General features: G+C 43.0%; 3 protein-coding genes across 3 annotated transcripts; 1 reads left to right on the top strand and 2 right to left on the bottom strand.

Moving 5' to 3' along the window:
- Positions 1-6,549: 6,549 nt before the first annotated feature.
- Positions 6,550-8,554, top strand: SWSAP1 (SWIM-type zinc finger 7 associated protein 1). The gene is made up of 2 exons (XM_063296644.1): positions 6,550-7,016; positions 7,970-8,554. The coding sequence occupies exons 1-2, from the start codon at positions 6,654-6,656 to the stop codon at positions 8,522-8,524; spliced, it is 918 nt and encodes a 305-aa protein (XP_063152714.1). The 5' UTR covers positions 6,550-6,653; the 3' UTR covers positions 8,525-8,554.
- A 5,256-nt stretch (positions 8,555-13,810) lies between these two features.
- EPOR (erythropoietin receptor) lies at positions 13,811-31,420 on the bottom strand. The gene is made up of 8 exons (XM_063294431.1): positions 31,259-31,420; positions 26,010-26,151; positions 24,101-24,285; positions 22,984-23,135; positions 22,745-22,895; positions 16,585-16,672; positions 16,285-16,372; positions 13,811-15,502 (listed from the first exon to the last, which is right to left on the bottom strand). Exons 1-8 carry the CDS (start codon positions 31,365-31,367, stop codon positions 14,939-14,941), a joined length of 1,479 nt encoding a protein of 492 aa, XP_063150501.1. The 5' UTR covers positions 31,368-31,420; the 3' UTR covers positions 13,811-14,938.
- A 3,779-nt stretch (positions 31,421-35,199) lies between these two features.
- RGL3 (ral guanine nucleotide dissociation stimulator like 3) lies at positions 35,200-63,857 on the bottom strand. Its single transcript, XM_063294430.1, has 17 exons — positions 63,711-63,857; positions 58,777-58,881; positions 57,863-58,080; positions 56,587-56,765; positions 53,472-53,605; positions 52,894-53,109; positions 51,429-51,532; positions 51,139-51,223; positions 48,035-48,103; positions 46,509-46,586; positions 45,156-45,188; positions 44,847-44,968; positions 43,427-43,516; positions 40,929-41,073; positions 37,486-37,635; positions 36,361-36,475; positions 35,200-36,259 (listed from the first exon to the last, which is right to left on the bottom strand). Exons 1-17 carry the CDS (start codon positions 63,732-63,734, stop codon positions 35,673-35,675), a joined length of 2,454 nt encoding a protein of 817 aa, XP_063150500.1. The 5' UTR covers positions 63,735-63,857; the 3' UTR covers positions 35,200-35,672.
- Positions 63,858-71,559: the final 7,702 nt, after the last annotated feature.

Here is a 71,559-nt window from a genome sequence, read left to right as displayed (position 1 = left end):
TAAACTTCTTTATCTGTCAAATGTATACCTGCAGCTGTTGCTAAATTCTCAGTACTTTACAGTAGTTAAGAAAAGAAACAAAAGCATGTGAAATAAAACATCCATGGTGGAACTAAAATAAAAAAACTGTAAACATCTGTAAAATCAATTAATGTTTTAAGGCTGACCACACCCACTTCAGTTACTTATAAACTGATAAACTCTTCAGTGGCAGCCATTTATTTAAAATACCCACAGTGTGTTAAGTCTTTTTATTAAGTCTGTCAGCCGCCAAATATGGGGGACGTTGATTATTATGTTACTAGGGAGAGGCTGGGAACAGAGGAGAGTAGTGGAGGTGTACATATTTTAATCAACTACAGCATGCTACTGTAGATATTTTGTTGTGCTGTTTTTGGTTTTGCTTGTTTGTTTTGGCATTCCAGAGTTAAAAATCCCTTCATCGTATGAACACTGATTGCTCAGGGCCAAAGGAACAGCAATGTCATCAGCCACTTTTGTCCAGACACTTTTCACATTTCTCAGCATCTGAGTCCCAGGTCACCCACAGCCAGGGGAGAACATACAGTCAGACCTCGGAGATATTGTGGGTTCGGTTCCAGACCACCACAATAAAGTGAATATTGCAATAAAGTAAGTCATACGAATTGTTTGGTTTCCCAGTGCATATAAAAGTTATGTTTACACTATACTGCAGTCTGTTAGGTGTGCATTATGTCTAAAAAAACAATGTACATACTTTAATTAAAAAATACTTTATTGCTAAAAAATGCTAATCTGTTGGAAAAATAGCACTGACAGACTTTCTTGATGCAGGGTTGCCACAAACCTTCAAAAACACAATATCCATGAAGCACAATAAAACAAGGTATGCCTGTATGTAAAAATGACTCCAAGTTGTACAAACCGCATTGAGTCTGTGCGCATCATGCAAACAATATAACCTCGAAGGCTGCTCCCAATTCACACTTTCTAAAAGTAAGATGCAAAGACAAGCTTAAACTTCTTTGAAAATCAACTGTGGCTGCTTATTGGATTAATAATTATTGGTTTATTATTCAGCTTGGGAATTCTCATTACTTCATATTTCAGCAGTGATTGCATCATTAAATGAAGTGAGAAACTGGGATTTAGCTCAGATTAAGACCAGTCTGCAACTGATCATGGATTTATGCTGCTATTTAAGTATCACGGAATGGAGCAAGAAAGTTTCCGAACAGGAGGGGGTGAGTTCTGGCCATTGTGGAATTAAAGAACCAATTCTTAAATAGTGTTATCAACATTGACAGTTAATAATGCTTGTATCCAAATGATCACCTGCTAATTTCTACATATAAAGATGTTGTTCAAATAAAGAATTGGATGTATTTTGCTTGCTGATTTATAACTGAACCTATGAGATCTGTCATGGCAGGAACTTTTATAGATGAGGTTAATTCTCCCATGCTGTTTCATATCTATATGAAATCATTGGGGAATGTCATCTGTCCATTTGGGATGAGATATAATCAGCACACTATGCCTGTCTGTCTGTCTATCTACCTATCCATCCATCCCTGGGCCAGACAGATGAAGTACATGTTCTTACTCAATGTCTGAAGGTAGTAAAGTATTGGTTGGGACAAAAAAGTGAAGAATTGGGTTTTGCTGCCTCTCTTTACTATTGTCTAGTGATCATCTGTATTTTTTGCAGCCTAAATAAATGAATGAATTTCACATGAAATGAATAAATAAAAAAATTAAATCTGCCCCAACTTCAGTTGGTGCAAAATGCAGTAGCCTGGGTGCTCAGAAGTGGGGGCATGTTATACTCATATTGCGGGCTCTGCATTGGCTTCCCATTAACTTCTGAATGTAATTTAAAGTCCTGGTTTTATTTCCATCCTGTAACAGCCTACAAAAGATGAAGTTGCTTTAAGTAGTTATTAAAAGATGCTGCAGCTTTAAAAAGCCACCCCCATACAAGAGCCTTACCTTTCTTCAGAGCATCGCGTCTGGAATTCTTTCTGATCCCTGAACAGCAGCTCCACTCTGTGCCAGGTGACCAGAAAGAAGCAGCTAAGAATGGAGCAGCCAGCAACATTCTGAGCCAGGGTTTCTCAACCTTAGCAACTTAAAGATATGTGGACTTCAACTCCCAGAATTCCCTAGCCTGCTATGCTGGCTGGGGACTTCTGGGAGTTGAAGTCCACCCATCTTAAAGTTGCCAAGATTGAGAAACACTGTTCTGACCCATTGCTCAACTGCATTGGGGGGATTCTTTCAAGATTTCTTTTCCCCTGAACTCCCAGCCTGACCCAGCCCATGATGAACCTGATCTTTCTTTGGCCTGCCATACCAAATTTGGTCCTGTCTGTTTTGTTTGAGAGAGTTTATCCTGCTGATGGAGAGAGGCAGACACAATCCTGAGTCTATTTACATATTTTTTCCCAACATTCTGTTGGGTTGGAAAAACTAAAAACAGAGTGATTATCCCATGGGGGCTGCTTCAAACACAATCAAATTCCTATTGCATGTTGATGTGTGAGCAGATTTGGGCCTGTGTTTCCATGGGGTCATGCTGGTAAGATTAGACTCAAGGGAGAACTTGACACACTAAGTTACCAGAAGAGTGGGCTTGTGGGGTGATGTTGGCTAACCAGAATGCCCCCAAAGACACTTAAACAGAAACCATCCCTTTTCTATCTGAGAGTTCCCTCCAAGGTATGGTATCTAAATGGCTAAGTATTGCTGAAAACATATTCAAGGACCAATATAGCACTCTAAGTGGGTTGGTGGCATGAATTTAGGGAGAGAAGAGATGGGGGAGGGAAAGTCTGGTTTCATAACTATAAAAGTCCACCCATTGGCACCCTGAAAGGAATTTCTTGCGTAACCTGGCAACCAGCTCGGCAATCACTAAGCAACGTGATTGCTGGGCAGCACAATGGGTGATTGGCAGCTCTGACTGAGAGGCTGGAAGCTGCCCTTGACCCAGGAAACGGCTACTGAAAGCGGCCCTGCCTCCGCCCAGGGAGCTGCGGCCCTTTTTTCCTAGGGCTCCTAGTTCCTATCTCTCCCACGTGCAGCTGCGATTGGAGCGGGTGGAACAAAGGCAGTTGCTGTGTGGGTGGTGGAAGGCGGTAGGTGAAGTCTGTGCGAATAGCACGTCAATCAAGGCATTTTAACGTGGAGCTCGACGTGGTGGCAGCAGGGAGGGGGATTCAGAGGAGGAACAAAAGTGAAGTTTCTTTTCCAATGTCCTACCTGAAGGTGGGAGGGGAGGATAGAAATTTCCAGATCAATAAGGAAACAACCAACGTCCTCTTGTAGAAGATTCCTTCTTTCAGAATGAAACCTGGAAGAGTTTCAAAGCATTAGCTAATGGCATTTTTAATATATATATATATATATTAAAGTAATTGTAATCAGTCTTTTGCACCATCTCCTGACAACAGTAAAGCTTAGTAAGATAAAATGTTGTTAGAGCCAATTCATCCTGCTGCAAATTTGGGATACTTAAGAACACTTAAATACAAACAATATTAAACACAAAGTACTTCAGTGAGGGTGATACTGCACTGGAACAACTTGAAAGAAGCAGTTCCAGACATATCTTGATGCTGGAAAAATATAATCAAAAATTAAGAACTTAGAACATCTTCAAGTACTTTGTTCCAGTCTTGAACTTTCTTATTCCTCCAATAAAATGACAAAGATTTGTACAAAACAGCTTCTGATGCCTCTTTACAGTACTTCTTGTTTCTCAGAATCATGCCAAGTCAATTACAGGTCACTGACCCAGACTTGATTTAAAAAAACCATCAAAAATATGTAATACAAATTATAATGTAACATGTATGATAAAAAAGGCTACAGTTGTGTCTTGTCTACTCTGCTGTCAACAATGCACAATTTCTACAGGCTACAGATATAAACTTGGCAACAGCAAGAGTTATCTTGAGATCTTGATTTGCCAAAAGCAGCTGTGCATAGAATACTCCTGGACTGAGAAGAGATGTTAGTAACTCATTGTGGGTGTCTCAGTAAAAATTACAGTACAGCAGGATATGATCCCATGATTCAGTGCTCCTATCTTTGCAGGGACAAAGACTTTCAGCGTAGGGGACTTGGCTCTTGTCCCTTTTTTGCCTGCCAAAAAGTTTTTGCCCGCAGCTTAAGTTTTGTGCACCAATGGATTATGTCTACTTATTTTGGCACTCACTTTTTTTTCTTGCCAAATGGGTTAGGGTTAGGGCTATTGATCAATGATTGACAGTTACCTCTGTGAATGTATGTTGTTGTTGTTGTTGTTTTGTGATTTTGAGTCGGTTTTGATTCCTAGTGACTGCCTGGATTAGCCCCTGCAGTTTTCTTGGCAAGGTTTTTCAGAAGTGGTTTGCCATTGCCTCCTTCCTAGGGCTGAAAGTGAGTGGCCCGAGGTTGCCTCAGCCTTTCTCAACATTTTGACCCTGGAGGAACCCTTGAAGTATTTTTTAGGCCTCAGGGAACCCCTGCATATTCAGGCTCAAATATAGGCCAGAAATTACAGAATTATTGTATTTGTTTCATGTGTTGGTCTGTATATATGCATTAACGATGTTCTTAAACTGAAAATAAAGAATGAATCTTACTTCTTTAAGGTGAAGTAGCCTGAATTTGAAATAATTTTTAAAATAAATCGTGATCTCCAAGGGAACCCCTAGTGACCTCTCATGGAACCGTAGGGTTCCACGGAACCTTGGTTGAGAAACCCTGAACTAGATACTGATGGTTAACTCAGTGACCTAGGAACTGAAGTAAAAATATATGGGTTTTTTTAGGAAAGGTAAATTTCCAGATCCAATAAGTCGTTCTTTAAAAACCCCTACCTGAATCTGACTGTAGCAGTATTTGAAGGTTCCTACACTCATTAGTATAATGGTGGGATACACTGAGACATGCTATTTATATAACCCTATATCAGGTCTGTACACCTCGTAGAGGGGAAGGGGGCAGATTAGTTCCTTAAAAATAATTGTGAGCCACAAAGGAATAGCTGGCCTGCTGATCAGCCGTTTGGCGGCTAGCAGCAGAGCGTCTGTGGCATCTGAAGGAGTTGGAGGCGCTCAGCAGCATGTCTTGAGGCAGAAGGGGCTGTGAGAACCTAAGCCATAGTGGATGCTTTCTGGTGGTGGTGGTGTTTGGTGGCAGGGAATTGGTTATGTTTTAAAAAACATTGGCGGGCACAAGGCTGTTTCGTGGGCCACATGTGACCCGCAAGCTGTTTGTTGTGCAAGCCTACCCTATACAGAAAAAGATGACCCTTTGTACACCAAATCACCACTATCACCAGAAATATTTTGAGACAGTACCAAACAACTAATGGAGCAAATTTCAGTTCCCTCTTTTTGTATTTCTTTTGAGAAATATGAACAGATTTCTCCATTCATCCCTGAAATCTTATAATAAGCAAGGTGCAATGTAGACTAGCCTCCTCGTGGTGCACCCTGGGCAACGTGACTTGTCACAGATAAATAGTCCACACATCTGGCTGCTGGACCTCACAAGGATTTTCCAGCAAGAAAAAAAGCAGCATGAACACAGAACTGCTATGCCCTACGATTAAAAAAAAAAAAGGTTAACATACTGTATACCCAAAGTATTCAATTAAAATCAGCTATTGATAGATAAAACATCAAAATCAAGGGACACTCCTCAACAGGCCTGAAGGTTTGCCTAACTTAAAGGGTTCATTAGGGATCTGAGTTGATGTGATATAAATCACAGAACGACCAAGAATGGCTCCTTGTCTAAATTCCAGCTTGATATGCAACAACGTTGCTGGCGGGACCCTTTTTTATTCCTCAAAGGTATCAAAAGGCTGTTTGGGATGCAAGTTATAGTCTTGCAAACTGATTGATTCTACTACCAACATGAACACTAAAAGAAACACCTGTTGGATTAAGTAATATTTCTACCACGACCAACCCAGATGCCCTGAAAACCGGTATTAATAGTCCCTCTACTACAGATACTGAGATGCGTAAAACCACCCCTGTGCTACCCTTCCCACAAAATGTGCATCTAGTGCGGACTCTGTTGCTAATTTACCAGGAACCCTGGTAATGCAGGATGCGTAGTTCATCCTGTCCATATTCCGCTTAAACATCCTAGTTCTCTATCTGGCCAGGTGCAGGCGTGGCAATAGTTTCTGAAGAGAAGCTGCCTTTTCTCCCCAGTGTGAATCTGCCATTCTCTCGTCAGCACGTGGGAAAGCACCTCAGGCAGCCATGTACGGTAAAAGAGGGTCGAGCTGCCAAAGGCTGTCCTGTCTCATCCTTATCCGAGCGCTTCCTCCGTACCTTTCGGCAACAGTTCTTAAAATAGCGCTAAAAATGTAACTAACCAAGCGCCCAGGAAATTAATCAGTAAAAGGCAAAAAGCAACGAGCCTGTCCTTTTATTAAGAAATGCATCCCGAAATCGGCATTCGAAAAGCCGCAGCGCAGTCACAGTCCCCACTCTCAAGTCGTTCCTACTCAACCCGTGGGGAAACTTGTGAACCAAGCAACGCTCATCTTCAATAATGTCCTTCTCGGCGTCACGTTTCAATCCACGTGTCAGAAAGTTCTGAAAACGGCTACATGGATTGGCCGCCTGGTGGTGACTGCCGTTTCTGATTGGCTTAAGAAGATGACGTTGTTTGTGTACCTCCTGAAAACGGCTACAGTAGCGGCATTAATAATCGGCCGCCTCGCCGAGATGGCGGGTTTGGATTGGCCGCCGTTCGTCCGGGCGTCTAATGAGCGTTTTGCTCTGGCTATGTCGGCGGGGGCGTCGGAGTTGGAGCTGGTGATGGTGCGAGCGGTACCGGCAGGGTCTCGCCCGCGGCCGCTGCTGCTTCTCGGGCCTACCGGCTCGGGTCGTTCGACACTGTTGTTCCGCGCTGCACTAGCAGGTGCTTCCGTTGCCTCCTCGGCTCGTGTGCTGTTTTTGGCGCCGCGGCCTCTGGAGCGGCTTCCGGGCGGGAAAGCAGCTGCAGCAGGAGCAATCCAGGTGTGAACGAGTCGGGGGTAGGCCTTGCAGTCCCCAACCCTCGTGGAAAGCGGAAGAGGGTTGTTCCTGCAATGTGAAAGATAGACGATGTCTATTTTGCATAACAGTGACAGTGCATTCATTGGTCGGGAATTGACCGGGTTGTTATTTTACATTTGGCAGTTAGCAACTTTTCTCCTTCAGCATTTCCTATGACTTTCGTCATGTGGGGGGGAGGAGCGTTACCAGAGTTTTTAGGGATTTAGCTTCATTCTCTGGGTCTCCAGAAGGCCTGGGAGAAAGCCAGCCTATTTTCTCTACTCTTGATTAATCTTTTTGCAGAAGATTTATTTGGAAGACTATTATTGGGAGGGGAAATAATTTCAGATATATTTCGGACAAATATTTGTAGGCAAACAATGGCCCGTGGGCCCCAAATGATTAAAGGTAAAGGTAAAGGTTTCCCTTGACGTAAAGTCCAGTCGTGTCCGACTCTAGGGGGCGGTGCTCATCTCCGTTTCAAAGCCTTGGAGCCGGCGTTGTCCATAGGACACTTCCGGGTCATGTGGCCAGCATGACTCACGGAACGCCGTTACCTTCCCGCCGAAGCGGTACCTATTGATCTACTCACATTTGCATGTTTTCGAACTGCTAGGTGAGCAGGAGCTGGGACGAGCAACGGGAGCTCACCCCGCCGCGCGGTTTCGAACCGCCGACCTTCCGATCGACAGCTCAGCGGTTAAGGACACATTGTCTGATAACACGTTACCCTGCTTTACACTTTTACACTGATTTTCAAAATCACTGACTCTAGCCCAGTGCTGGGTGTTTATTACAAGATGTGAATTCTGGTTTCAGCTTTTCACTATCTGCCATAATTTATGGAAAGAGTTTTACAAAGGCCAACATGATATCCATCATGGCTTTGTGTCTAACACCCTTGGTCACTAATGTGTTTTCTTTTTTCTCTCAAGAGAATCCACTTCCTGTACCCACCTTCCTTCCAGGAGCTACTTCAGCTGGTGGCCTCCCTGCACCAAACCTTATCTAGTAACCCCTCCATGATTGTGCTGGATGGTTTGGAAGAGTACCTGAACAGTTGGTCCAGTCCCTCTACAGCAGCCCAGCTTGTGGCCCTGCTGCTGGACACATCTAATCACTTCAGTCAGAAACATAGCCATTTGTCTGTGGGTTGCCAACTGATTGTTTCTATGAGGTTTCCTGGAGAAGCTGGGGAAGAAGCAGCACATTTCTCAGCCATTGAACGCTACTTCCCAGCTCAACTGTGGCTGCATCCAGACACTGAGGAGGACACTAGTTTAGATAACCAAGGTTTAACCAAGTTGATTAGAGCACAACTCTTCCAGCCAGGGACAAAGGATCAAGAATGGATGGTGAAATTTGATGCACAAGGTAACATGACAACCACTCCATTGCCATGCAAAAATGAAACTGAGGATGACACAGTTTCAGGAAATAGGCCGCCTGTTTCTGAAGCCAATACAACTGGGCCTAGCTCTCAGTCTTAAGGAGCTGCTGATTACTTCTGAAGAATCCTTTGATCCACACTGCAGCAACCATACCTTCCATTAATACTGAATGTGATTATTTTTTAAAAAAAATTCAGAGTTTGGGTTGATTTTCATTTAGACTGAACTGGCAAGTTGATCGATTAAAAGAAGTCTGGGTTCTGGAAATAGAAAGTGTTGTAGCTTAATCAGCCACATTGTATGTCCTGGTGTCCTTGTACTTCTGATTACAATATGTGCAGTGCATCATTCTAGCAGTCCTAGGTTGGTGAAAAAGGCCTAAAAAATACCATGCCTTCTGAATATTCCTGGAAGGTTCCAGAACTATGCAATGAAGTCACAATTTCACCTTTTTCTAAGCTCATCCTATTATTTGAAGGATAAAAAATGAGCTTCCTGTGCGTACATCCTGTGTGTTTCTCTAGCCCTTCTGGATACATAACTTTATTCCACAACTACGTTTTTCCCCCAAGATCTGCTATGTTAATAAATAGTGCTGAGATCCTTCTAGCCAAAAGAGGGAGTGAGAACCAGAAGGGAAGGGGGCATTTTTACATTCTTTTGCTTAGGGTTCTTTGCTTCCTTCTTGGTTTTACTTGGTGCCTTCAGGTGGAAAGCACTAATTCAAAACCCGACCCACTTAACACCCTGTTTGAACAAAGGGCCCAATCCACTGGGTTGAGCTCCATAGATATCTCACTGAAATAATGGGGAGCTCAATCAAATCGTGGGAGTAGGGATGGACTTTTGTGCTCTGTGTCTGCTAAAAATCAGCAGCACCCACTGAGCTGTGGCCTGAGGGATCGTGCACATTTAGGTGTGCAAAGTAATAAAGGGATTTATTTTTCAAAGATTTCCTGGCACTGCATTTATCTTTCACTTGGTTGGTCTGGAACAGGGCGAGGAGGGTAGGAAGTCCACTGATTCTTCATTGCAGATTGGGCCATAAGCAACATCACCAGATCCATTACCTTATCATTCTCACTCTGCCTTCCCCAGCCTGTTTTAGGAGTTTAATTCCCATTAGCACCTGACAGTCCTGTCCTTAGTCAGTCATTGTGGGGGTTTGAAGAGCAGAAACATGTTTGGGGCAGAATGGACAGGCTTTGAGCTGTCAGATGTCCTTCCCACTAGAATCTCCAGGCCCAATACAAACTTGGAGCTCACATCCTTTTTTATTTTTCTTCTGATGCTTAATTTTAAGGGGAACTTAAGGCTCATTGGTATTAAACCATTGAGAGTCATTTCTGATCAAGGCAATGCCAGTCTACAGTCTGCCTATCCTAGTTTTAAGGAATGCAGGATGAGGTATTACCATTTTAAAGTTCTTTATTTTGTGAAAGTCATCTGAGCCCCCAGAAAATGTGGCCTTGGCTTATCTTGAACCAGAGATGCTTTCACACTAAACTATGTGGTCGAGCTCAACTTGTGTTCAACTTGAGCCTGCAAAGTTCCAGTTCACTTTCCTTGCTGACTAAAGATATAAAACACAAATCATTAATATTAATAAAAATGATACATATATTTGCATGTATGTCCCTGGAGCTCCTGATTTTGCTGATGTTTTCCTTAGAATAACCCTGTGCCATATTTTAACCAGGATCTAATGATAATACTACTGGAACATAACCAGAGGAAATTGATGCCTCTTAATTTTCTCAACCTTGGAACTTAATTGTTCCCTTCTAGGAATTTAAATGATTGCAAGCATTTTACTATTAGAAAGTGGCTGAGTTCTGTAACTTAAGCACTGGAATGTTTCCCTCTCTGATTTTTTTTTTGTAAACAGTTCTTTGTGTGTCATGTGTATACAAGTCCCATTTGTGCCCACACTGGACAGCACAAAGTTGGAGATAGCTGGTATAGTATTTGGTCAGTTAGGAGGGTATTCTCTGCCCTGAGATTCCTGGAAGGGGTGGTGACTTAAACTGCTTCATTTCCTCTCATTGAAATGGATCTGTTAGCACTTGGAAGAAGGGAGGGGGCACCATAATAGGGTCCTACTCTGCCCAGTAGCTGTCCTGTGTTCTCTCAGGAAGGTATTTCAGAGAGGCCTTCTAAAATGTCTGCCTGGATAGTGTTGGGCTTTTCGGCACTGATGCCTTCAGCTGCTTGCCTCCTGTGTGGAAAGTGACTGGAAATGAAGACAGATTAAGGAATCCCTTTTCAGATTTCAGCCCCTGTCTTTGCTTTGGCTAAAGAGATGGCCTGATGTTCAGTGTGGATCACATTTACATGGCCCCTGATGGGTGGATGTTCCTGCTTATCTCCACTGGGCCAGTTTTAAAAAAAGTCCATCCTTTCATTGCTCTATTAGTGAACCTGTAAAAATATTTTTTTAATGCCATAGTTTCTCTCCCCCACCCCTCACACACACACACACACAATGCAGCTTTTGCTGTACTACTGGTGAACTTGTGGGGAAAAAAAAGAAATGGCCATGGAAGACAATGACCAGTGACTGGAGGGGTCTGCCTGCAATGAAATGGGGCACAGCAATCAAACCAGGCAACACCACTGGAAAATGACTAACCCCAGATGGAAAACCACTTTTCAAGAGTAAGTAGAAAAAGACAGGCAAAAGTTGCTTGGGTGCATATAGAGGATAACATCTGTCCTGCCTTTAAGAAATGGCCAATAGCCTGTACTTGCACTGGGTCAGGCTTTCATGCAGATCAGCCCCTAGAGCAGGGGTCCCCAAACTCCAGCTCATGAAGTTTCAGTTTGTTCATCAATCCCCAAACATTTATTATATGAAAATAATTTAATAAATACTACTACTATAACTAATAGTACTACTGTATGAGTACTATAATAATAACAACAACATCAACCCTTGGATAGTCCCACTGACCCTTGGGGGTCGATACCACTTTGGGGAACCCTGCCTTAAGAGGGGTAACATTACTATGGCCTTCCCCATCTACAAACTACTGTATGTACTTGCGTATAAGCCCATCTGCGGATAAGACAAGCCACGGATTTTTAACCAAAATACCATGAAAAATGCACCACCACAGATAAGCTGACCTGCATTTTTCATGGTATTTTGGTTAAAAATCTGTGGTTTGGCTTATCTGCAGATGGGCTTATACACGAATATATATATGTAATACAGGAACTTTTAAAAAGTATTACCGTAAGCCCATCCATGAATAAGCTGAACCTGATTTTTGGGGTGCATTTTGGCAGCTAAAATTCTTGGTGCCAAATTCACAGGTATATACAGTCAGATGGCCTGTACTAGGGAAAGAGGCTAGGCAGGTTCCATGGCCAGATGCCCACTTGTTCAGGTTCAGAGGATCCGTGGCCTAGCTGTGGAAGGCAGTGCCTTCACCCTAAGGCTAAACCTGAGATAGACTGGCAGAGTGGACTTGTGAAGAGTCTGGATATTATTTCCAGGGGCCCACACGTAGCCACCACAGTGTTTTCCTCTTCCATAACCCACCTGCTAAAAGATCTCCTGAAGGCCACACCTTGGCTGTCATCTAATATCAGTCAGTGGGGCTCAGAGCCTCGGCAAAGCTGCATCACTGATAGTGGCCGCAGAGAGGCTTCTGTTACACTGATAGAAACTATCATTACCATTAAGCCAGGCCAGGCCCAGGGCTCTAGGGTGCTGTTCAAAGGGTGTGAGGTTAGATGTAACGGTTGGTGAGTGCAAGATCAGAAGCTGAAGTCTTCCAAGGCAGTCTGCTGTCTCACCTCCCTGTGTGCTTTTTACAAGATTTAACGAAAATGTGTGAAACCAGAATGGGCCAGGAAGGCCTTGCTTTCACTGGGTTCCAGGAGGTTTGACAGTACTAGCAAGGCTATGGAGGTTATCTGGGGAGAGCAAATGGGAATGGAATTGATCTGCTTAACATCCTAATAGTGTAGAGCAGTATTTCTCAACCTCAGCAAGTTAAGATGTGTGGACTCAACTCCCAGAATTCCCCCAGCCAGCATGCTGGCTGGGGGAATTCTGGGAGTTGAAGTCCACACATCTTAATATTGCTGAGGTTGAGAAATCCTGGTGTGAGCAATCTGTTCCAACCTTATGTTCTCCCTATGTTTTGGGCTACAGCTCCTCATAATTGTGACCATTGGCCATATTGGCTGGGGATGATGGAAGTGGTAGTTTGGCATGTACAGAAGCAGGGCTTTGATCAAGAGGCTTGGTCAAGGGAAATGGATACTGTACCTCAAAAGTAAAATCCTCCACTTCCTGTACAGGAAGGAAAGATTTAGTTTTCCCTACCCCCACCCCTATTCACATGATTTTAATACTTTTTTTTGCCTGGAAGAAATCTGGAGGCTATGCCCATGACTTTGGGGGCTTTCTGTGACCAAGGGGCTGCAGGTTTTGCACCCTTGCCCTCTGGATGGGCAGTTTGCAGCCCATAGGCTGTGTGACCCCCAGGTGGGCACCTGTGTGTCCTGGCACAGAAATTGCCAGTCCCTCTGTGACTCCCCAGCAAAGTGTTCTTTTGAACTGAGGCCACTTGACCAAGGGATTGCCTGTGCAATCCTTTGTGTGTCCATTGATGCAGTTCTCAGCTGGCAATGGATGTGGCCCTCAGGGCTGAAAAGATGGCCTCCTTGCTGTATCCAGTTAGGGAAATCTATTAACTACAGTCATCTGTTTCAAATATCACCATAAACTGTGCTTTGTTTATTGGCTGGGTTTCCACAACACCTTAAAATATAAACCATAGTTTTATAAATTCCATTCCAATTTGCCACACAGAGTCGTTGTACACAAGATGGGCAGCAGAGAAATTTAACAAATAAATAAATAAAACAAAATGACTAAGTTCACACAACACTAAGCCATTACCAAGTAAAGTAGCCCATGCCTTAATGGAATGAACCGAGGCAGCTCCGTTCCTGTCTGGCTAGACCCCTAAATGGGAGTATCCCCTAAATGGGAGTATCCCAGCTGGATGATCAGATGAAACTGCCAAAATCCCAGGACTGTAATCTAGTTTGGGAGGTCAAAAAACACCTTGCAAAGAATCACTTTTGTCACCAAGAAACTGCATGGTTCTATCCACAAAGTCACCCGGAGCGGAACCAGACTCGAACAAAACCTTCCTCTTTTTTAATCCTGGGGCCTGGACTGCTGCTCTGAGGATGGATTCACAAGACCAAAGAAGCCTCCCATGTTCGCCAGCAATGTGACACAGGAATGCAGAGAAAGTTTGACAAGCAGAAGTGATGAAGGGCTGGGGGAAGGAACGAGAGAGCCCTAGAATGAATATAAGGTGATAAAGTTGTTTCTTCATTCACTTCTCTCCAAGTGAGTTAGAATACAAGAACCTTTATTTATCTTTAAGATCTAACTTAAACATACACACATTTCCTGTCTAAATTATCATAATAATTACAAAAAATACTATGTAGGCATATCCATGAGACTTAAATTAAAGTCTTGGTCTAAAACACTTGTGATTTCAATCCAGTATGCTGATTTTGAAGGAACTCAACACAAGCAGAGTCCAGGATCTTGCCCAGGGGAGCATGAACATCGCAAGTCATCCTTGCAAGGACAAATAACAGTAATTTTCTAAACAGCCCATGTACAGTGACAGTAAACAGCTGGTGGAACACCAAAGCAGTGCTCTAAAAATCTGATAATTAGGGCATCTTGTCTATCAGATATTTCCTTGGCATTTTAGCCCGTTTTTTAAAATCCATTTTTGCAGATGGGGAAGCAAAGGCCACTGAGTGAATTGCAGTTGAACTGAAAGTCTGGGCATCCTGAATTTGTAAGAATTCTTGCTCCATTCCCTGAATTTTGCTCCCTTTCTGGTGCTGGAAAAAATCCTGTAGTCTCCAGGCCCAGGCCCAGAAGGTGTATTTAAAACACCTGTTTTTATAATGCATCATGAACATAGATATTTTATTTTTTTAAAAAGGCAATTCGTCTCACCCAAGAATTTAGAAAGGTAAAGACAGAAGCAAAGAAAACTCCACTCCCGACTCTTTGAGGTGACATCAAGAGAAGGCCATCCAGTCTTGACACGGAGTGTTGGGGCTGATAGTCACTGCTGGCAGGAAAACTGCTACACCATACCCCCAGATGCCTCTTGATTACAGTTACAGATTAACAGCTTCACAGAATAGGCTTGTCTGTATGAGGACAGACAAGGTCATGGTCAAAAAGTAGTGTCAATAGGTTCAGTGCATAATCATGGAGGCAGACAGGCTGGCTGCCTTTTATCCATTCCGTCTCTTCCCCATCCATTTTGTAAACCACCTTTCCTCCTGCAGGAGCAGCTTGGCCAGCCAGAGCTGTTGTGTTGATCCATGGCTTCTCCCACTACTGGAGCTTCTTCTCCTGGGAAGAGAGAAGACAGTGCTGGACAGCTGGGCTGGTACCTTTCTGCCTCAGTTCTTCTGGTTGGTTGACTGGTTCCATGCTTGTTAAAGCTATGAGCATGCAATGTAGGCAGGCAGAAAGGGTGGTGGTGCTCTATCGCAGAGGTTGGTGTACAGGCTGGTAGGGCCAGCATTCGAGTCTACAAGGCTGTAGTCAGCAGAGATGCCGGAGTCAGACACCATCTGGTAGCTGCTTTTGAGCTGGGGCTCTGTCTGGTGGCCCTGTGGAGAGAGGCTTTCAGAACTGGGGTCAAACACAGTGTACTCAAAGCTAGAGGAAGCTTGGCTGGGCTCTGCAACTCTTGCTTCTTCAGAAGGCGCCAGGTCTGAATCCTCACTGCTGTTGCTGCCCAGCAAAGACAGGGAGCCATCTCCCGCTAAGCAGCAGGGCACCACATCTTCATCCAGTACTAGGTAATCATCTGGGGAGAGTTCTGGGGTATGGGGGAGCTCCGCTGTGGTGCAGCCCTTGGGGGGAAGTGGAGGAGGAAGGGGCGGGCTGTCCACTTTGTGGCCGTCACATTCGGATAATAGTTCCACCAAAAATGGCTGCTCCTCCAGATAGTGGGTATTCTGGCTCCACCACAGGTAAGTGCTCTGATGCCCCAGCCACAGCTGCAAAAAAGGGAAATGTCAGTAAGTAAGTAAGTAAGTAATGTTTATTCGGTCAATGACCAGCAACATAAAATTAATTTTAAAAAATCAAATAAAATCAAAATAAGTCAAATGAGTACAATTATATAGAGACAACTGTAAATGAAAACAGTTGTAATATAACCTGTAGTTCCCTATTACAATAATGACATATTTATTTACCTAAACATTAGTAGATCCAATATATTAATACTATATTGTAATACTATATTGTAAAATATATCCTCAAAAATTTATTAAAAGATAACTAAACAAAATATTGATAAAAAGAGAAAAGTAAGCAAAAACCCCTACTTCTTTCACCATTTTTGCCTCATTATCACTGCAGCAGCACAAAATTTAGCTACTGCATGTGTGATGGCTGGTTTTGAATCCTGAAGATTACACATTACACACAATGTAATGTAGAGTTTGTCATCAGATTCAACAAAATGTACAGAGATATTGCTAACTCTACATGTTGGAGGATTGTTCATTACATCCTAATGCCATATGGACCAATCCTAATGCCCCAAAATTCCAAATTACTTGTCCAATTTAAATTCTTTTAAAATGCTTATTCCTGTTTCAATTGTCCTTTTTAATACCCTTTGATATGAAGGTGTTTGGCCATCAATTGTCCCTTAAATTAGGTCCTAGCATTAAGAATGCAACCCCAGTGGTCTTAAGACCACCACTACAGTAAGCTTTGCTGTAGTGGGACTAGGGAGGAACTGGATTAGGAAGGGCAAGCAGGGCAGTACCTGGAAGTTCCCTTTGTAGATGGTGAAAAGGTCTTTGAATTCATGCTCTGGGGAGGGTATGACAGGCCAGATCTTCTTCTTCAAAAATCTGGTGAAAAATAATAGGAGAGAAGAACGGTGTTAAAAAAAAGAAAATATGGAAGTGCTTCTTCCCACCCCTTATCCCTAGTACTACAGCTAAGTCTAGAAATGCTCTTATATTGCCCTGGTTCATAACTCTAGAATAATGGAGGAGAATATCCATTTGATTGATTTCAGTCGGAGAAGAATACTTGTTTCTCAACAGGGACAGAGCTGTACCTGCGGTTAAACATCAGGGTGATGAAAGCCAAAAGCAGAACAATCACAATCAAAATGACAGAGAGTGTCAGGATGAGCGGGTCCAGATCTGCAAGGAAGAAAGTCAGGTTAGGCTTGGTGAAGTTACTCTATAAAAATGCTATGGCGAATTACTTGATCATCTTCATTGGAAGGACCTGACCACATTATAAAACTACAGTATTTATTACATAGTAGCTACATGGAGAAATCGCACAGATCGAAGGAGCAGTGAATTCTGAAGGATGATCCATCAATATGTACGTACTGACACTTTTTCTGAATTGCAGTCTAGTATACAGGTCTTTGAAAGTGAACCATGGTGATTTAATACTGAAGAGGATTAACTAGAACACTATTTAACTGGATCACCATTTTAAAATCTGTGGAGTCAAGTTGTGGCAATGATTGTCACTGCGTTTTAAGTAGTCAAATCCATGCTCAGAATATATTTCTCTGTGACATCAAAGCTCACTTAATACCACCATTCATAATTTCTTTCTGGAGGTTTTAACTGAACTGGTAATGTGAATGAGTATCTTTTGAACCAAGTAATAAAGTGATTAAGTTTTGTAAGTGCATTTCTCAAACTAGCAAGTAAAAAATTATTTTAAAAATGCTCGATAATAGCAATAATAGTAAAACATTTTTTGATAAGCAAATAGTGAAATGGGCTTTAATTCCTGGGTAATACCTGCTATCTGCTTTATACAGCATTATTTTACCCTAAATAATGCTATATAATAGCAACCGTTGGGTTAAATCATGCTCTGGTTGGACTGAAGTAGAGAAGCTGATATAATTGTGAAGGACAATTCCTGACACTAGGTGAACATTCAATGTTTAATGCCAAATTATAACAAAATACTAATAGTGGAAGTAAAAGTACAGTCCTTGCCTCTGGATTAAAGTATTATTTTTTTGGAGGCTTTTCACAGTCTTTAAATTTGGCAGAGAGTTAAAGACAATAATTCAGTCTACATGCAAATGAAAAACAGAGACTCTAAATAGCAAGAAAGAGGCAGTAAGGAAATAGCTGCCCAGAGCCATGTTTTTGTGAAATGTGTAGCTGTATAAATACGCTAAATAAATAAATAAATGGCCCAAGACGGGGAGCATTTATGAGCATCGGTACTCAGAGAAAGACTCTAGGGCAGAGTTTCTCCAATTTTTTTTAGGCCAAAGGATTTTTTTTGTTTGTTTAATTCCTGGAACCCCTGATCAAAAGGCAACATTCTAGTGGTAAGAAAATAGCAATAAAACAAAATGTGTGCTTGTTTATTTATTTATTTATCGAATTTTATCACTGCCCATCTCCCCCCAAAGGAGGGACTCTTTAGTTACTTTATGCAAATATATATGTTAAAGTGATTTAAATTCCAAAAATGAACGCCCCAACTACTGTACCAGAAAGTTCCTTCACACATAAATGTAAAAATAATCTGTTTATTGTACATGCACCATGAACTTTTCCAGTGTCCAAAAATTAAAACTTGAATTTCACAATTACTTGTGAAGATAATGTTTTAGCCAGACCAATCAATGTTCAGCGACTGGGATGTGATTGTCTTTCCCTCAAAAATTGCTATGGAGGTCCCTGGCTGTGTTCGAGTGGCCTATTTTTTTGGGTGGGGGGAGGCTGTAGTCTTACATGGAACCCCACCAATTTCTTGCACAATCTTAAGGATTCCATGGAACACACAGCTTGAAAAAGCTTGCTTTGAAGAGCTCCACTTTGTGGAAGAAATGGATCCTTCCAAATGTAGCAGCAGAGACCGGTTCATCTCATTTTGAAAGGTGAAAAAATAGACATTGCCATGTCAGCTACGGAGTGGTCCATAGTTAATTATCTAAAGGCACCACTCAAGGTAAAAATGGCAGTTCTCAAGAATGGAATCCTTGAAAGAAAAGAAAAAAGAAAAGAAAAATGAAAGCAATAGACAAGAGTGGAGTCATAGAAAAGGAGTTAAATAGCCAAGGGATAGTTAAAGGATAATGTATAGAAATCATCTACACAATTTTTCAGGTCAATGGAGTAAAATCAGATAATTTATTACAGTTTTTAAATGCTGGAAAAGTTCTCATAACATTGGTCTTTCCTTTTTGAAACATTAAATGCCTTTAACTTGGGATAAATCTTTACTTTGATTGAAGCTATTAATAACTGCTCAGCTACAAGAAGAGTGACTAAAAGTCACATTTCAAAATTATTCTATTTGAATACAAGCACAAGACAAGATATTTTATTCTCAGGAGTGATACCAATTTTCAGGAGTGATACCAAGAAATGCTGCTAAATCAATAGGTATAGGAATCAAAAGGTAGGATATATTCAAAAAAAGCTAGTAAGAGATGACACTACCTTAACAATAATGTCTTAACCATAACAGAACATACGTTTTAGCTGTAGCTGGATAAGTTTGTTTTTTTCAATACAGGCCTTAAAATTAACAAAGATAAAACAAAAACAATATCCTGAATATATCTTGTATTTCTTGTGACACAGAACAGTAGTTAAAACAATAGTCTTTGCTGCAATTACCGGTTTAGACTTTGTTTATATTAATAGAAAAATAATATTTATAAATCGAATTAGTTCTGCAGTCTATCAAGTGCTTTCACTCTGAATGCCTGTTATTTTAAAAGCCTGCCAGTGTGGGATTGCAAAGTCTTATTGAAATTTCTTTTAGCTATTGCCCCTTTAATTAATAATTTCCTGGTGAGAATCAGGAACTGCTACTTCCTCTTTGTAGTCTTTTACTTTTACATACAAACACACACACACACACACAGAAATGATCCTGCCCCACTCCTAAGATAAGATCTGAAAGCTGTGCTTAGACTGCCTCCATCTTCTGAGAAGCAGTTGTTGATATTGTAGCATCAGTCCTTTGATGCTTCTATACTGAGTCAGGAAAATAAAAGCCTTTCCAGCTGTACTCCAGAAGAAGACATCCTCCTTTTTAAATATCATGCCAGTGTCCTATGCGCATGTATGTATGTACAAGGAAAGTCTCTCCCATTTCATCAGCTTCACCAACTTAGGCACCAGTTTTACAAAAGAGTTTGACAGAAGACATTGTTGGCAATGAAAAGGTTAGGAATCCAGCCAAGAATCTTGCATGCAATTGTGTTGCATCCAAAAATCCTCTTAAATGTATGTTTTACTTAGTATTACCTTATTAGTTTCTTGGACACACTTAAGAGTTTTTTAAGAGTGCCATCAAATTTCCCTGACAAGATGTTTCTCTCCGGGGTCTTAAATACACAGTATTTATTTTTAAGCCATACCCTGAGGCATTATCTCTTGTTAATAAAGCTCATTTGTAGGCAAAAAATCATGGAAAAATCATGAAGCTAGTTTCCCATGGCACAGCATTCACACAGATATCTAATGTATAATCTAATATCTATTATAGAATATATAATATCTTTATGACTTGTAAAGCTATTGCTTAACAAATCTATCTGAACCAGACCCAAACAGAGCTGTACGTTGTGGTTAGCTGAAGGTCCTTTTGGATGAGTTTCATGGTGAGCAGATATTTATGAGCTTCAAACCTGGCTACCATCTACCAGGGATTCTCAAACTTTGCAATGCCAAAATATAAGTGAATTTATGTGACCCATCCTCAGTGAATAAAATCATGATTTCATTGGGATTAGGCTGGGCAAAAAATAATATACCACTTACTGAAAGGTACACAACCTTTTCTTGAATTAACCTTGTTATTATCAGCACTATTGGTCAATTGGTCACCTTAGCTTTTCTCTTACAACCCATTTCAAGATACTAGGAAATTAAATAGTGGATAGAAATACAGAAGTTCACTATCATGTACATTTTTACAAACTCTCCAAAGACTATGGATATTACATGCCAAGCCACAACTGGCAGGAAACCATCTACCACTTAAACCAGTTTGGTTTGAGGCTTGGTTTGACAGATGACTGGATCCACAAGTCATCTCTCACATATAGATGACTTTCTGTCACAGCTCATGTTGATAGCTCATTTTTCCACGTAGCTTTTTGTCTTTATTGGAGATTTCCTGAACTTTAATCCACTAATATTCTCATCCATATTAACCTATGCAAGTGGGACTTCCTCTGTTATATGATGTCCTAATCTTGGAGTAATTACATTATGAAGTCTCCTTGCTCTTTATTTCTATTTTGTCTTATGTTTTATTGTATTTTATTCCATTTCTCCTTTACTCTGGTTTTTAAGTCTAAGTGTTAGTTTTTATGTGACTGTTACACTGTCTTTCCTGGATTTGGTCATTGTTTCTGTGTTTTTCTTTTCTTTTTACTTTGCTGGTCATTGACCGTAGTTAAAGTAAATTTGGTTTGACACTGTGTGCTTATCCTAATTCCATGTGGTAGGGCACCTCCCAATCACTTTAAAGGGACTTATGCTTAAAAATGATAGTGATTTCTGCCCCAGTGAATGGGGTTCCTAAAGATACCATTTTTATTGCTGCTATCGTTTTTGTTTTGCTAGAAAACAGGCCTTATACTTCGGTGGGTTGAGATTTTCTGTTTTAACCAACATTCATTTTCTCATGGTTTTACAAGAATCTCCCTAAGACTATGAAGATTCCTAGTCAAACAGGTCGGTGTTTTCATCTGGCTCTCCCTCACAGCTATGGCCCATATTCTCAATGGGTTTATATAACATGTTAAGTTAAAATGTGACCAGCTTTTTTATGGTTTATGGTTCACTTTGTTGACAAGCCCAGCCAATATGGCTAGTTTATGGTTCAGCCCAAACAGTGTTAATTCAGTAAACCATGTTGCAGATAATGCTACACTAGCATGATGTGTAAATGTCACAATGCAGACCAGGAGCTCTGCCACCCCACTATCTATTCCATTGGAAAGCATGCCAGAAGCATCGTGACATTGACTTTATTTCCCTTGTCTGAGGATCAAAAATGCATAATTTATCTGATTCCTGTCTCCCCAGAGCTTTCAGCCCTCTGCGAAAAGACAAGTAGCTCTCTCTACTTGGTTAATACCAGAAGAAGAAAAAGGGTTTTGGTTCCTTCTTCCTGAACTAGGAGGTTGGTATTTTGCCAAGAAGACCATGTAGTTTGTATTTCTGTACATTTCTTCATTCTAGGGAGTGAATAAAATGCAGAGGACCTGGTAGGTAGTCTCACCAATGAAAAGCACAAGAAAAGTGCATATTCAGGCCAATGACAAAGCAATGGAGGGAAAAACTGGTTGTATGAGTGTACAGGGAAAGTGGAGCTTCTCAATGTTTACAACAGACCACTTTACAGCAGGTGTCTAGGTGTTATGTCTTACAGGAGAAGTAATTTAGGGCTCAACTACAGTGCCTTCATAAGTGGCGTTTAGTCAGGAAGTTTGCACTCAATCTGAAGGATCAGTTTCACTGTCTGGAAATGTGCATGATTCTAATGTTTTCTCCAGAGGCTGAAAAAGTAGCCCCAATGGCTTGAACAATTTTTAATCAGTTTTGACTGATACACTGGCTATAACCATATTTTGATGGAGAGGAGTATTTTGGCGATATTTATCTATGCTCCGGTTATTTTTATTTAACCTGTGGCAATACATAAGAGCTTTCTTTGCCCCAGTCCTCATGCAGCCAAGATCCCTGTTTTCCCCTTGTTAATAAAATGTAGAAATAGCAATCCTGAGGAGGATCACTATGGGAGAGGCTTTCATGTGCCCTTTCCCTGAAATAAAAATGCAGCTGAGACCATTATTTTGTGGCTGAAATAGCAGAACAACAGCAGAAAGAAATACTGACTGCAACAGAATTACTGAGAGGGGGAATGGAGTGGCTTTGATGTCCCCCCTCCCCAGATCTCTTGCTTTGTGGGGTGAGGGTAGGGGTGGAAAAGGAAAGATCTGTGTTTCTTCCACCTTTTTACATTTGTAGGAACCTTAAAAGGAAAAAGATGATGTATTCCTGCCATAATAGTGTGGAACCAGGTTATTGGAAAGAATACCTTTTCCACTGTGTAGCTCTTAGAACCTTAAGGCGCTTCATGGTGGGCTGATACTGTCTAGAATGTGTTTTATCGCTCTGTGAGTCTCTGTGAGCTCTCCAGAGAATGGTGGCGTTGGGTGGCCACCATTAAACACCACAAATAAATGGGGCACTTGCCATTTGGTATCGCCACTAATACTTCCTGTGACCACTCACTCCAATAGCCATCATAGCTGACTCCGTTAGGCTTGGCCCGAACAGCCAAAGTGTAGTGGGTGCCCCTTTTGAGATTCAAGAGGTAATATGTCTGCCCACTGGTACTTTCCACCTGAGGAGAGGAGGATAAAAACTGAGTAAGAAGGAGGAAAGAAAGCAGGGACTTACCAGGGGCCAGAAACAAAGGGTCAGTGACTTACCCGCTGGGGTCGGTAGCCCTCAGGGGAGATGGACACTTCATAGCGGATACTGTTTTCCATGTATGCAATGGGGGGTGGTTGCCAGCTCACATTCAGCTGCCCAGGGGACTCCATAAACTGCACTGTCAGGTTAGAGGGGGGGTCCAGGAAAACTGGGGACAAATGAAGGAGAGGGTGAGAACAGGCAAGCAATTTTCATTTCCTCAATTGAGCAGATACAACAGGCAGTGGCTCTGCAGCTCCTATTTCCCATCTAGGACAGATCACAATTTCTGTATGCATTTCCTCAAGCAATGACACTCTAGGAGCCCCCATTCCTCCCTAACCCCAGATATGCTGTTTAGGATTATGGGAAGCTCAGGACACCTTCACGGGTTGACCCATCATGCCGAACCTGGGTTTCTGGTGGCCAACACATAACAAACTAAACCTAAACCTAAGCCTATGGCTTGGGGTGATGCATGAAATCAATCTACTGTATTGAGCCTGGAGCTTTGTCCCACTAGCATGTGTTGGTTCATTTAATAGCTACCCAATGAATGAACATTCAGTCAGTGAAGCTTTTCTTGATAAGGAGACAAAGGGATGGGAAAGTTTCATTTGCCTGGTTATGCAATGGGATAATAAGGGCTCTCTTATGAGCAAAAGTTGAGAACTAGTCCCTTGAGAGACAAAATGCCTAAAATTGCTTCCAAATAGTCATAATATCATCTTCAGTCGCAACCCTATCATGTTTTCCTACTATTTATCCTTTTTTTTTCTTATCACAAAAATAATCCATGCACCATATTTTGCTCCTGGAGAAAAGGTGAGAGATCCATCTAACAGTTAAATAATGCTGGAAGTCCTTGGTTTGCAAGTACTGGGAATCTCATCCTGGGGCTTACTTGTGGGGAAAAAATGCTCTTTTTCTCCTTTCACTCATATTTTGCACCATGTATCTACTGCATGATAAGAAACCTGCACAGGAGGAAGCAGTTCCGGTCTAGCTTCCAACCTGTGAGTGCACTGAATATGGATTCTTTCCATTCCTGGGGTGGAAAGGGATCAGACTATTCACTCCAATGTGCACAGAAAGAGAGAGAGAGAAAGAGAGAGCCATCTGCAGAGGACTTACCAAGTCTTTCCACATATATTGTTCTGGTGTAGAGGGTGCTGTTAGGGGACAGCCCATCAAAGACTTTGATCTCCAGGGGGCTGAAAGCTGCGATATCCTGCCTTTGAAAAAAACAAGTGTAGCGTGTTGTATTCCTGGATGTGTTCTCCACAGTCAAATTACAGGACTGCAGGGAGTTGTCTTCCCTGGGTGAAAGCAAGGGGTAAAATAGGATTAATCTTGGGAGGAAGCTATTATGAAGGTTTATTTCCCCACTGTTCCCAGCAGAAGCCACAGAGTCAAAGCAAGAGGGTAGATCTCCAGTCTTGAGGTTGGAAGGTTGACTGCCACTATAACTTTTGTTATCTGGCTTTTTACAAGCTCCCTGTCAATACTAGTCAAAGCACAGGACTGACATCTGCAAGTACTGTAACGAAGATCTGGCTGGTTGTTTCAGATCCATGTGTGAACTCTTTTTTTTAAATTTTATTTTAACAGCTCCTGATTGGGGCCTCTCTCCTGCCCCCTGGGTCTTTTCTGTCCCCCACCATCCTGCCTCCTCTGTTCCAAGGCTCTTCTGCCTCTTCTCCCAAGTGGCTCCACCGGTGGCCATCAGAGATTCTTCTTCCTGCTTTGCCCTGGAAGAGTAGGGCTGTGGTGACTGCCACTCAGTTTACCATTAAACCCGATTCATACGTGTTAAGTAGAAATCTCTTTAATGGATTGTAGTGTGCAGTACAGAGAAAAAGTTGCGAATAGAAGTTCCCACGCTTTCCCCAAGTTAAAAAGTCCAATGAATTCAACCCTCTCCCCCTTCTTCGGTATGCTGCCCCCCTTTTCGTGCCAGTCTGTTCAGTTTTGTGCAGATGTCTGCAATGGCTCTGCCAGTTGACCTTGGATACCAGAGATAGTCCAAACAAGATGCTTTCACGCTCCTGGCTTGTCCCCCCTCCCACTTCTACTGACTTGCAAGTCTCAACCCGTGTTGATTCCATTCCTGCATGGGAGTCAGATCAGATGTTCTGGGAATGTTTGATCTGGGAGCATGTCAAGGACAACTCCTTGACTCTCTGTCAAAGGATTCACCACCGGTACCAATACCTCCAAATATCTTTAAAGTCTTTCGATCTATATGGCTTATACTGTACAACCTAGAGAAACCAATCCTCTTCCTTGTTTAATCTCAGGGAGTCTGGGAAGTAGAAGACACATATGTTGGCCATTCAGGAGCCCCTCTTGAAACTGCTGGTGGAGGGCTCTCAGATTTGGGGGAGCCACAGAACTCATGGCCTCATCCCTTGTGGAGTATAACCTGGGAGTTCTCAGGTGCACTTCACAGTACCCTTGCCAACCAGGCAGCTTTCCCATACGTTGGGCTACAAAATGCATACTCCTTCCTAGCCATTGTTGGGTGGGAGTAATGGTATATATCATTTGATGTATCTAGGCTTACACAATTCTCAGGATTTAACCTAATGTGTTTTAAGTTTACAGCTACACATATAATTTGTGAACATGACCGGGTGGTACAGTACTTGCAAAAATAAATATGGACAAGAGAAACAGGGCAATGTAACAGCCAGAGTACAGGACCTGGGCTGAGATGTGGGTTGAGGACAGCTATAATATCTAAAATAGGATTAAGGCTGAACAATGGGAAGTGCTCTATTACTGTCTTCCTCAAATTGAGACCTTACTGGCTAAAGGATAATACTAACCTGCTCCATATATCAAGATGAAAATAGCTCTGATGTGGAGGGGTGGTACAGGTCACAGGAAGGGGTCAGAGACAGATGGGGCAAGGGGAGGCTTAGTCAGGGCTAAGTGTATTAAGACCCCAAAGTAGCCCTTGGCATTTTGAAGAACAACATTTGGAACGAGACCATGGCTGGAGATAAGCTGACTCTACTACAACATATAAACCACTCACTCAAACTTGTAGCAAAAGCTGTATGTGCTCTGCTTTTTTTGCTCCTTCAGAAGTTCTGATGTCTCCCAGAAACAGGCCAGATCTTCCAGCTGCTGGGTGAAACACTTGGGGCTCAAGGGCTCTTCTGTCAACAGACGTGTAACTGGGTGCAAAGCAGAGAGACACGAGGTTAATGTTACCCACACACATGGAAAAACAGGGGCAACAACCCACCCATCCCTGTTTGATCACCAGGCAGTAAAATTATGCCTCTGAAAGTCACACAAAAGAATGCTGTGGGGGTTTTGCCAATAGAAATGACATTATGGAGTTCTACAACCTGTATACATTCCCCCAATTAAGCAAACTCCCAGGCAAAAAGACCCAGATAGTACCATAGTGACCCAAAAACTGCAGACATTAACTGATTAATGCATTAATAACCAAGCTGGAGTGGGAATGGAATGGAGTGGCTGGAAATGGAAGAAAGCAGGTAAGTCACATAGATTTGAAAAAAAATGTAGCAAGTACCACATTATTGTCTGGTTAGTTCATGTCCATGTTCACCATGAGAAGTTATTTTAAAATGTCTACAGGGACTGAAGTGTGGACTACTCATAAAAAGAATTAGAGAAATTCAATGTGCAAGACTGTCCCACAAACACATTCAGAGAGACATAAAAAAAGGGAAAGAAAAGAGTAGAGTTCCTGCTGTTTTTAATTCAACCCTTACTTACTGTGAACTCTAATCCTGCTAATAAACAGTTCCTGGCAAATGCACTTCCTAAGCTGGAGAGACTGCAACTGGGAGAAAGTAGCTTAATAGCACTAAGGTTTGCACTACCAGATACTGGCTGCAGGCTGCAAAAACCCAAACAGCTATTATTAGGGGGTAACAGAGAGAGAGAGAGAGAGAGAGACAGAAAACCCTAGCCATTTTCTATCTCTCTCTGGTGCCATCTAGTGGACGTCTGATCTTTGCAGCTCAGCTTTGAGAGCCCTGCACTACTGCATAGCTTTCGCACTGACTTCTGCTGGTGGGGTTCTTTGAGATTTATAGCAACCATGCATTATCCAGAGATATCCTTCTGTAGGGTAGGCTGAAGCTGAAAACTAGTTTATAGCAGCTCTGCAATACTGTCTATTGCTTTCCTTCTAACTGTAGGTTGAACTGTGAGAATAGCATACAATCATCCTGCAGTCAGTGTACAGTAATGCATTGTAAGGCTGGATTGAGAGATAACTTTACAGTAACCCTGTCGTACAGCCCCCCGTTAGATTTACAGGCTGCAGATCAGTCTGGTTCAAATTCCCAGTTAAAAGTCTCTTGCAGCTTTTGTTGTTTATTCGTTCAGTCGCTTCCGACTCTTCGTGACTTCATGGACCAGCCCACGCCAGAGCTTCCTGTCGGTCGTCAACACCCCCAGCTCCCCCAGGGACGAGTCCGTCACCTCTAGAATATCATCCATCCATCTTGCCCTTGGTCGGCCCCTCTTCCTTTTGCCCTCCACTCTCCCTAGCATCAGCATCTTCTCCAGGGTGTCCTGTCTTCTCATTATGTGGCCAAAGTATTTCAGTTTTGCCTTGAATATCATTCCCTCAAGTGAGCAGTCTGGCTTTATTTCCTGGAGGATGGACTGGTTTGATCTTCTTGCAGTCCAAGGCACTCTCAGAATTTCCCTCCAACACCACAGTTCAAAAGCATCGATCTTCCTTCACTCAGCCTTCCTTATGGTCCAGCTCTCGCAGCCATATGTTATTTTTATATGGTCGAATTCCCAGTTGAAAGTCTCCTGCAGCTTTTAGGGGGTGTCATACAAATTTTGATCTACTTAAATGCCTTCTTAGACCACTTCCTTGGCTGAATTAAGCCCTTGATTGCACGAGGAAGCCTTACGCACTTGGCTAAAACTAAAGAAAATCAAAGCTTTCTGCCCAAACAGAAATTATAGCCAAGAGAAGAGACTCTGTTCTAATAGAGATTTGGCCGTAATAGCAATATGTACACCTCAGGGATATGTAGCAACACGTGGTGGACTCTAGCTGGTGGTAGTGGAGCATAAGCATAATATACTGTTTGCCAGAATCACGTGATCCACAATACTGTATGCATTGTACGACTTCGCTTCCTTACATTATCCGTACGCACGCCTGCATGCACGCACACGCACACACACACACACACACACTTCTATTGCAACCATCTCCATCTGACATGTGTTTCCCGAGATAAGGGAACTCTGTCCCCATTTTCCGTTCCCGCCATAGGTAAATTTACGTCAGCCAAAAGGTTCAGTTATACATGGAAAAGCAGTAAATAAGTGAATACAAAAAATAATGATAGGAATCTGCACATTGCATTTGGATTTCTTTTGCTTTTTTTTTTACAGTCCGCATGCTTTCATCTTTACAATTCTGTGAAATGCCCAGCATAAGCATAAATAATTATACTGCAGAAGTGCTAATAATGGTATATGTTATATAATCTACATGATAGAAATTAAATAAATAAGGGTTACTAAACCCTGGTGAGTACTTTCTTCCAGGACTGCTAAACTTGCTAGCAAGATTGGGGGAGATGGGCGGTGATATAAATTTAATTAATTAATTAACTAATCTGACTATGATTTCTTAACCCCTTACAGTATGGTGCTCTTGGATGGGAGATGGGAGTAAACAACAGGGCTCCAGAGATGCAACAGAATGGGCGATAGTATTTGCTGCATTGCTGCCCCAAGCTTGCATAATGATCCTCTGCCAGGCACTAGCCCCTTTTAAATGAATGGGAGCTGGGCAAAAGGCTTCCTTTGGGTGGCGTATTGTCTCTGAATTCCAAGTGTTTCAGTCCAGGGATTCGCAAGTCAAAAAAGCCATGGAGAAAAGGCCAAGGACTCTAAGAGAGTGTACATGAATGAATGGGGGGGGGGGGAATTAAAAGATGGAACTCTAAGCACAATAGCTACATTCCAGAGAAAACAGGCATAAGAGAGATGACTTGTGAAGAGCTTCATAGATACTTAGAAAGATATTTGCTGGAGGGCAAGACAAGACAGGATGTAGTGAGAATATCCCTTTGATTAGGAACAAGTTCTTAATTCCAAGAACTTCGGAATGGAGGAAGCTCTTGGCCACAAATTTCCATGATTCAAGGCAATTTTTTCAAAGGTATCTATGGGGCAATCCCTTTGCCCGACTGCAATGCACAATGTACTTGAAAAGAAGGTGCTGAAGTAGCACATGCTCACCAGTTGAAAACGTATATTCATTTCCTCCTGTTAGGTGAGGATCATACGATTTGAGGCTATTTTCAGTGGATCCTTTGGTTTATACAAGGCAGTGTACCCTGACTTGATTATTCAGCCTGTGACACTTTGCAGCCTACAATATAAACTACTCCAACTGAAAAGCCCAGTTTAAAGTAGCACACAAGCTTGCTTTATTAGCACAGCTGGATCTGTCAGGATTCATTTTTATATTGCAAGTCCTCACTGGACGCTGGAGTCATGAAATTATGAATAAACCTAAGCTGTGTCAGATCTTTACATAAACAAATGCACACACAGTGACAAATCACATGTGCTTCACAACCTATGATTACATTTATTCATAACCAGTTATCTGGATGTTTATGTAACATAGGAACATATTCTTATACGGTCAGTGTGAAACCTGTTTTTAAAGTAAGCATTTGCCCTATGCTATAAATTCCACATGTTTAACTGTTGAATTAATAAATCAGTAACAAATATCAATCCATGACCGTATGGATAAAAGAAATAAAATTAAAATTAGAGAGCACTTTTTTCTTCTATTGGCATTATATAAATGAATGTTTTCTGATTTCAGTATTTTAGGGCTACCATAGCTGGTAGTAGCTATCTGGATGCTGCCGTCTAGTGGTTCCTTGGATTTTTGCAGCCTTGATAGCGTCGCACCAATAGATTGAGAAGGAATGCTGATGTTAAATTATCATGTGGGAAATATATGGTGATTATGTGCTTGGGCTCTTTATGCCTGCTTTTGTTGATGTGTGCAACACAAGCCAAAATGTATTGTAGCTGCTACCAAGGACCTCTGTCACTTTGTGCAATGTCTCTTTGTGATTTCTCCCCATCCCCCACCATTGCTTAAATGGCTATAACTGAGCACCAGCATTTTCCAACTTAATGTCCTCCAGAGAGAACATCTCTTGCAGTTCCTAGCCAGCATGGCTTTTAGCACTGCCAGGGAAGTGCTAAGCTAAATCTGAAAGGCCGCTGCAAAGTCACCAGCTTTAGAATATCCAAGCGTGGAGGGCTAAGGTTGTGCCAGTGCATCTCCAGGGAGCCCTCCCTTTCAAGCTGCAGAGCAATGCTGACTTCCGATCCTCAGCAGAAACAGATCTCAGAAGTTTCCTCCCTTGTCCCACTCTGATGGTTTTCCCTTGCTCCCTGTTAACTGTGAAGTGGGACCTAACCTAAAGCTCCTTTGGGAAAGGAGAGATTTTTCAGATCCATTTGACACTAGAAGAAACTGCCCTCAAAACTGAAAGGAAAACAAACAAAATAAGCAGGCAGCAATGATTTTTCAGGCTCCTTCCAGACTGCCGAACCTTCAGGAGTCTGGTAGCAGCTTTTCCAACTAACAAATGCTGTTAAAAGGCAGAAGCTTTCATGAGCTGCTGCTGACTTCATCCCATGCACAGAGATGCTGTTGCACTCTTGACTCCTCCTGATTTTTCCCTCCATAAACTAACATGGCTCTCCTCCTCCTACACTCTCTGCCAAAAGGGTTCATGCTACTTTTGTCAACGGTAGTGCAGTGAGAGAAATAAAATGACAGAGAAAGAGACTTTTGGCACACTTGGGACAAGGCAGGTTAGATGCGATTTGTTTCAACCAGTTTTGCACAGGGTGACTCTCCTTTTTTAAAAATCTTCCCTCCAGCAGAGTGTTTCTCAACCTTTGCAACTTTAAGATGTGTGGACTTCAACTCTCAGAATGCTGGCTGGGGAATTCTGGGAGATGAAGTCCACACATCTTAAAGTTGCCAAGGTTGAGAAACACTGCCTTAGCACAATATGGCCTGCATGAATTCAAAAGTGCTAAAAGGAGACACCACATCTGACCCCTGGCAGGCTGGCCTCAGATGCCACCTCTTGACAACACGGTGTCTCTGACTCCTTAACACCATTTCCTCCCCCCGCCCAACACCCCTGCGAGAAGACTCACTTGCTTCCCTCCCCCTTGCCCTCACAGGCTCCGCTCAGCCCGCCCTGCTCAAGCAGGTACCTTTGTTGTTGAAGTGAGCACCAAGGTTCCCGGGACCCTCCTGAAAGGAGCCAGAGGCCCAAAACAGCAGGGCCAAAAAGGCAGCGATGGATCTCCAGGCCTGCTCCATGCTTTGGGGTGGGGTGGGGGCAGCCGTTCTGCCAGAAAGGCCTTTTCACCTGCTCTGCCAGTTGGAAACTGACTGCAGAAGCTGCTGCCTGGGTCTTTGCTCCACAGCTGGAGGCTGCAGATAAGAGGGCGGGCTCTGGGTTGAGAGAGGTAGCAGCAGAGCAACAACAACAAATTGCAGCAACTGTGAGCAGACTGGAGCCCCCTCTCCCCCTGTGGACTTCTCCTGTTGTGATAGGGAACTATCTCCCTATATTTAGGGTAAGGCTATGTCCAAATTATTGTACCCCGATAGTAACTGGAAGCCAAGATCCAGGCCCAGCATACTCCCAGTCCACCCCAAAGCTGGAAACTTGCATGCTTTCCCCAGTCCTATTTTTCTTGGGACCATCTGTCCTGGTCATGAGTATCTCCAATCTTGTGCCAAAGGCATTCCTTTTGCTATTCAGTGTGCAATGCAGGTTGTTCCTAGCTAAAAGACAGAGCTCCCAACAGGCAAGAGAGGAAAAGGATTGTTAAAAATCTAATGGACAAAAGTGGTTTAAACAATATGTTTCTGCGATTCACAGAGGGTAGGCAACAATCTCCCATAAAGGTTATGCTAAATATTAGGGAGAACTTCCCAACTGCAAAAATTCATAGCAGGACCTTTAATTGTTTATGTGGCATACTTTCGTTATTTGGGGCCCCACATTGCACTAAAACACAATTGTGATGTATTTGGGTTTGGCCCTGCATATGGTATGAAGCCAGCCACTGGAGCTTGAAACCCCCAATTTATGCCTTCCAGTGGCTGTTGGGATGAGAGTATTGTCTTTCAAATTATCCTCTTTTCTCTGCCATGTAAGTTTTAAAGGGAGTCTCTGGATTTTGTAGTTTGCAGGAAAAAAAACAGGGACATATATCTAGCCAAAGATTGAGGATAACAACACGATACAGACCATGCCCACTGACCCCTCTTGAGGCTTTAGGCAAAAAGGCCTTTCTTTCAGGACTCATCTGGGCATGTTTGTGGGATGGTTTCTGATGGCATTGCCTCAAGGGTAACACAGAGAGTAGAGAATAGGGAAACCCCACAGATGTGGTTCCTTTCAGTTCTGAATGAGTTTGGGAATGGGATGCCTTTGCCTTCTTCGCCTTCCAAACAAGCCAGTGGCACATGGTGAATGTGCAGCCTGTGTTGGAGTGGGGAGGTGTGGGGCTGGAGGGGAAAAGGAGGAACAACAAACAGAAAGTTGTTTAGGGACGATAAGAGGGCTTCTTCTGCAGAGGAGTTGTTTATTTCAGTCACTTGTATTTTTTAAAAACATCTTCATAAAGATAGCAGAGCCAAAGTCTCTTATCTGATCTTTTCCCCCCCATTTGGCTGCTATTCAGCTTTTAAAAAAACTTTTAAAAACTCAAATAGGTTTTTCTCTTTATAAATACATTTATTTATTTGCTAGATCGCTGATGTAATAGCGATGTCATAATTTAACATTCCTGATATATTTGGCCAAATCTCATCCCTGCAATGGTTATATCTACTTTCATCATGTGTCATGTTATAAACACATTTGACCTGCCTAGCCCCAGAGTGGGCAGTCTTGAAATTTGTAGGATCTACTTAATTTTTTTCCTAGAAGAACCCCAGCAATGAAAGCCTGGGCAAAAGAAATTTGGAATTAGAGAGTTCTGAACGTGATTAATGTATTTTGAGGACTGGAACTGAATGGAGGTCACCATTCTTCCACCAAAAAAAAAAAAACTTAATTACTTCTCCACTCATCCCAACACAATTTTCATCATTTCTGTAGAAATCTATTTTACTGTTGAAATCATTGAACAAGTTGGGTTCCTGGTGCTCTCTGAGCTTGGTTGTTTTCTTGCAGATGCTATTACCAGGCAGGGGAACATCATCAGTGTGAGGGAGAGCAGGGTTTGCTGGATGTTTCTAAGATAAACTATCAGATAAACTATCAGAGAAGCAGCAATACCCTAATCAAGAAACCACTTCCACTGAGGTGGAAGTAACACTCCCACCAAGACTGGCCAGACAAGCTACTCTCTATAAACAGCCAGCAAACCCCACTCTCCCTTGCACTGATGGTGTTACCTAGCTGGGTAATAAAACATCTGCAGGAAAACAACCAAGCTCAGAGAGCACCAGGAACTCAACAGTTCAACCCTGAACTACGTATATATTTTCTTCTATTGCTGAACAAATGTTAAGCAATTCATTTTAAACCTCCCAGAGATCTATCTGCAGTGAATCTCCTGGCCACTTTTTCTAAAGTAAACCATTTAGCCTAAACTGAACAATTTCATACTTCTCTTAAAGAAAGTGCTGTACTCACTTCATAATTTTGGGTGCAGTAACCAACACTGCACGTGGTATTCTAAGAGTGACCACACTATGATTGTGCTTGCATGACATAATAAGCTAATGAGCTTTTTAATTTAGTTGTGTGCAACTGTTTAAACAGACTTTATGCTGTTTTATGTGTCACCTGAATCTAAAACTTTGGGTTTCTGGGCAGTGAAAGCTGGAGAGTGCAGCTGTAGTCAAACAATAGTCCATAGAAATATGGCTGTTTAATTCAAACAGTGTTTCCAAATGAGGCTTGTTAGAGAGAATAGTTGCCTCAGTGGATATTATTCCAAGTATCTGCAAAGACCCCAGCAAGTCCAAGGCTGAGACATGGATTTAAAAGGTGTTGCTCTATTCTATTTTGGCTCTGGAAGAAGGTCATCCACAGTTTTAACACTGATGGCTAGTCCATCAAGTCAGTTGTTGTTACAAGTTACTGTTTCAGAATCACACGTAATTAAATCTCTAAAGAAATGTTAAGATATTCCAGTAGCAGAAGATGGAGGAAACCTTGATTAGTCTGCCTGTTTATCTAAAAGATGGATTCCTGGGTGATTTTGCATATTGAGAATTTCCCAGAGAATGGGTCAGTCACAGGAAGGTCATGCACTGTAGAGTAGTAGTTCTTTTTACTTTCCTAACATCTATATCTGAATCCCAAACTTTTCAGGAAACAGGCTGGGTCAAGGCCAATATCAGAAAATGGAAGCCATGCTGGCTGCGGCCATATACAAAATACCCATTTACTAGAATTCAGCCTGGTGAAGCAGTTCCCCTGCATCCTCTGTAATATTTTAATATGCTCACCTTGTTTTTCTGGGCAAACTTCCATACCAGCTGCAATGATTTTTGTTTTCTAGAAATGCCTCTGGTCTCTATGACCCAGATGATGCTTCAGACTGGTGCTTTGCTTTGCATCAAATTAGCTACCTATGTTTTTTTTTTAATTAAAAGAATCTAACCAGAAAACCAGAGCCAGTTTGGTGTAGTGGTTAAGTACCAAGCTAGAAACCAGGAGCCTGAGAGTTCTAGTCCCACCTTAGGCATAAAGCCAGGTGGGTGATCTTGGGCCAGTCACTCTCTCTCAGCCCTAGGAAGCAGGCAATGGCAAACCTCTTCTGAAAAACCTTGCCAAGAAAACTGCAGGGACTTGTCCAGGCAGTCTCCAAGAATCGGACACAATTGAACGGATGGTTTGGTTCTTATATTAGCTGCCTCATGAACCTTGTTCACAAAGTAACTGTGACAGAATTCAGCAAGCAACACTAAATAATTAGGATATTCTGGCATTCAGAGAATCTTGATTAATTTAATTTTAAAAAGATTTGTACTGCTGTATGAAACTTATGCATACGTTCTCACACTAATGGGAATATCTGGGGAGCAGGAAAGAAGGCTGGGAAAGTGCTGGGCAAGTATGCTGGAGTTTGTCATACCTACCTACCACTGTGTTTGGGATTTGGTGGGTCTCTATGCAGCAAAGCACATAACAGGGATAGATTGTGTGGACTCCGCATGGTAGTTACGCAAGCAACAAAATTGGGAAGTATTACAGTATCCTGTGAAAAGAAATTTATGCTTTGACACAGCATAGCTAGCAGCTATCACAGAGCATCCATCTACACAGGTCTGTCCTTGACTACACTATTGACTTTTGGAAGCCATGAATGTGTGAACATTGCCCTCCCTTATAACAAAAGATTAGCTCACTTCTTTGAAGCAACCAGGCACTGTCATTTTGGGGCTTCTCAAATCGCTACTTGTAGTCCCAGATGGCATAAAGTGCTTTTTAGAATTGATGACCTTTGGGCACTATGATTCTGGGTCTCCTAGGAGGAATCTGGGTGGGCAAAGCAATAGGATCCCACAAATGATCAATCACAGTTCTCATTGATTCCTCAGTTCCCTGGCCACTTGCGTGTATTCAGTGTTACAGAAGCATTGTAATCAGACAAGCTATCTCTGGCTTTCAAGATCTGTTCCTATGCTGTTCAAGGGCTCTTGGTCACTCTGGGTTTCTAGAGGATAGGTGAATGGGGACTCTGACCAAAATGATGTCCTCTGGGAAGAGTAGGGAACTGACTGTGGCACAGGAGGAAGTGCCTGCAATTTCTGCACAACATGAGGGGGAACTGGGCTCATGGTTTCCAAGGGAAGTGGGTGTTGAGGAAGAGACAGACAGGGAGTGGGAGAGTCAGGGGGGTCTACTGCTGGCTGATTTTCCAGGAACCAGGAGGAAGGAGCTGGAAATGGGTGTGTTGAAATACGTGATCTAAAGTGTGGGTCCTCAGCAGGAAGTGATGGGCAAAGTGAAACTGGGCTAGTTGGTGCACTATGTGAAAATATGAAGCATGAACTGGTAGCAAGAGCACTGGTGCCAAAATCCTTGAGAGAGGGGATGTGGTGAAGAGTGGCTTTGCTCCCAGGCTGTGTCCTCAAGTGTGGTTGGCTGGTGATTCCCTTTTTCTGGAGCAGGAGGAAGTCATGGGGTCCAGCAGGATTCATGGCATAGAAAACATTAGCACTGTCAGGAATTAGCAGCTCTTCAGGAGAGAAAAAGGAAAACAGAAAGAACAAGAGAGAGTGAACAATGCTGGCAACATCTCCCCTCCTTCCCTCTCTTCTAGGAGTCTGCGATTCTTACCTTGACCACCCCCGAGAAGCTGCAGAAGTTGGTAGTTGCACGGTGAGTCCTCTTCCAGTTTGTGCTTCTGCAAGGCCCGCTGTATTACAGCTGTGGTCTTATCCTGGCTAGTGATCTGTAGGGAAAATTCATCCACTTACAGGTCACAACAGGTGAGTCTGATAGGCCCAACTATATGACAACACAGTGTAAAACACTGTTAAAGGATGAAACAACACATATAAATGACATATTACCAACCAAATAAAAAAGTGGTCACAGTGAGGAAATAGTGGGCTCTGAGTTTCACATTCTTTAATGTATTGCATTAAGTAGATCCCTTATCCAAAAACGTTGCCTGCATTTGAAAAAACATTAAAAATACACTAATTATGCCTCTGTACATACCACAGTCCTCAAACCTGATGATGGTAATCTCCAAAAATGCCTTCTCCTAACTAGTGCCCTCCAGTTGCATAGGACAACTTCTATAATTTCCAGACTTTGCTCACTTTGAATAGGAAGTATGGAAGCTTGAAATTTAGCACATGTGGAAAGCATCAAATTGGAGAAAGCTATTCTAGAGGATGGAAACAATCCAGTCTTATTCTCATCAAACAAATATACTTCTGAATGCTCAAGGACAGAACTGTCACAAAGGTTTTCAGATGTATGGATGGATTCTTTGGCTCTCTTCCTTCCCAGTAGTTCTCAACCTTGGCAATTTCCAGGTTTGTAGACTTCAACTCCCAGCATTCCACAGCCACAATGGCTATTGCTGAGAATTCTGGGAGTTGAAGTCCACAAACCTGGAAGTTGCCAAGGTTGAGAAACCTTGCTCTAGATACTTTGGTTCATTTTTGTTCTAGATCACTTACAGTATTTTGTGAGAGTTATTCTTCACTTTCTCAGTTCACAGCTTCCATTTACAGAAATTGTAACCCTGGGGAACCTCCTGATTTTCTTCACTGTTCATGTTTGAGGCTTCCTGACAAGTCTCCACACTTCTTGTGCAATCATGATCATCACATCTGATCTTTTGGCATGCTTTCCAGTCATGTTCTTATTAAACCTGCCCCAGATATTTCCTGCAGTCCAGAACGTGTGGCTTCCCTTCCACAACACTGCCTTCTCTTGGCAACTTACCACAATGCTGCGATAAAGGTTTCCGTTGCCACAGATGTTGTTCATATAGACCCGGACAATGCGAGATTCTGTCTCTCTTTGTTTAGAGATGGAAGGTGGCACAGGCAGCTCATGCAGAGGGCAGGTTTTCAACTGAGCCCCAGGTGGATTCTGAGCAGAGGAAGATGACCAAAAGTGAAATACATCATGGCTTTAAATATGGGGTGCCCCACCATTTTTGACATGCCACAAGAGACTTTTGGGCATGTAAATTGTGACTTTTGATGTTGGTGGAACAAATGGCATATCTCAAGAGCCTAACCAAAGAAGCCAAGTATCCAGAATCTAAACTAAAACACATTCCAGAAATGTTGCTGAATAGGCAGTGAAACAGAACTAAAGTCCATTCTAGGAATTAGAAAAATGATTGACCATACCATGTAGTAAAATTTTAGTTCAGAAGAAAAAATGACCAGGAAGATTTAAATGTTTTCCAAATAGTACTTGAATGGGCATTTCCAGTATCAGATTAGGTAAAGGTAAAGGTTTCCCTTGACATTAAGTCCAGTCGTGTCCGACTCTAGGGGGCGGTGCTCATCTCTGTTTCAAAGCCGAAGAGCCGGCATTTGTCCATAGACACTTCTGTGGTCATGTGGCCGGCATGACTAAACAGAACGCCGTTACCTGCCCGCCAAAGCGGTACCTATTAATCTACTCACATTTGCATGTTTTTGAACTGCTAGGTTGGCAGGAGCTGGGACTAGCAACGGGCGCTCACCCCGTCACGCGGATTTGAACCGCCGACCTTCCGATCGGCAAGCTCAGCAGCTCAGCGGTTTAACCCGCAGCGCCACCGTGTCCCTATCAGATTAGGGTCCATTTATTATTTTGGGTAGAAACTAACCTGTTTGTTCTATATGAAAGGCACTAGGACATTACTCACTCATTATGGCAAATACCATGTTGATGAATGAGGTAGGGTATGAGTACCTAATACCAAAGTTGACAGTTTGCAAACCAGTGGGCACATTTACTCCTCAGTCACAAAATATGCCACCTTTGGAGAAATGTGAGCTCCACTCACTTTTTTGCAGAGGTCAGCTGATCAACCTGATTGTTGGCAGCTGCCTTTAATAATAAGCAAAAGCACACAATCCTGGCCAACCAGGCCACCTGATTTGAACTTGGCATGGGTAGGATGGGAGTGAGGAAAGGGGAGAAAGAAAGCATGGATGAAGGAATGAGTAGAGTATGTGTGTGCACACATACACACATGAATGAATGTGCATGTATGTTGGCTGTTGATCCTTGACTTGGCAAACTATGCAAGTTTCAAGGACAGCATTGTCGCCTAAACTTGTTCTAACGATATGACTAATATTTTGAGCTACAAATATAATTATAGCCTAGGGTACATAAACACTTAACCCACACACCTACCTACTTAATGCGGATAGCATAGATTTTGCTTCCACAGGATCTACTCCATAAAAAGCTAATGTCACATTTAATGTATTAGCCTTCAAGGCAGTATTTCCTCTAAGCTGTTCACAGGGTATGAGTACCCAGCACTCATGACATGACCCTGCATTAGACTTGGTTTCCCGCTGTCTGTCAAGGTTGATGCACTAACAAAGGGCGCTTTTGCAAAGTAGTAAGCAAGGAAGGGAGAAGAGAGGCTTCTCACCTGGGAGCTAGACCGCTAGATTAAAGCTTTCTACCAAGCTCCAAGCTGAAGAAGGAGAGGGAAAGAAGAAGTGAAGCAAAGGGGAAAACTAAGGAGGATGCAGTAATTAATGCTAATAAGGAAAATAATGAATCAGGGATGAAACTGATTAAAAAATAGCATTAACTCAGATATTCCTATTTAAGTTACTTTTTAGACATCATTTTACTATGTATATATGTATTTTATGTACAGTTCTATTTTCTGTTGAATAAAAAATATGTAACATCTCAATCTTCTTTATAATTTTGGGTGCTTATAAATGTAAAGTGTGTTATGCACTTTTTTCAAGAACTGCTGCCTCCACCTCCTCTCCCACCTCGGTCCAGGGTTGTCTGGGACAAGCCAATGGGCTTCTGCATCTGCTTCCCTGGCTTAGAAGGTACATTGCTTGAAGGTGCCACAACTGATTTGGCTCCCTGTCCCTCACCAGACACAAAGAAGTTTACAAGTCCTCATAATCAATTGTCATATACCAACAAACATGTGGTTCATTGCCATTCTTTTCCTTGGGAGAGAAACTGCTGGCTGTGAAATAAGTATTCAACAGATGACTTGAAATGAAGCCTTTCTCAGCCCATCAGTCTGTGTCCAATGCAATCCTTCTGCCTGCAATAGATCCCACCCCATCTACAGATCAGCCAATGAAACCAGGGGGAGGGAGTCCTCCCTGCTGACACACTTTGGCTATGTCTTGGCAGATAATCTGCAATCAATCCCAGAAGTGAAGCAGCAGTTAATGACTTGATCCAGGAGCTGGTATAAGCTACATCCACTTTTCTAGAACACATGCCAGGTTTCTATATTGCTGAAAAGAAAGAAAATAATCTTCTGATTCTAAGACAACTTCTTCCAATCTTGTGGCCTTCAAAAACAGCCTCTGAGTCAGCATTCCCCTACCCCCCATGTGGAAAGATGGCATCCTATTTCATACATTTGGAAGCCACCAGCTTGAAAAAGGTTACCAAAATCTGTACAGGTGAAGGAATGTGGTTGAATGTTTTCATTGTTTTCAACCAGAGAAGTAAAAATATAGAGACACAATATATATTGTGGTTTCTGTACTGTAATGTCAGCTTCGACAACTGATGTTCATGTTCCTTTACGGGATATACAGTACTTATTAGCAAGAATGACATCCACTCCCTTCAAATACTCTCTGGGCCAATTTCTTACTCAGGCCTGTATCTGAACTTCTTGTTCGCTGTGTCCAAGATCTGTGGTCCAGATCTATGCCATATTCTACTATTCTCTGTGGCAGTCTTGTTACAGACACAAGAGAGAGTCTTTGGGATAATAATATCCACAGTGTTCTTCTAAACAACAACAACAAAAAAAGTGGGCCAGGTTCCCTCATTAATACCTTCCAGATGCTTGGTTTTAATTGATTGCTCAAAACCAGGGTATGTTGAAATTTTCTTCCCTTCTGTTTTGTGGCAACAATATGATAACTCTAGGCTTTTAAAACCTGTTTTTGATAATAATTGTGATGATGATTTCGCAAAGTAGCCTTGAGTGGTGTTCATAAAACCCTAAGAATAATGGTTAACAACAAAACAGTAAAATACAATAATTTTAAAAGAGTTATCTTATAAAGCCAGCTTTTGGTTGTTGCACTTGCATTGTATTGTGATTGTGTTCCACCAGTTGCATAAGTGCCCATTTCTGAATTGCAAGTCATCCAAAGACTTGAAAGGTAGGATAGAAATGGTTTTAGAAATAAAAATAAACATGTCACCTTGATTCCAGGGGATCCCCATGATGGGGAGCAAGGGGCACTGGACCCATCCTCAGAGTTAAGGCTACTGGAGGAACCCAGTTGCACAGTTCCAGCCTGTTCGGGCCCAGAAGGAGTTGCAGATGGTTCTGAGCCCAAGAGAAGCCTGCAAAGAAGGGTGGGGAAAAGGTCCAGACAGCAGGTTAAGGGAAGCATGCAGTTTCACAGATTCTTCTTGTCTCTTCTCATTAGAATAAACCAAATGGACCTCCCAGCATCTCCTCACACCCACCTCCTCCTTTCACCCTCCCTTAAGACTCTGATTCACCCTGCAACAACCCAGCAGCACAAACCACTTTTCTGCACCTGAGCAGCCCAACACCATGCATGGGCTCGAGAGGCTGGTGTAGATCTGGGGATGGAATGTGGATTTTGTACTTCAGAACCTGCTCAGGTCTAAGTTATTCTTTGCCATGTATTCATCACTGGGTTTAGGTCTTGGTTGTGTCATTTTCTCTGAGTGTCACTTCTCTAGCTCTCAGACCAATGCTCTATCCTTTCCTCATTTATAAAATTGCTCCAGAAATGATTCTAATTATCATTTGGAAAGCTTTATCATCTTGCAAATCCACTTACCGTACTTCCCTTGTTCAAAGTGTCTAATCACACTTTGGGTGAGTGTAGGGATGGGTGAGATCATCCATCACCATGGGAAGAGGTATCATCAGTATGCTGATGATACTCAATTATACATCGCCGTCCCAGGTGAAGTAAGTGATGCTATGACCGTCCTCTCTCAGTGCCTGGGGGCTGTAGGGGTCTGGATGGGGAACAACAGGCTTCAGCTGAACCCTGGTAAGACAGAGTGGCTGTGGGTGGCTCCTCTGCATCTGGGAAATTGTCATCTTTAGTTCTGGATGGGGTCACACTACCCCATTCAGAACCAGTGCATAACTTGGGGGTTCTCCTGGACTCACAACTCCTGCTCAAAGAGCAGATGGCAGTTGTGGCCAAGAGGGCCTTTGCGCAACTTCGTGTTGTGTGCCAGTTACACTCTTTCCTGGATTGAGGCCCTCCGGACAGTCACTCATGCCCTGGTCATCTCCCATATAGACTATTGCAATGCGGTCTACGTGGGGCTATCCTTGAAGATTATCTGGAAGCTTCAACAGGTCCAGAATGTGGCCGCACGGGCAGTTACTGGTGCCTCAAGATCGGCACATGTGACACCACTGCTGCACGAGCTGCACCGGGTACCAGTTTGCTTCCGGGTCCAATTCAAGGAGTTGGTTATCACCTTTAAAACCCTACATGGCATAGGACCAGGGTACCTGAGGGACCGCCTCATCCCCATTACATCGTCCCGTCCCACCCGGTCATGCAGACAGGTCATGCTACGGACCCTGTTGGTGAAGGAATTCCACCTGGCGGGGTCCAGGAGGCAAGTGGACCTTCTCTGCAGTGGCGCCCGCCCTTTGGAACATTCTGCCCCTAGAGGTGAGGCAGGCACCTTCGCTCCCAGCCTTCCAGAAGAATTTGAAAACCTGGTTCTGCCGCCTTGCTTGGATGGGAAGGGCAACAGCCCTTCCTGGGGGTGGCTGGCGCCATAGTGCCCTCCCCATTGAATGAGAACTTTTCACCACAAGGATCTTACATTTATTTATTGATAATGATGCTTTGTATCGTAATTTATGTTTTATGGTTTTAATTTGTTTATTTTGTTTGTAAACAGCCCAAAATCCCCCTTTGGGGGGAGATGGGCGGTGACAGAAATGTGAAATATAAATAAATAATCAAAATGAGCAAACTTCTGAATGTTTCTTCTCATGACAGCCTAAACTTCTAATGCTAGCACAGTTATACATTCAAAATACTTCATTCATTCTGCATATTCATTATATGCCCACAACAGTTCATTTCTTCTTTAATTTAGAAGTACCATCTCTTCCAAATTGTGCTTAATACACAGAAAGATTTCACTTCCACATACCCTGAGTTCCATGACTTCTCTCATACTGGGAGAAAGTGGGTTATAATTTTACCCAGAACCAGGAATTTTATGACCTGGAAAACCCAGACCCCTTGCAAATCTCCAGCAGCACAGGTTGTCTGGACTTGATGGTATATGAAGAAGGGGACACTGTGCCCCAGATTTACAGCACCTGTTAACTTAAGGGCAGCCCCGCTGGATCAATTCAGGTGACTCTGGATAGTCTAGTACCCTGTTTTCAGCAATGGCCAGCCAGATACCTCAGGGAACCCCACAATTAAGTAAACAGCTTAGTTTGTTGACTTATACATTCCACTGTGGTTTTAACCTGTCCATACCCAAATTAACCCAACTTTGATTGCCCCTCCCCTCAGCAAGAGCACAGCAAGCTGTGGGAGCCAAAAAAAATCACAGGGCAGATGGAATGCTTGTCTGGAGCATGGAGGGAAGGATCGGGTGCCAGGTGAGAAGGCAGAGGGCAGGAAGGAACACGAACGGTCTCCCCTCACCAGTTACTGGGCTGACTTACGAGCTGAAGCGCTTGGTCAGGCTGCGATGCAGCTTTGGCGAGTTGGGACAGGAGTCAGCTGGTGGCTCTATCATACGAGAAATGCGGTGGCTGGAGGAGAACAGTGAAGACAGACTCTCTATCCATATCTTCTCAAATGTTGACTGAGTATGCACAATGCACTTTGGGGTGTAAGGCCTGCACTCCTAGCCCCCATAATCTCACCTTACTGCTTGTTCACTCATCAATTCCCAGAAACCTTTCTGATTCTCTATCTTGTCCCATGCTCTCGTTGGATCTTTCACCATTACTGAGTCAGTCCTATTCACCCATCCTTGAGCTGGCAAAAACAGTGCCAGCATAACATTGGCTGTTCCCATTGCCAACCCCTTTCTTGCCTCTTTTGAGTCTATTCTGAGTTGTTGCCCAATGGTGTTGTCCTAATTAAGTAGTGAGCCACTTATTTAAGGGTAAGGTGCCTTCGCTATCCTTGCTACTGTCCCCTTTCAGCATGTTACCATCCAAAGGGGGAATTTCCACCATCAGCTCACTGCAGCAGGAATGGAGCTAGTCTGACTCTAAGACTCTCTCTGGGCTTCTCTAAGCTGGTTTCACACCATATTTGGCACATCGTAAGTTAAAATAGTGTGGAATAAAGAAACACGGGAAGACAACTGGGCAAAAACAGCCTCCTTTCCTCCTTCTCCTTCCCTGAGTGTGCTACTGTCTAGGTCTTGAAAAGCAGGAGAGCTGAACCTGACCAGCTGGTGAACAGCCACTCTCTTACTTTGGTAGCAGGGAAGGAGGACAATGACTGCACCTCACATATACGTATAGGGAATCTCTCAAACAAGCAGCAAAAAAACAGTTCAATGTCCCTCATTATTTTCTGAACACTGTGCTGAGGAAAAAATAAGGCTGCTGCCTGTTAACGGAAAGATCACCCTTGATGCCATTTCACAATACTGTTAAAGTGTAATAGTGTAACTATGTCTCTTCTTCCCCAAATAACGTAGTCTGCTCTCCTCTCTTCTGCTTTCTTGGCAACGTGAGATAATTCATTTTCAAAAGTAGGGATGGGGAGAATAACAAGTATAAAAGGAACTGAGGAAACAGTGCTAATGCTGAGAGAAACTGCTGGGACAGAAACAGCTGTTGTGGAGGCCAGCTAGTGGCCAAAGAAGAGGGAGTGCCTATTCTCCGAAAAGACACCTGTGGTCACACCCACAATAAATTAGCTGACCTCGCCTTCAAGGTGGTGGGTGACACATAGTTATGGACTTTACTCATCTTGAAGCTGTGGTGGATAACATCAGCATAATGGGTAAGTACTACACCTAATGATGACTTAGACCAGTGTTTTGCTACCTCGGCAACTTTAAGGTGTGTAGACTGCAACTCCCACAATTCCCCAACATAGAACTTTAATCCCCTTTCCCACCTCTGGTCCTCTGAAAGCTGGTGGTGGTGGTGGAAGGCCAAGTGGAAGGTTGGATTCAGGCAAAGACTGTATCCCTGACAAGACTCTTGCAGATGACAGATGCAGAAGAGGATTGCTGCCTCCTAGGGAAGAAGCAAAAGAGTGGGGTATATGACAGAGTCATCCTGCTGCTGTGGTTGTACACATGTTCACTCTCTTGGTGACAAGGATTATGGACCCTGCTTCCATGTCAGAGATAGGCACGAAACCAGGAAATGTTAGTTCCTACCCTTATCCTTCATCCCTCCAGTTCTTCTACCTTAGATTTACCTTGCGCCTCTTCTCAAAGTTAATGAGGTGGCCCTGTGGAATTGGAAAAATAAAACAGAACAGAGACTGTGAGCAGCACATGGAGACAGAACTTAAGCTGCAGCTAGTTGAACCGCCCCCCCCCCCACTAACCCTTTGTGTGCAGAGTTTCAGGCTCAATCATCCCATTTTTCAACTAAAAGGAATTCAGATAGCAGAGTTGAGACCTTAGACAACTGTGGCCAGCCAGAAAAGTAAGAAAGAACCTTGTGACATTTTAAAGAGTAAACAAAGGCATCGGGACATACGATAGATTGGATAACACAAGACAAAGGCAGCCCTCTGGCAACTGCTGAGATGTTCCCTTCCCAACTCTCTCTCTCTCTCTCTCACACACACACACACTCACACCACACTTTCAGAAGTTGGATTGAGAAGAGAAGAACTGCTCTCCAGCCATGCTGCCTTCTTCCTTTCCTCTTCACCAATGGCTTCTGGTGCAGAGGCATGTTTAGGAAAGAAAGAGGGGGTCAGTGCATGTTTCTCAGCTGCTTGCAAAAACTGCCTTTATAAAAAAAAGGGAAGGGAAAGAGACAAAGAAATTCTTCAGCTCTCTAGAAAGTTGGGAAAACTGGAGTGGGAGGAGTATACGGTGTGCATATATGTTTTTGCTGATGTTAATACTTTATTTCTTTGGGGTGTGTGGTATGCTTACGGGGCCTTTTTAATGACTTTTTGTGCATTCTTGTGTAAACTGGAGTTGGAAGCTTATAACTTCATGATGAACTGTATCTGCTCAGTGTGGGTACCATGTAGTAAGTGGCTGGTAAATACCACATCCTCAATGAGCACAGCCCTCTGGAAGTGAACTGGCAGGCAAGTCCATAATGGAACCAGTACACCACCAGATGCCCAGATTCTAAGCTGAATAGGGCCTTGTACTGTACATCATAAGAAATCCCTTGAATCTGACTCAGTAGTGGACTGGCATCCACCTTGGTACAGTGCCTTCGGAACAGGTGTCAACATGTTTACGGGAGGTTTCCTCCTTGAGGAATTGTGGCATTTGGTACTAGCTGCAGATTCCTGGCCAGCCTCCAGAGTGATCCCGGATACATCACAATGCAGCAATTCAAACTTATGTGCTAAACATTCTTCTGTGTAAGGGGCATTCCTTTTCCTAAAGGTGCTTGGTGAAAGTAAAGCAAAGGAAACCCCGTTCACATACGTTCAATATCTCAAACCAGATGGGGTTAAATAAATAAGTTAATTTGAAATGCCCACTCAAGTGTCATGGGAACAATGGTTTGCCCTTTTACCAGGTGCTCACATTCTCCTTCCCCCTCCTTCAGCCCTCTTTCAAAAGATGCTCACCTCCACAAAATCTGGCAGTGCTGTATCCAGCATGATCAGGTCAGTTAAAAAGGTGCCAAGGTATGGGATGGTAGGAGTCTGTGACAAAAAAGTGGATTCATTAGATGAGTATGCCATAACACCAGCAGTGCCAAGCAAGGAAGAAGGATGATATAATTTTCTCCATCTTCTTGTGGGATCCCTCCCACCATACCCACTTGTAAATGATTGCAAAAGGGGTGCATGTATGTAAATCTAAGACCATGATGTGGGAGGAGAGACAGCAAAATTACAAAAACTCTCCATGAAAATTGGCAAATGCATGCATTAAGTGCTCCACCCAGAGAGTCACAAACAACTTTTGGAGTGGAAAGACTTGCAAACCATTTTAAAGCTGACCAGGCTTATATAGAGAGCCAATTTGGTGTAGCAGTTAAGGCATCAGGCTAGAAACCAGGAGACCGCGAGTTCTAGCCCCACCTTGGGCACAAAGCCAGCTGGGTGACCTTGGGCCAGTCCCTCTCTCTCAGCTCTAGGAAGCAGGCAAGGGCAAACCACTTCCAAAAAACCTTGTCAGGAAGACTGCGGGGACCTGTCCAGGCAGTCTCCGAGAATTGGACATGATTGAATGGATAAAAAAAAAAGTAGAACTGCTTCCAGAGGTGGTTTGCCACTGCCTCCTTCCTAGGGCTGAGAGAGAGGGACTGACCCAGGGTCACCCAGCTGGCTTTCATGCCTAAGGCGGGACTAGAACTCACGGTCTCCCAGTTTCTGGAATAGGTCTCAATGAACTCAGCAGTGCTTGTTCCTGAGTGGAGCAATCTTCTGCATGCTGGGCTCCTTCAAACACACTGGGACTATAGAACCCAGAATGGGGAATTTCACAATTCAAGGTAACTCTAGTATGAGACACCAAAATTCATATTAGGGCAATATTTTTCTTAGGCCAAATCAATGCCACAAAATAATGCACATGGTTTTGAGTTCTCATGAATCATTCATCAGTATACATCAGATACTACTCATAGTTCTACTTTTCCAAGAGGTGAGGAGAGTCAAAACATGAAGGCACTGCTTTTCTGTGGCAGCACCAACTCTTTAGCCCCCTGCTTGCTGACCTTCAGGAAAAAGTTAAAAATTATTTCAGAGGGCATTCTCCTAGTTTAGGAACGGTGCCGTTTTTATTTCTTTTTGTTTGTTTTCTCATTTTTTTCATTTGTTGTGAATATTGTTTTTATATTATTGCTGTTGCCTTCTAATCATACTGTGGACGTTCTAATTTTTTGTTATATTATGCACTATGGAAGCCTCTGAGAGTCATGAGACTTTGGTGATTAACTGCAGCAAAATGCTGGAGGAGGGGAAGAAGCAGCTGAATGAAATCGAAATTTTAGAACTATGATCTAAGGTTGTTTGGAAGAGGTTGAATTTTCCTTTCCTAGCATCCTGATGACCCTTTGCCATTACCTTCCATCAAAGGGCAAAGACAAGCCTGGCTGGATGCAGCTAAGGAGGCAAAGCTCTATTTTCTCCATTTGAAGTCTCACCTTCAGAGAAGTCCTGATTGGTGTTTGATGATTTCTCCATCCATCACAAGGACCCTGAGTATCTCCTTCCTATAGAAGAAACCCAGAGGGCAAACTGATGTTAGATGGTATCAAATTAATATGTACCAACTGACCACCTTAGACTACACTGGGAATCAGTCAGTGAAAAATGTCAATAGTTTTTCCTCATTACTGCCATGAGAGATGCTACACTCAGCTAAACCTCAAGCTAAAATCAACCAAGCAACACATCTTAAAATGTGCCTTAAAAATGTGGCAGTTCTACAAGGTTTTCTTCTGACATAACGTTGCCTCAATAATGACTCTGAAGTCCACTGCTCCATCTGATGATGATGGAAGTATATACACTAATGGGGTGGAATCAAGGAAATGTCACTAGGAAGACCATAAGATACTAAGAAGGCCAGAGTTCAGATAGCTGTCATCACGGTATGTTCTCTAAAGGGAGACCATATTTACAGTTGTAGATATCTTTGTAGATATCCTTAGCTTTGTCAGTAAATCAAGCAAAAATGGAGGAGAGGGGAAAAGGACAAGGGGCTGATGCTCATGTCCTATGACTGGCATTCAGTTATAGTTCTGGGTGAGAACCTTCTTTAATTTTTCTCTTGATAATTATTTTTCCTCTCTTGGGCAGCTGACCAAAATACAGAAGCCACTCTCACCTTGCCACCAACTCACATCTGGAGTGGTTCATGAGTGCCACACAGCTAAATATCCCTAATGCATGTTAACTAGCCAACCACGCCTAGGAACTTAACACGCACATTTCATTACAATAAAAATCTAATACAGCTGAGCCCTTTTTGATGCCAGACACACAATACTGGCCATCCACTTCTTGTATTAGTTTTGTTAAACTTCTTCTTCTCTGACCATTCTTAAGAAATGGCAGCTGGAGAAGGAATTAGTGGATTGAGGAAATGGGATGAACTGAAAATCTCAAACTGCATATCACCCCAGCTGCTTATTGGAAAAAAAAAAGGGCATTTGGGTAAGCTAAGGCTATAGTGCTACACCCACTATCCTGGGACTATGCCTGATGAAAATAATTGGGACTTGCTTCTGAGTAGACAGTGGATTTCAACAATTTCAATAAGTACTAAGTGGAGTAGGGTTCCATAGGCCAGGGTTTCTCAACCTTGGCAACTTTAAGATGTGTGGACTTCAACTCCCAGAATCCCCCCAGCAAGGCTGACTGGGGAGTTCTGAAAGTTGAAGTCCACACACCTGAAAGTTGCCAAGGTTGAGAAACACTGCCATAGATTGAAATCCTCAGGACAAAGAGAGTACCGGAGTGTTGGGAACTTCTCAAAAATAAAATCCTGGATGAAAAATTACACACCATTCCAATGAGAGAAAGAGTAGAGGAAATGGTTGTGAAAGAATATGGGGTTTTGACTGAGCTAAGAATTAAATTGAAGCAGGAAGAATATCTTAATGGTAATAGCTGTTCAACAATGGATCAGATTGCCTTAGGAGGTGGAGGATATTCCTTTGCTGGAGCTATTTAAACAGAAGCTGAAAGGCCACCTCTTGGAGATACTGTAACAGTAGATTCCTTCGCTGAGCAAGGTGGTAACCTGGAGCACAGTTTCTTAAACTTTTTGCTCTCAGGACCCCTTCCCAGTTTTAAAAACTCAGAGGACCCCCAAAAACATTTTGTTTGTATGGGTTATATTTATCAATATTTACTATATTAAAATTTTAAATTGATGCATTTGTAGAATATTTGTTTATTGAATCGTATAAAAATAACAGTATTAAATCCATTAGATATTAACAGAAATAAAATATTTTTATGAAAAAACCCTGTATTTTTTAACAAATTAAAAATAATAATGAGAAGAGTGACATTGCTTTAAATTTTTGCAAATATCTTCAATATCTGGCAAATAACTTTGATTTCGTGGACCCTTGTGAGGGTCCTGGGGGACTCCCAGGGGTCCTTGGACCACACACTAAGAAACACTGGCCTTGAGGATCACCATCCCTTACATGCTAATGGTTCTATGATTACTGTACATGGCAAGTAGAGTACCAGATCTCAGCTGCAAAAATCTGGAGACCCACTAGATGGCAGCAAAGAAATACTGAAAATGCTAACTCTTTGTTGATAGAGAATGATCCTCTGGATTTTTGCAGCTGTGATATGGGAGCCCTCCCAAATCAGAAACTCAGAAGGAAGTATCATTTAGGCGTCAGTGGGCAAATTTTCACGGCAAATGGGGCTCAGAAATCAAAATGTTCCCTCATGAAATAAAACTATCATATCAAAAACTAGTGTGAGAAAAAAGGAATTTTCTGTTTGTCACTTTTGTTTGCTTTGCAGAGGCATTCAGTCACGTGAGTCTCTACTTGAACTTTAAAATTATTCAGTCCAGACACAGATTGACCAGCTCAAAGAGAACAGAAAGGAATGTAAGCTGTACATTTAAAAAGAATCTGAAAACTAAAGTGGAGCTTTCCAATATTCTGAAGTATTGGTCACTTTCAGATATTCTGTCCCAGCTTGCTAAATCATCATCCTGCAACTACTAGAACAGCAGGAGTCCCTTCTTGCCTCTCCCCTCTTTTGTTTTTCTCCTTTCAGCCTACTTCAGGGAAGGGAAGAGAAGAGGGAGAACAGTCCCGGTGTTGCTTTCTAGCAGATAAATTATGATGTAGTCAACCGAGAAATGAGCATATTAACTTGAGCCAATTCTTTTAACGAGTTATTTGGTACTTAAACAAATGAACGTGGAAATCAGAGGCTACAGAACTGCAACTAATTAACAAAGTAAGTGAATACCATTCTCCATTTGCAGGAGAGGGTGGGAAGTTATTGTGTGCTGACTTGTCCTGTGAAAGTTGGCGAGGTGGGGATATCTTTGGTGAGAGGATAGGTCTCCCTATTGGCTGGAAGAGGAAGTTGGTGCTTTTGGCCCCAGGTGAGACAGAGTGCCTTAGTCAGTTCTGAGTGAGCCCTTAAACAGAACAGACTAAATCCTGCTCAGCATTCATGGAGGCAGAGCTTGCCTTTTGGAAAGCTGCACGTGTACACTGTTCTCCCTTTCCTTCTTCTCAGGAGACATTGCCCCTACCTGCAGCAGGATTTCTCGGCAGTTCAAGTGATTGTGGTCTTCGGAGAAGATCTGCGAGAGCTTTCGAAAGGAGCTCCTGGTGTCTCTGTGGGATAACATGCAGAGTGGCCTGAAATGCGGTCTGCCCAATGAGCTGGTGTCCCTTTCTTGTAGAACTGCTCTCCAGGAAAACCCCTGGGACCTGCCATGATGATGTGGCCTTTGGCCAAAGGGAAGGGAAGCCTAGTGGTAGTGTGGGATGTTTGACCAGCCTTTGCCCTCCCTCACCTTATTCCCTTACAAAGGCTTACCTGCTGACTGCAGCCCAGGTGCGCTTTAGTCGGTAAATAGGGTTGGACTGGAGAGCAGAGAGGATGGCGTACAGCGAGGAGAAATTCCTCAAGGCCCGGCATCGCTGGGAGTTTGGCGTTGGGGAGGAAGAGATAAACAGTTAGGTAAGGGGGAAAGATCATAGCCATGTGCACAAAGGTTGCCAAAGAGAGGGAGGCACAATCAGTTAAATAAGGGTGTAATTTTAATTGATTTAATCCAATTAATCCAGCGTTAAGTGGAGGGCTAAATTTAAAATGAAAATGTGTGTTTTTTAATACTTTAACACTGGCAATCATTTGTAAAATAGAAGTTATCTCACATTTTTTAACAACTCAGGGATGCAAGTTCTGAAAATATACACCCAAAATTAAATTAAATTTTTAAAAATATATATACTGTATGTTTACTAAATGAATATTTAAATGTGTGGATTTCCCTAATTTTGAGGCAATTTATTAACATAGTTTTCATGTTTAACACATTCAACGTGGGTCAAGGTTGCTTTTTTTTAACTGAAATAATCTGGGCCTTTGGCCTGCAGAATATTGAGGCCTGTCTTTATAACCCAACCTCTCATTGTGAAGGAACAGAGGAATGAGCATGATAATTAGAACAAACTATTGATCTTTGTGACAGGTTGAATCCAGACTTGTCTAAATATGACAAAGTTGGATTCAGCCTATTACTGTCCAAGAGAGCTCCCACTGGTGTCAGGTTCATTGCCATGCCTACTCTGACCTTTCCTCTGCAGAACATAGTCTGAGATACTTCAACACAACAGCAATGTGTGACCTGAGACTTCCCCGGGGTCTATGAAGTTGCTTGCTGTGCCCATCCAAAGGCATCCAAGGAGCCCCACCAGATTTATGCAGTTTAAAAGAGGTGTTTACTCTGACAACCAGCTGACCCCTATTGGGGCCACAGGATACCTTCCTCTTTCAACCTCTGCCCTTTTCTCTCCAGCCACACTAGCAATAGGCCAGGGTGGCTCCCCACTCAATGCTTTTGCTCCTCTTGCCTGCCCTGCAATTGCCAATCTGCATGCTGTGCCCATCAAGCGTGCTCAATTCTCCCTCTTGCAGTTTTCCACTCTATTTTTTTTTTTATTCATCCAGAAAACTCAGGATCCCTTTACTTTGGGGAACAGAAATGTACAGGCTCAGAGCATACAATGACTGAGAAGAATTCACATTATGCTGAAAAATAACAAGAAAACCCTTTCAGGGATGTGAACCGAAAAAGGTTGCAAGAGACTTCAGTGATAAACATTGGCAGGAAATAGGGGAAGTTCGTCACAGATAAGGAATGCACCTGGGCAGTCACTACATCTCTGGCGCACAGTTCCCCAAGAGATCAAATATGCAGTCCCTAACACCATGCTCAGGCCTGAGAGCCTGCTTCATCTTTCCCACTGCCACCACTCTGACCCTCTCCCTGACTTACTCCAGCAATTTGGATCCATTTCTCCAGCAGGTGTGCACGCTGGGGAATGCGCATGGCCAGATCCCCAAGCACAGATGTGATGACACAGCTGGTGACTGTGTTGAACTGGGCCACTGTAGCACGGACACTGGGAGCCATGTGTTGATTCTCCTTCTTGTCTCGCTGGGACCAGATGCAGCCAAGGCAGTGGAAGGGGAGCACTGCTCTAAAGAGGTGCTGGGGAAAGGGAAGGGGAAGGACAGCTTGGTGCCATTCAGTGTATTAACGGATTTCAGAACAGGTTTTCAAGATCCAAGGTCTGAAATAGGCATATTAAAAAGCAAAGAACCCACCCCAAACTCACCCCCATGGCAACCAACTCCCATCCATTTTATGGTCATTAGTACCCCCTCTTCTCAACATTAAATTTAGCCCATGGCTGCTAAAAGGTTGCCCACCTGTCCTGTAAGGAGTGACACAGATCCTCTTTTCTGTCCTCAAGCCAATTTCAAAAGGGTTTCAGAACTACCCACCCAATCACAACCATAGACTGCTTTCTTTTCCAAGTTATTTTAATCCCTGGCCCCAACAGATCTTACAGCATCCATCAATGTCAGCTGTTCAGCCACTTCATCCACAGAGAAGGACAGCAGCACCGGTATCTCCTCACAGTCATCTGCCCCAGCTGCCTCTGCAATCACCTGTGACAGTCCCATCCCTGGGGATTTGCCTCCTGTAAGAAAACAATGTAATCTCTAGAAAGAAGAGGCTGCAAGGAAACCATCGCACCAGACCAAAATGCCTGCATCCAAAACAATCACATCACATTAGCTTTAGATACATGCTTCCTCAAGAACTTCTGGACCCCAAGTATCGTGGGAGGTGATGCGCAGGTTGTGGACTGTTTCAGAACTATCTCATAAAGAGCCTTCTAAGGTTCCCTTTGGATCATGCACTGATGTTAGTCTATGGGGGTCAAAACCTCCACTAGGAATTGACCTCGTAGACCTTTGTACTTCAGGTGACTATACAGTCCATTAGCTTTAGGAGCTGTGAAGGTCCTGGTACTCACTGGGCAGAAGAAGGGATATACAGAATTTATCTGAATAGTATATGCAGTATACCATCCCTTAAGCTCTCAGAGTAGAGAGATATGGATGTTATATTACATCATGCCCCCAGGAATGGGGTTTTACATGACTTCCACATAATGTAACATCTATATCTCTCTACTTTGAGAATTTAAGGGACAGTATATACCATTCTGATAAATTTAATGCCTGAAATAACTGCTCAATTTCTTTGTATCCCTGGGTTAATTCCTGGGAGTTCTGCCCTGACAAGTTTTAACATCTGTAGCAAAACAGAATGCAGCATATTTCTCTGTCCCTCATTCCTTTGAGCCTGTAAATCGCATATAACCTAAGTCATAATCCAGCATGAGCAGATGATCAGCAGACTCCTGGCTCCTGTTAAAAGAGCAGATGCAGCTATGTCTGGGAGAGCCTTTGTACAAATTATTTTTATGTGCCAGTTGCCCCTGTTCCTGGGTCAGGGAGCCCTACTTACAGTTACCTCTCACATGGATGATGCAACACACTTTATATGGGGCTGCCATTGAAGTGTCCTGGGAAGCTACAGCTGGTCCAGAAGATGACAGCATAAGCAGTTATGGGTGTACTTTGGTAAGTCCAGATAAAACAACTACTGTGTGAGCCACACTGGTTACTAATGGGCTTCCAGGTGCAATTCTAAGGTACTGATGGTTACCTATAAAGCCTTACATGGCACAGGGCCTGGATTTTTGTGGGATCTTCTGTCTCCAATTATCTTTGTTCATCCTACAATATGTGACAGGGTTGGCATGCACCAGGTCCCACAAATTAAGCAGTATCATCTAACAGAAGGCAGGAGGCATGTCTCCTTTGTCACAGCACCTGTCCTGTGGAATAGCATCCCCCCTGAAATCTGGCTGGTGGTGACTCTGCTGGCCTTTGGATCATCCTCCAGGCCATGGCTGTATATGGATTGTGTGTCTAGTTCTCAGTGCAATATATTTTATTTTGTTTTTATCATTTTCCTTTGTATTAGATATTTTCAACCCAAAGTCACTTGGCAAGTGGGTGGCCATATAAATTGAATACTGTAAATACATAAATAATTTTTTTGGAGTCTTCCATCCGATTCCACTCACCACTGGACTGAAAGTTTGCAAATTCTGGAGGGGACAAATCCCAGAGTTTACTATTCCATTGTCCTGGAATTAAAAAGTTCAGTGGAGCAAACTGTCTAAATGAAAATGGCAACTTTAGGATAGCCCTCCTCCTCTGGTTACAGAAACAACATTCTAATGGGAACAGAGACTGTGGCAGATTTGGCAGCCACCATTGCTCCTATTCTTGCCACCCTGGGATCAGAATGGTCTTTCTTAGACAACAGAACAGGTGTTGCCATTTCCACTGCATGTCCAAGTGAACCAATGGGACTAGCTAGATTCAGAATTAAAGAACTTTTATCACATTGCCTAAAGCTGCCTTCCCCAGCCCAGGACAACTCCTGTCATCTGTAACTAAGCTGGGGTCTCAAAACCCTTGTGCCTTTTTGCTTCCGTAAAGGAAAAGGATCGTATTTTGAAATTTCCTTTCTGGAAATAGCAGGTCCACCTACACTTTATTGTTAAAACCACTATGCTTAATCACAGATGTGGGAAGCTCCAGGAGCTGCCGAGATTTAGTTCTCACTAGCTCCAGCCAGCATAGCATCAGACTTTTCCTGATATTTTAGTCTACTACATATACGGAGCTTTTTACAAAAAGGAGCATTCAAAATATAGGCCAAACCCCTTCTCACCTGCAGTGCAAAGAGGTACAGTCCAAAATTTTACCACCTCATTCTGTGTCCTCCAGAGGTGTTGATTTACAACCTCTCCTAGCAGCATGGAACTGCAAGATAATGCCCATTATTCTTACCAGCACATCACTGGATGACGGGCTGAAATGACAGGAGTTTTAGTCTCAACACCTGAGGGGCACCAGTTTGGAGAAGGTTGTTGTAGGAAGACTAATAATAGCAATTTCAAAGGAGGCATATGTGTGCGCTGGGTGGGGCAAACAGATAATTTCAGCTTAGTCTGACCTGGTCCCTGTAGCCACCTGGAATTACATGCGTGAGAAGGCAGACATCATTCATATTCTGCTCCTTTGAGCTGAGTGTGAAATCTGTGCAGCCACACTTGACTTGAGTGCACAGGCTAGAGTAAATAAACAATTTGCTCCATTCTAAATGACAAGCTTTGTATGTAGTGCTAGTTGGTTTTCTGCACATGGATTTATTTGAACTACAGAATTTGGTGCTTCTGCTACTGAACTGGTGTTGCTGGATGATGGCATCCATTGGAAATAAAAGTCCTATTGCAAGAAGAGCAGCGCAGCAACCATTGCTCACGTGGTTTTCTGTGGGCAGGCAGGCATATACAGAGCGTGGCTGGTGTGTGTCTCCTTCAGTGCAGTTCATTCAACCATAAATTTGAGTTAATTTGGAGATAGCCAGTGAGGAATTTGGTTTGGGCTACAGTGGACTGAATCAAGCCAAACATCTTAGATGCATGTGATATGGGAATAACACCTCCATTAGCATATTGCTGGGAGCAGAAGTCAGAATGGATGGATCCAGACCAGAAGCTCTGAGAAGCAGGTTGGTCCAAATTATTCTTACCATCTGCCTCCTTTTCTTTGTGGGCTTGTAGCAGCCCCTTCGCCAAAGCACACGCTGGGGAGTCAGGAGCAGATTCATGGAGGAAATGCAAGATTTTGTGCAGACTGGGGTACTCTGGGGGTTCCCAGAAACCCACAGGGTGATGCTGTAGCCAGTGCTCCAATACAAGGAGTACTGCCCTGCAATCAGAAGAGAAATGCAATCAGTTCCTGACCCACACTCATCCCAAGCCCTGGGGCTACACTTGTTCCACACAAGCCACCCCTGGCCCTCGATTGTCCCTATTGCACTCCACTTTAATCATCTCACCCAATAATGTTGCCCTTCCCATAGCAAGGTTCACACTCTGTCCCCTAACGTTTTTCCTGCATACTCCCTCTTATAAGAACCCCCCACCCACCCTTTTTTCCCCAAAGACATGAAAGGAGATTGTTAAACAATAACACCTCCCCTGCTTCTCCTCCTCCTGAAATAGGATTATATTTCCCTTCTCTATCCAACCATACTGTCAGAGGCCTAATGTTCTTTTCAAAAAATGTCTTAATTACTGTAGGTCTTCCTTTTGCAGTGGCAGGAGACTTATCACTTATTCCCTCTGGGGCATCCATAATTTAGACTTGGAGCAGCTAGAGCTAGTGGTTCAGGACTAGTTTTTCAGCACAAGAAATCCTTTGAAACTCTTGGGCCAACCATTAGGTGGAATTGTTTATACGGGTCCACACAATTTGGTATGCATAAATCACCTTTCCTCAATCTGGATTCCCTCCAGATGTGTGACCTCCCAGAATTCCCTGTTCAGCATGGCCATTGCTAAGAATTCTGGAAGTTGAGATCCACAAATATGGATGCATCAAGAATAGGGTGGATTCACACAATATGTTAAATCAACAGTAACAAACCACCTTAGTGCTCATATGATGTGTAAACCTGATAGTTATAGATCCTGGAAGAAGCCTGGTGGATTCTCCATGGCTGAACATTTAGGATTGAACTGTCCTGCATTCATGCTGTCTTTTGCTGCCTGCTGTTTCTGGTATTCTTTTGTGCCATATGCGATGAGTCAATGATTAGATTTTTATGAAGCTACACTAAGTTATTGTAGCATGAAGGAGTCAGTCTGCAGGGAAGCTGCCAGAAGCAGCAGCAGCAGCAGCACACTATTTCTATTTTGATGCCCTGCCAAGTTCCTAATTTAAACCTTCCTTGGAGGCCTGATTTGGGAGCCTCCTGTGTTCTCCAGCCATCTACATCATCCACCCTATACCCAGTGGCTCACTTGTCTGGTCCCAGAGGCAGCAGCAACTCCAGCACCTGCATGGGGGTAGCAAAGGCCTGATAGGTGGCCAGGAAGCTAGGTGTGTAGTCAAGGTCACCCTCCTTGTTGGCTGTCAGCAACCACTTCACTAGCCGGGGGAGTGTGGCAGCCCGCAGTGTCCGCCTCTTGCACGTACGGTACTGGACAAAAGGACATTCTGGTGTGCTTGGATGCTCCTGCTGGGAAAGGGGTAGGCACAAGATAATAGGCACAGACAGAAAGTGTAGGTGCAGCACTGCTCTCAAGTATAAGTAATATACTCAAAAGAATATATTTAAAACTCGCCAAAGCAAATGGAGACATCTTGGCTGATCCCAAAGGGTTAAGCAGAATGGGACTTGTACGTAAGTAGGAGACTACCAGCAAATCTCAGGGTGGTAGGCTAGACTGGGAAATTAGAAATATACAGCAGAAGACAAAGCCAACCCATTTCTGTACTGCTGCCAAGAAGACCACACGGTTGTGTTCAGGGAGTCACCATGATCAGTTCAAAGGCCCATCTACTCCAGCATTCTCTTCTCTGGATGGAGGATCACTGGGGCCTTGGAAGTCCAAAGCATAGCAAGAAGGGAGCAGCACTTTCCCAACAACTGCTACTGAGACATAGATTGCATCAGATACTGTTGGTATCATGTAGCCATCAGGACCATTGGCCACTGAGTGCCCTTGTCCTCCAGCTAACATTAAATCTAGTGATAACCTCCCATCACTTCAATGGAATGACAAACTTCAAAATATTTAAAATAAAATTAACTGCATGAAAAAGTGCCTGATTTTCAGTGGATTACATTTTCCTTTTGATCTCTATCAATTTCTTTCCCTTCCGACAAAAGAGGAGAGAGCCCCACTCTTCTCTGAATGGTAGCAGCGCCTACCAAGGAAGATGCTCCGCTAGCTGCAGGCTCTGCCTTCACTCGCTCAAGGGTGATGTTGTAGATGGCTCCCTCTTCAGCTTCTTCTCCCCACTGCTGGAGGGGTGTCTGGTGAAGGGCAGAGAAGAAACCAGGGCAATGCCAGGACCAGGGTTGGCAGATAGCTCAAACAAAGTGGCTATGGCAGGACAAGGAAAGATCTATGCCTGGAAAGACAATTTGGATGCCAAAACCCACTAATACATTATTCCCAGTTCACTGCCTCCACTGAACAAAGAAATCAAATGGTTCATGTGCCGGTGCAGATGCACACACACACTCAAACACACACACACACAGGTTTGCATGTTCCAAAGCAATGCACTAACCTCCAGACTCATCTTTGTTTCCAACAATGCTTCTGTTCCCTTGTAAGCCCCAGAGACATTCTTAGAAATTAAAAATGACAGGTGATGTGTTGGTCCACCAGAAAAAAGACAAAGGTGAATTGCAAGAGGCCATAATGGAAGTCTTAAAGAGCAGGAAACAAACTAAATGGGGATTAGGTGTGGGGAGCATCTCATTTGTTTGCCTGATAAATGTGTATTTTGTGAGAGGGCCCATGACATGCTCTCAAACCCTTCCCTGCTTCAAAAGGGTTAGGAACCTCAATCTTATTTTACTCAAAATCATTGTAACATCATAGTGCTATATTTTTTATTAGTCTTAGTCATTTTCAGCGCATTGGGAGAAAAGCTAAGACATAAATAAACCCATAAATAAACCTGGAGATCTGTTTATGAATAAGGGAAAGAGGAAGATTTGCCAGCTAAGAAAAAGGCCATCTATGAAGCCCTGATGAGTCTGTCTTTGGAAGCAAATGACCTGATCTACACCTCCTAAGTGAATCTGCAGATTAAATGGAATTAACTTCTGGATTTCATATGTCTCCAAATGTTGTGATGTGGTTGTTAATCAAAAATATGTACCTATACAAAAAATAAGAGGAAGTATTTTTAGAAAAGTGTATTTTGTAAAAAAAAAAAAAAATTGAAATGCAAATTTAAATATCTTTAAAATATGCTTTGATGCATTATATTTTTAAAACTCATATCAATGGGGCAATTTGATAATAATATATTTATTCATGAACATTTAAAAAGAACTGCCATGGTCTAGAAATAGACTAACTCATCTATCCCTAATTAATGTATAGATTATTTTTCCAGTCCCCTCCCCCCAAAAAAGTGGGGGGGGGACTAAGAGACAGTTAAACATAGTTTCCAGAACCCTAACATATGAGTTTTCACACCCTTCAGAGCGGCTGCACAAATGCAAACACACATTCACAAACCCCCAATCCCAATGGATAACATCCATAGAGGGGATCGTAGAGGTGAAAAAGGGGTCTCCCCACTTCACCCCTGGTCTGCTTGCTTCCACTTCATGCTACGCTGCTAAGGGAGCAGACGTCTGTGGAATCAGCCAGGAGCTATTATTATTATACTCCTGGGATCAGACTGATCCTGCCCACAACCCATACAGTAGTTGACTGGAACATGCTGTGTTCCTACAATTTCCTCGTCCTTCCTCTGCAAATAAACTGCAGGTGCTAAGAAATGTATATAGTATGTAAGCACAAGGCAGCCTACAGGATATTATTTGGTGATCTTAATGTGCGGCTTTGTCCCCTGGAGAAGCTTGGAGTAGGAGACACAGCTGGGGGGGACATCAGTTAGAATTCATGCCCCTCCCTCCCTCCCTCTCTTTTCTCCCTTTTTCCTCTGCTGAAACCCCCTTATATAAGAGCTGAGATTGGAAAAAAAGTCCCTTTAAAATAAGCCCATAAGTGCGTTCCCAGGACAGTGGAATAAAGGGGAACTCACCCTTCCTGCCTTCGCTGCTGACACTGTGCAATCTTTCCTTGGCTGCATCTGCATAGTTGAAAGTGTAGGGAGCAAAGTGCTTTTGAGCAGGGGTACCTATGAACCATGTTGTATAGGCTTACTCCTCCCAGCCACATAATTTATCTGCTGGCTTCAGTTCTGGATACCACACTTATGGGATTCCAGACAGCTGGAATTGCAGCCTCTTCCCTTGAGCAGGGAGGTCAAAAAGGCAGAAGCCTATGGGGCTAAATAAGCCAGTCCTCTGAATGATCTATGGGTTTCAGCCTTCCCTCCTCCAATCACTGGATATACAGTAGAACATTCTTAGTTCTGGATGACTGAGGGACAGGATCTGAAGGATCCATCTTCACAGATTTTTCACTTCAGCTCCCTTCCTGGCCCGGAATTCCTAACTTTACAGAAGCAACTGTGCTTCACTATATAACTACAGAAAGGACCCATGGGTATGGAGGGATAGATATATAGATAGTATTTTGCATATGAATGATAATTTTAGCTACCCCAGGAGCCACAGGCTAGCCAACACATTCTCAGAAAACTGGGTAGGAATAAATCATGGTTAACCTACTGTAAATATGGTACACAAATCTTGTGATCACAGTTTAGATTTTTAATTAAGAGATAATGGTTACATTTCAGAGTGATGAAGATTGTTCAATGTTCTTTACAAATTAAACCTTTCCTCAATAAATACCACTGAGTTGGGTGAAGCTTATTGTACATTATTTATGTTAACTATACATAGGATATAGTTATTTCCATAAACTGCAAAATTATATTAAAAGTTTGCTTAATTTGGCTGGCTTTGTTTTATTGTTGAGATTTTTAACTAGCATATTAGGTTTGCTGAGTAGAGACCAATTACAGAGAAGCTGAATATAAATACTGTATTTAGTGGGCATAGTTATGGATTCTTAGGGGCAGGGTTATGGAACTATCATGATGAGTTCCTCATTTCAAAATGCATCAGTCAGCCACTCTGAAGTGTTCACCAGCCTTTATGTCAGCTGCTTAATAGATACATTTTATGCCAATCTTTAGACACACTAAGAAATCAACTAGTTTCTCTCCAGGTGTTTGTCAATACATGGTTAAGTCTTTTATTTTGGTGAAAGGGGTATCACAGAAATCTCTCCTTCCTCCCCTGGAATGAAGTCTGTACACAGGCGTTCCATCATCCTCCCTCACACCAGATGTGCATAACCAAGTGTAATTCCCTCCTCAGTGGAAAAGCCACCACCAAAGTACAGAAGTACACATAGACCCTGGGAGAGAAATTCTGCCCTCTTGGCCTCTGTTCCACTTACTGCTGTTTCACTCCAGTGACCTTCCGTGACATTTCCTACAGAGGAAAGCCACAGGACCAGTCTGGCAAGAGGTGGGAATGTAATACTACCACCATCTGTGCACTGCCCGGTGCCAGGCACTAGGCAGGGCATGTTTGGGTGCATGCTGGTATCCTTCAACATTGGCACAAAAGAAAAGTGCTGTATTTTCTTCTCTCTTTCAAAGCCACGTGCCTCTCTTTTCTATATTAGCTGGAATCACTCTACAAAGTCACAAGCTTATCAAAGGAAAGCACATAAATAAGTTGACTAAAATATTGCTCAATCTCTCTGTCTCAGATTCTCATACATAAAATACAACATACTGATCGTCTAATATCACCGGCTTTGAATAATTGGTGCACTAGTTAAGAATGTTGACATTAAGTGTTTTCATGAAGCCAACCCTGCCATGTATATGATCCTGCCCTCAAATATTAGAAAATCTTTTGTAAATTCTCAAATACTTCTCCTTAGTATATTAATCCAACTTGTACTGGTCTACGACTGTAATAAATAAATTGAACTGAACTGAATATATTAATGCACATCTCAGTTCTCTCCCCCTTTTTCTTTACACATTCCCTGCCATGTGTGTTCCTTTTTTGCATATTGAAGAGAAATGTTTATCCTTTTCCCTGGATTCAACACTTAGCAAAGTGCTGATGATGATCTGTGTGTGTGCCTGAAGTGAATTATAAGGTCATTAGGGAAAGCAAGGGACTAGAAACCAGGTTTCCAGGTTTAAGGTGATGGTGATGATGGATTTTAATCATTTCCCTTTATAATTGTTGGTGCTTAATTCATTACCAGAGGTCAAAATTCCTGGGCACTTCCAACTTGTGATACATAACATCAGCCAGCCATCGCGGTAGTGATAAAAAGCTTTCTCCATCATTACTGACATTATCACTAATATTAATATCACTCTATAAATTATGCAATCTTTGTTTGGAGGGCAGGAAAACAATTTGTGCAATCTGGAGGAGAATGCAGAGTCCAGGGGAGAATCTTCCTTCCTCAGCCAGTCTTGCTCTTTCTCTAGGGCAGTGTTTCTCAACCTTCGCAAACTTTAAGATAAATGGACTTCAACTCCCAGAATTCCCCAGCCAGTGCTGGCTGGGAAATTCTGGGAGTTGAAGTCCACATATCTTAAAGGTGCGACGGTTGAGAAACACTGCTCTAGGGGCCGGCAGGAGAGAAGGGGCTAAGCCAGCAGTCCTGCCCCTCGTCGGAGGCATTCATTCACTGAAATCTTTATCCAAAGGAAAGCCCCAGAGAATACGCGGGGTCGTCCCTCAACTCACTAAGTTTGGGCTGCCGGCTGAGGGGCTCTCCTTAGACGAAGTCCATACAAGCCTCTGCAGGTCAATTGAAAAAGGCGTTGCCTGAACTAAGTGGGGCTGCCTCCTGAGCTCGCCTTAGCAAGGGTGGGAAGACCCTGAAAAACGGGACAACGGATGGACAAGCACCATCCTCCGGGAGTTTAAGGGCGATCAGTCGCAAAATAAGATCCAAGGATGTCTGGGACTTGTTAAGAGTTGGGCAGAAGAGGAAGGTCGCGCAGCCCCCGAGGGAGGAGGAGCTGCCCAGGTCGAAATGCCTCCCTCCCCGCAGCAGCCCTCCAAGGGAGCACCGCCTCGCTGTTCTCCTGTTGCGACTGACGAGGCCCCCAAAGCCGAATATCGCCCCCCTCGCCTTCCCCCAAGACCCCGGCGCGTACCATCGCGATCTCCGCTTTGCCCATCGTTTCCTCGGGAACGCTTGGCCGCCGCTGGTCCGCCGCTTCCCGGGAGCACTGTGGGCGCCCACCAGCGGCGCTCTGCCCTGTGGGAAGGCGGGACTGAGCCTCTGCCCCACCTGACGGCTTCTCCACCCAGCCCTCGGGCTCCAGGGAGGTGGCAGCAGCCCAGCAGATCGCCACGGCCGCGGGTGGGCAGCCTCTTGGAGGAGACGAGAGCCTTCCCAAGTTGGCCTCCTGCGCTTGGCCCTTGGGGATCAGGTCCGGGAAGGCCCCGGGGCCCGGTCGAGGCCCTCATTTCAGAACTTGGGGGGAGAATGCATGTCGAGGCGCGCGCGTCTTCTCCTCGCTCCTCGAGAGATTTGGAGAGGCGCTGGACTACCAGCGCCTCGTGAAACGGCGTCGTTTCTCTGCTGCTGCTGCTTCTCAATTTGGCACCAGCCTTACTTTTCGGCAGTTATCCACCGACCCGGGTTTCATTCGGACGCAGACAAAAAGGCGTGTCCGCAGTTGTTGGAGTCCGGTCGTTTCCCTTCCCGAGCGTCAAGCAAGACAGGTACCTTGGCTGGCCTGGGCAACCCTAACCTGATGATGAGTAAGGGAATATCCTCCTCCCTGGCCAGGGCCGAGGTTTCTGGAGGAAGTCTCTCAAGCCACTCAGCCCCGCGGGAACTCCCTCAGGGGTCACTTTAGGCCTTCACAGTCCCGGTTGAGGTGGGCCTTTTTGAGGGTGAGACCTTCCTGGCCCTGCCCTCCAAACAAAAGGATTCTGCTAGATTTTCCCAGGTTCTGTGCAGACCTAAAACAGGGACTGTGGATCTCCCATTAGACTTCATCCAGAAGGAAATCAGAATGCATATCTCTGCATAGCAGGGTGAACAGCAAACATTACATTACGAAAAGATTGCTTTTGTGGGAAATAAAAGTCGTTACAAAAGAAACTCTGGACTTACACCCACATGTTAACTTGAAAGTAAAATGGCTGCACAACTGTTTGGGAAGGGGGCACAAGAACTTGATGTGTTGGGGATCACACTTAAAAAAAAAAGCAAATGTAGCCAAGATGAAAGCAAATTTTAACTTTGAATTTAATTAAATATCAACACAGTCTCAGATTGTGGCCCATGGCTTTTGGGACCAATTTCCAGATGAGCTAGATCCATCCAAAATATACTGTATATAAACTGGAAGAAAAAACTGCAAGGAGGCCAACAGGAAGTGGAAAATTACTGCTCCAGTGAGTTTCATACAAGCCTGCACAAGATTGTGATCTATGCTTAGAATGCATGCTGCATCAGCATCAGCACAATCTCCCACCACTCACTCCCACCATTCCACCAAAAAACAACAACCCCATACCGAATCAATCTTCTAATGCAAGCAAAGCAATTGAATAATTTAGCCCAAAGGCTGATGAAAGACACATATACATTCATAGTCCCAGTCCAAATTATTCAGTTAACTGTTCCTTGGAAAAATTTAAGTGCTGAAGTTTTTCACTCCTCCAGATAGTTCACATGCAGTATAGAAATTTAGGAAGGTGAAACTGATCAGATTGATGCTGGGATGAAAAAAAGCTCATATTTTGTCCAGATTCATTCATAGATTAAGTTCTGGTTTGTTTTAGCCACAGTTTCTTGAGCGAACTACAGATGTGGGATTATGCTACAACATAATCCATGATTTACAAATTACGGTGGTTAAGTTTACCCAACATGCTAACCAGTTGAGGCACATTCTTCACCAAGACTTGTTGGAGTGAAAATGTCCAGCCAGAAATTTTTCATGCAACTGAATTGGGAGCTTTGAGTGGATGTATAAATACAGTGGCTTGGTGCTGGATGGGACCTTTCCTAACGCATTCCTTAAGATCCACAACCCATGGAATTGGGTGCATTTCATTGGAGTAAACACAATTTGCTTCTTTATTAGGGCACAATCAGGTTTCTAGGTTTCCCCAGTGAATCTCTACTTCATGCCCTGCAAATTGCTTCTATTCATTGCAGTGCCAGCCAGCCCTCAGCCTCTTCCTATGTGTCTTTCTCACTTCCTCCTCCCTTGACCTTTCCAGGAAGGCATTTCTGTCACCTTCCCCCTAAACCGTGTGACCAGCTTTAGCTCCTACCCACTTGTGAAACACCAAAGCTCTCTGTTTATACACCCTTACTCCTCCTTTCCATTAGAGTGGAAGAAAATACAAATTCTGCCAAAGATGTCAATGCTGTTGAAATAACGTCATGCTGAACAGGGGAGGAAAAAGAAGCTGAAAAGGAAAGTGCAAGGAGAGTGAAGCTAGAAGTTAGTTTCCTCTTGTTGTTTATTTGTTTAGTCGCTTCCGACTCTTCGTGACTTCATGGACCAGCCCACGCCAGAGCTTCCTGTCGGTCGTCGACACCCCCAGCTCCCCCAGGGACAAGTCCGTCACCTCTAGAATACCATCCATCCATCTTGCCTTTGGTCGGCCCCTCTTCCTTTTGCCTTCCACTCTCCCTAGCATCAGCATCTTCTCCAGGGTGTCCTGTCTTCTCATTATGTGGCCAAAGTATTTCAGTTTTGCCTTTAATATCATTCCCTCAAGTGAGCAGTCTGGCTTTATTTCCTGGAGGATGGACTGGTTTGATCTTCTTGCAGTCCAAGGCACTCTCAGAATTTTCCTCCAACACCACAGTTCAAAAGCATCTATCTTCCTTCTCTCAGCCTTCCTTATGGTCCAGCTCTCGCAGCCATATGTTACTACGGGGAACACCATTGCTTCAACTATGCGGGCCTTTGTTGTCAGTGTGATGTCTCTGCTTTTAACTATTTTATCGAGATTTGTCATTGCTCTTCTCCCAAGGATTAAGCGTCTTCTGATTTCCTGACTGCAGTCAGTATCTGCAGTAATCTTTGCACCTAGGAATACGAAGTCTTTCACTGCTTCTACATTTTCTCCCTCTATTTGCCAGTTATCAATCAAGCTGGTTGCCATAATCTTGGTTTTTTTGAGGTTTAGCTGCAAGCCAGCTTTCGCACTTTCTTCTTTCACCTTCATCATAAGGCTCTTCAGTTCCTCTTCACTTTCAGCCATCAAAGTGGTATCATCTGCATATCTGAGATTGTTAATGTTTCTTCCAGCGATTTTAACTCCAGCCTTGGATTCCTCAAGCCCAGCTTGTCGCATGATGTGTTCTGCATACAAGTTGAATAGGTAGGGTGAGAGTATACAGCCCTGCCGTACTCCTTTCCCAATCTTAAACCAGTCCATTGTTCCATGGTCTGTTCTTACTGTTGCTACTTGGTCGTTATACAGATTCTTCAGGAGGCAGACAAGATGACTTGGTATCCCCATACCACTAAGAACTTGCCACAATTTGTTATGGTCCACACAGTCAAAGGCTTTAGAATAGTCAATAAAACAGAAATAGATGTTTTTCTGAAACTCCCTGGCTTTTTCCATTATCCATCGGATATTGGCAATTTGGTCTCTAGTTCCTCTGCCTATTCTAAAGCCAGCTTGTACATCTGGCAATTCTCGCTCCATGAACTGCTGAAGTCTACCTTGAAGGATCTTGAGCATTACCTTACTGGCATGTGAAATGAGTGCCACTGTTCGATAGTTTGAACATTCTTTAGTGTTTCCCTTTTTTGGTATGGGGATATAAGTTGATTTTTTCCAATCTGATGGCCATTCTTGTGTTTTCCAAATTTGCTGTCATATAGCATGCATTACCTTGACAGCATCATCTTGTAAGATTTTGAACAGTTCAGCTGGGATGCCATCATCTCCTGCTGCCTTCTTATTAGCAATGCTTCTTAAGGCCCACTCAACCTCACTCTTTAGGATGTCTGGCTCTAGCTCACTGACCACACCGTCAAAGCTATCCCTGATACTGTTATCCTTCCTATACAGGTCTTCTGTATATTCTTGCCACCTTTTCTTGATCTCTTCTTCTTCTGTTAGGTCCTTGCCATCTTTGTTTTTGATCATATCCATTTTGGCCTGGAATTTACCTCTGATGTTTCTAATTTTCTGGAAGAGGTCTCTTGTCCTTCCTATTCTATTGTCTTCTTCCATTTCCACACATTGCTTGTTTAGAAATAATTCCTTGTCTCTTCTGGCTAACCTCTGGAATTTTGCATTTAATTGGGCATATCTCCCCCTATCACTGTTGCCTTTTGCTTTCCTTCTTTCTTGGGCTACTTCTAGTGTCTCAGCAGACAGCCATTTTGCCTTCTTGGTTTTCTCTTTCTTTGGGATGTATTTTGTTGCCACCTCCTGAACAATGCTGCGAACGTCTGTCCAGAGTTCTTCCAGGACCCTATCTACTAAGTCCAGTCCCTTAAATCGATTTTTCACCTCCACTGCATATTCCTTAGGAATATTAGTGAGCTCATATCTAGCTGATCTGTGGGTCTTCCCTAATCTCTTTAGTCTGATCCTAAATTGTGCAAGAAGAAGTTGGTGATCTGAACTACAGTCAGCTCCAGGTCTTGTTTTTACCGACTGTACAGATGTCCGCCACCTTTGGCTGCAAAGGATGTAGTCAATCTGATTTCGGTGTTGTCCATCTGGTGAAGTCCATGTATAAAGCCGTCTCTTAGGTTGTTGGAAGAGAGTGTTTGTTATGCAGAGTGAATTGTCTTGGCAAAATTCTATCAATCTATGTCCTGCTTCGTTTTGTTCTCCCAGGCCATACTTACCTGTAATTCCAGGTGTCATTTGACTGCCCACCTTAGCATTCCAGTCTCCTGTGATGAAAATAACATCTTTTTAGGTGTGTTGTCCAGTAGGTGCTGCAGATCCTCATAGAACTGCTCTACTTCAGCTTCTTCAGCATCTGTGGTTGGGGCGTATATTTGGATCACTGTGATGTTAGATGGCTTGCCCTGAATTCGAATTGAGATCATTCTGTCATTTTTTGGATTGTATCCAAGCACTGCTTTAGCCACTTTACTATTAATTATGAAGGCTACTCCATTTCTTCTGTGGTCCTCTTGTCCACAGTAGTAGATCTGGTGGTCATCTGATGTGAAGTGGCCCATTCCAGTCCATTTCAGTTCACTGACGCCCAAAATGTCTATCTTTAATCTGGACATCTCACCAATAACCACATCCAATTTGCCCTGGCTCATAGATCTTACATTCCAGGTTCCAATGGTGTGTTGATCCTTAGAACATCGGATTTGCCGTTCACCACCAGCACCGTCGGCCGCTAGCCGTCCTTTCGGCTTTGAGCTAGCTGCGTCATCATGTCTGGGGCTAGTTGAGCTCATCCTCTGTTCCTCCCCAGTAGCATTTTGACCATCTTCCGACCTGGGGGTCTCATCTTCCGATGGTATACCGACATATCTCTGGTTGTACTGATCCATTTAGTTTTCACGGCAAGAATACTGGGGTGGGTTGCCATTACCTTCCCCAGGGATCGCATTTAGTCTGCCCTCTCTGTCATGACCTTCCCGTCTTGGGTGGCCCTTCACGGTTTAGCTCATGGCATCATTGAGGTGCTCAAGCTCCAGCACCACGACAAGGTAACGATCCTTTGCTGAAGTAGTTTCCTCTAGGAGCTGGGATAGCACATGAAAATGAAACATTTACTTCTTTTAATAACTAAGGAACTACAAGCATTGCAGGCACCACATTTAAAGATCCAAACGAACTCTCCTGCTTAGTGTGCTGCAGGATGCCAGAATTCTTCCACACTATCTATCAAATATAGTTGTTGGGTGTGAGCAGGGAGCTGGAAAACGAGTTTAGAAAATGAGACTTTGCCCATCTGAAAGTTTGAAATGGATTTTTTCATGTTCACGTTTAATTTTGAAATACATAAAAATACCCACTTTTTCTTGAAGTTTCATTGAAAATTAGTGGGATGTACATCTGAGCACACACTATAGGACTGCAGTATAGTTATGAAAAAAAATTAAAAAACTAAAAAAAATTAAAAATTATCAATTTCAGCACAGTATATCCTGTTTTTCTAAATCCTACAACATTTATAATTCATATATTTATTTGTTACCTCTGGATGAACCTTTCCTGTAAGGAGCTCCAATCCACAGTCATTCAGAGAGCTCTATGGGGCCAAAGTGGGGACTTGAATCTGGGTCTTGCTACTTTCAATCTAACTCTCTAATCACAAAACCACATTGGCTCTCATATAAACTTATTTACAGAGAAAACTTTAGATAAGTGGAGAAGACTAGACATCTAGATTAAAGGGTATCACTGTAAAACAGAGAAATTTCAACCCACATAAGGTTCAATACATCATCCAACTACCGAGGGAAGGAGCAAAGGAGAAACATGACTTGCTATATATACAGACAAAAAATGTTTCAGCTTTTTAAAGCAGTCTATGGCAGGAACAGAGTTTTAAAAATCAGGTAGTACTAAAAACAGGTAAAGTACAAATATTTTTGTAGATGGCAAAATAGACTAAGTTCTCTCCTAAGATACCTTATGTAAAATGAACTTTTAACTTAGTCTTTTTTCTTGGCATAAAGAATTTCATCCTCCTAACTCTAAAATTAAGATTGCAGCATTTTGTCAGGAGCAGCTTCTTCCCCAGCAACTACAAATATAGCAGTGTAAAGCAGGCACATACACAAATGGGACACCCCTTCCAATTCAGAGTCTGGTATAATGATCCGGTCCAATAGCACCAAGTAATTTAATCCTTGTAAATGTGCATTTACAATGTGTCTGAACTCTGCACTAATGAATAAACGTGATTATTTGAAAAATAATTTGTGTGTGAAGATGTTTTACATTATAAAAATTAAACATTATTCCAGCTTGTATTTACGTGATCTTACATATTACTTATTTCTTAGAAATGTCTCCCACATAGGAATGTTTGAAGTGATCTTATGTCAGAAATGATGGAGGGCGCAACTCTACCCACATTTACCTGGGATTAAGTTAACACAAACGAGTCTTGCTCTGATGTGGACGTGCACCTGATTGCACCACTAAAGGGCTGGTCCTCACTTTCAAATTAAAATGCTTTCTGCTAATCCTTGAGATAGCTGGAAACTACATCAGCATAAAATGTGCTGTCCCTACTGGCAATATTTATCCGGTTACAGGCATGATGCTGTTCTGATTTGGAATGCACAGAGCACATTAAGGATAGGGTCTGGTGAATTTTCCTAGTGTTGTTTCCTTCCCCTCCTGACAAGCATCCCAAACTGGCAGGGAAGTGTCTACCAATCACTGTCCTTACCATGGGATGGGATAGGGGCTGTTGCAAGACTTAAGGCAGAGGGCTAGATTGGAAAGTTCAGCCTAATTCAGGCTGCTCAGCATTCCAATTTCCCTCCTCTGAATGTACTATCATTGGTTTAAAATCTTTCAGTTCAGTGCCTAGAATAGCCCTCAGTATTCCACAATGGTATTAAATACAATCCCCACCTTTGTTTCTCTGACAACTGCACTGAAAATCCTAGAGCAATCCAAAGTTTTGGATGCAGATCTGCATCATGTAGAACAGCTGGGGCAATTTAAAGTTTTATCAAATTCCCTTTTTATATGCGTTATATGTAATTTTCAGAAAAAAAGGCAAATATAGATTGCTTTTTTTCCACACATTGAGTAAAACCACTGTTGTTTTAGATAAAGTAAATATTATTTAAAAACAACAGTGGTTTTACTCAATGTGTGGAAAAAAAGCAATCTGAACAGGATCCAGAGAGATAATCAGAAATCTCTGAAGATATTTCATTTCTGGAAAAGGTTATCAGGATGATGAACTTGCAACTCCAAATGAAAAAAAAAATTACACTGAATATCTGGACCCATTTCACTCAGGCTTTTGGCTGGGTTATGATACCGAAACTGCTTTGACTGGAT

Source organism: Candoia aspera, chromosome 2, assembly GCF_035149785.1.
Source record: "Candoia aspera isolate rCanAsp1 chromosome 2, rCanAsp1.hap2, whole genome shotgun sequence".
Taxonomy (NCBI): domain Eukaryota; kingdom Metazoa; phylum Chordata; class Lepidosauria; order Squamata; family Boidae; genus Candoia; species Candoia aspera.
This window is presented reverse-complemented; position numbering and strand designations above follow the sequence as displayed.

Coding starts and splice junctions, on each gene's coding strand:
- RGL3 (XM_063294430.1), bottom strand. CDS start 63,734: ATGGGCAAAGCGGAGATCGCGATG. Junction 53,110..53,471: donor AGCTGACATTGATGGATGCT/GTAAGATCTGTT, acceptor CCCTTTCCCCAG/CACCTCTTTAGAGCAGTGCT. Junction 44,969..45,155: donor ACTTTGAGAAGAGGCGCAAG/GTAAATCTAAGG, acceptor CTTCTTCCCTAG/GAGGCAGCAATCCTCTTCTG.
- SWSAP1 (XM_063296644.1), top strand. CDS start 6,654: ATGACGTTGTTTGTGTACCTCCTGAAAACGGCTACAGTAGCGGCATTA. Junction 7,017..7,969: donor CTGCAGCAGGAGCAATCCAG/GTGTGAACGAGT, acceptor TTTTCTCTCAAG/AGAATCCACTTCCTGTACCC.
- EPOR (XM_063294431.1), bottom strand. CDS start 31,367: ATGGAGCAGGCCTGGAGATCCATCGCTGCCTTTTTGGCCCTGCTGTTT. Junction 23,136..24,100: donor AATATATGTGGAAAGACTTG/GTAAGTCCTCTG, acceptor ATTTGTCCCCAG/TTTTCCTGGACCCCCCCTCT. Junction 15,503..16,284: donor TCTACAAAGGGAACTTCCAG/GTACTGCCCTGC, acceptor CCTTTTTTGCAG/CTGTGGCTGGGGCATCAGAG.